The following is a 63,347-nucleotide window of genomic DNA, read 5'->3' as shown; positions in this document are numbered from 1 at the left end:
GTGGGTCTATTGTAGCAAAACCATATATATATATATATATATATATATATATATATATATATATATATATATATATATATATATATATATATATATAGGAGGGATATATTTACTCCAAGAATAAGTGTAGAAGACTTACTCCAAATCTTAACCATTGATTTTCATTAATCTCTATATCATGATAGCTTTAAATCCAATGGTAGATTTTGTTATATGAATATATGGTAAATAGTTATCAGAGGTGTGATGTTACTAAATTTGACACCTTGATGTCATTTGATCATGTTTTATATATATATATATATATATATATATATATATATATATATATATATATATATATATATATATATACTAGTAACTAACCCGTGCGTGTGCACGGGTTTTGGTATGTGACGCGCATTTGTTTCAGATATACATTTTTTATTAGAAAAATATCTGATATCCGTTAAAAAATAATAATTGAATGTATAGAAATATGTCTAGTACCCGTGAAAAAATAATAATTGAATGTATAGAAAAGTGTCTGGTATACGTGAAAAAATAATAATTAAATGTATAGAAAAATGTCTGGTACTCGTGAACAAATAATAATTGAATGTATAAAAAAATGTCTAGTATCCGTGAAAAAATAATAATTAAATGTATAAAAAAATGTCTGGTACCCGTAAGAAAAATAATAATTGAATGCATAGAAAAATGTCTGGTACCTTAAAAAATAATAATTAAATGTATAAAAAAATGTCTAGTACCCGTAAAAACATTTAGATCAAGATATTTTCTCTTTTCATATAATGTCATGCCTTAGAATTTATAAATTAAAATCAAGATATTTTCTATTTATTATCAAAATGGTTTTATATGAATAATATATAGTTCAACATGAATAAAATATGAATGTTCTCCTGTTAAAATCATTTATTTTATTTTTTAATATATTAAAAAATTATTTTTAGATTTTTTTAGTATTAGTGATATAAAAACTAACTAAAAAAAGAAATCATAAATACTGAGATTCACTATTAATAAAATCATAAATTTTAATTAAACATTATATTTTTGTTCCTATCATGACTTTTATATTTTCAAATACTTTTAAAAATGGTCAATAAATTTCAAATTTTTTGCATAGAGGAATATTTCCATCCAAATCTGAAATATTATGAAATGGTGTCTATAGCTCAATTGTGCACCAAAATTCAAAAAAACTAAAAATTCATGAGATCTGCAATGTATCCATCTCAGTATCAGGCTGGACCGGGTTTATCAGATACATATAATCTTAAATAAAAAAATTGTTTTTATATGAAATTGAAATATAAAAATTATATTGTTTAAATAAAACTATTAAATTGATAAAAAAAAAAGTTCAAAAGTAGTATTTATTTATAGAAAATGGTTTATTTATAGATCAAAAGTTATATTGTTCACACAAATTTTTATCTGGTTACCCGTACGTTCATACGGTACTGGTGTGTTACCTGTGAGTTCACACAGATTTTGACCTAATTACCCGTGCGTTTATACGGTACTGATGTGTGACTCGTGTGTTCGCGACCCACGGGTACTGGTGTGGACCGGAGATACGTCACCAGTTTGTCATGAAAATTCAAACAAATTAAAAAAATCAAAATATTATTGGAAAAAAAGAAAAAATGAGACAAATAAATATTCAAATAAATATGTGCATTCACACGGTACTGGTGTGTTACATGTGCATTCACACAGACTTTGACCTAGTTATCTGTGCGCTTACATGATAATGGTGTGTTACCCGTGCGTTCGCACGGGTACTGGTGTGGTTCGTGCATTTATCTTCAAAAATATAATAAAAATAAAATGAAAAGAAGAAAGACAAAATTATATAAGCAAAACAGTTTATTATTATCAAAAAAAATAATAAATGAGTACTTATAAAAAAAAATTAAGTTGTGATACGATCGAAATTTGTTTTTTATTATTGATCAACATCAAAATTATTAATAAATATAAAAATTTAAAATTGACAAAAAAACATTAAATCATTAAAATATTTAAATTACCAATTAGTTTATTATTTATTACCAATCTGAAATATTTTTTTTATTTATTAATTATGTATAATTGTATATGATTTTTCTATTTGTTAAGAAAATATAAATACAATGAACTATCGTATACTTTTTCAAAAATTTTAGAGAAATAAGACCAACCAACTACCCACATTTACTCTACTTTAGTGACAAACTTTATACCAAACCCCTAATGTTATAGCAGTAGAAATAAACAAAGATTATATTTAATATTTTATAATTTTTATTATCTTTTTAAAAAGTAATAGCAACTAAACAAATTTAAAATTTAATAAAAATCTAATATATTATACTTATGTAATAAAGTATAATAGAGAATTATACTTCCGTCTCACCCACACAGAATTATAACATTTATTGTACATTTCTTAACCGTTCCACAATCCTTTTATTCTTATTCTTAAAAATATTACAACATTTACTTTAAATTTGTGTCTAAAAATATAATAGAGAAACATTCCTACATGCATGAATTTTATTTTAAAAATAGAATAAGAATAAATTAATCTCATTTGAATTAATCAGCATAAAAGAACAACAACATAATCCAAATATTCCAATTGTAAGGCAAAGCCATTTAAATTTATACATTATTTTAAGTATGTTTACTTTTATTTTCTTTAATTTCACCTTAGTTTAATAATAACCGTAATACAAAATAATATTAATATTATACCATAAATCTAAAATTTAATATCAATTATTATATTTTATTGATTTTTTTAGTACATGAAATGGAATAAATTTTAAAGATAGTTGTTTTTAGAAAGTAGAATAATTGTAATTTTTTAAAAATAGATTGAAAAAAATAACATTGATCCATTACAAAACATTTTTCTAATAGTTGTTTTTAGAAATATTGTTTCTATGAAGAAGACAAAACATCTCACAATTGGTGCTTAGTTTAGTGTGAGAAAGGAGGTTGAAGAGACAAATGATGGTTTTTAAAAGAAGTGGTGTGTATGGAAAGAAGGAAATACACATTTGCAAGCAAAGTAGACATTATAGCCTGTCGCAACAGAGCTGATGGGATATCAAAATATATTGTGAAAATCGAAAAAGTGGCAAAGAGAAAAGAAAGCTGAAAGAAAGTAGAATAAGAAGAAATAAAATAGAATAAGAAATTTGTTCAAAAAGGTGTAATTTAAAAAATTGGTAATTCAAGAACAATAAATTTTCTTATATGATATATTAAAGTTAAACAATAGAATAAATATTAAAAAAATAAGTTTTAAAAGATAAAATCTGAGTTAGATTTATATAAGTTTTATTTTTTCTATATATTTTTTTTATTTTTTAGGTGTATAAGTAAATGTTTCTATATTAATAAAAAAATTAAATTATATCTAAAGTTAAAAATAATTTAAATTTATTAAAATATTTTATTATTTAAATATACTTATATAAGATTTCGTATAATATTTCGTTTTAACCGGCCAAAAAATGCAAGGAGACAATATATTCAAACTTATTTATTGTTACTTTATTGCAAAGAGCAAAGATAATAAAGCTAATAATAATAATTAAATGCTATTGCAGTACTTTTTTTACAGGAACACGAACAGTAGAAGTGGTAATATAAATTTAATATTTTGAAATATATTAAAGGAATATATCAATGAGGAAATTATATGCCAAAACACAAGTTGGATAGTGTTAGAACATCAAGCTCAAAACATTTCCATTCTGCATCTCATTCCACCCATCAACCCATTTCATTGGCCAGTAGAAAAAATCTGCTCTATTCTCTCATGTGAAGTAGGAAGAGTTTTCAATATGAAAATAAAATATTTGTCCTGCAAAAACAACATTACATAAATAAATGAAAAAAAAAACAGAAACATTATTCGAGTCTGCAACTCACATTTTTTCTATCAAACCCTACTAACACAAGCGTAAAGCAGAATCAGAAAAATGAACACATAGCAACAACTCACCTTCCTTTAATTTCAAATATGAATTTTTTTGTTCCATCTCATTGTAGTTTAGATCTGCAAAAATTAAGACAAAAAATATTAATGAAATACAAAAAGAATTGTTCAAAAAAATAATAAATATAATGGTTGAATCTTTAAAGCAAGAACACAAAACAGAAAACATAACTTAAAAATCATAAAAGTGAATGAAAAAATAGAGATTGAAAAGAGAATGAAAGATTTGAAGAAAGCATTTTTTGAAAACATAATTCAAATACATAGTAATAACTCACCTTCCTTCTATCAAATCCTGTTAACACAAACACAAATTAGAAAGAAATTAGAAAGATGAACACAGAACCTGAAAAACAAAAAAATAGGAAAGTTAAAAACCAAATCGATCTTGTTAGATATCATAGATCTAAAAAAACATCACTGATAGTTGTCACAGATCTAAAAAAAATCAATGATTTAACCGATCTAAAACGTCTTCCGCAGAAATTGAAGACAGAGGAAGGTGGAAGATGAAAATGGGTTAGAGAAATAAGAAAGATGGGAGACTTAGATAGGAAAGAGAGTTGTTTGAGATTTGAGGTAGTGAAATGAAAAAGACTTGTTGAGTAGAGGAAACAATATATTTGTGTTTTCAAGAAAGAGAGAAACTGGAAAAGTTTTGGGTTTGTTCAAAAAAGCAAAGAAAATGAAACACACGTAGCATAGGAAAAGGAAGTAGTAAAGGATAGCAAATAAGACAGCCACGTGGCTCATTAAGAAAGCAAAGGGGCAAATTGGTATTTTCCAGAGCATTGAACTTTCTTATATTGTATATATATATATATATATATATATATATATATATATATATATATATATATATGAGTTTTGCTACAATAGACCCACTTGTTTTTATGAAGGTCTATTTTAGCAACATGCACCTTAGGGTGCATTTAAGTATTTTTTAGTTAAAACTTACTAAAACACACCTTCATAAAATTAAGTGGATGTATTATAGCAAACCCCCGTGGGATTTGCTATGATACACCCACTTATTTTTATGAAGGTCTATTTTAACAACATGCACCTTAAGGTGTATTTAACCATTTTATAGTTAAAGCTTGCTAAAATAGACCTTCATAAAAACAAGTGGGTCTATTGTAGCAAAACCATATATATATATATATATATATATATATATATATATATATATATATATATATATATATATATATATATATATATATATATATATATATATATATATATATATATATATATATATATATATATATATATATATATATATATATAGGAGGGATATATTTACTCCAAGAGTAAGTGTAGAAGACTTACTCCAAATCTTAACAATTGATTTTCATTAATCTCTATATCATGATAGCTTTAAATCCAATGGTAGATTTTGTTATATGAATATATGGTAAATAGTTATCAGAGGTGTGATGTTACTAAATTTGACACCTTGATGTCATTTGATCATGTTATATATATATATATATATATATATATATATATATATATATATATATATATATATATGGGTTTTGCTACAATAGACCCACTTGTTTTTATGAAGGTCTATTTTAGCAACATGCACCTTAGGGTGCATTTAAGTATTTTTTAGTTAAAACTTACTAAAACACACCTTCATAAAATTAAGTGGGTGTATTATAGCAAACCCCTGCCCGATTTGCTATGATACACCCACTTATTTTTATGAAGGTCTATTTTAGCAACATGCACCTTAAGGTGCATTTAACCATTTTGTAGTTAAAGCTTGCTAAAATAGACCTTCATAAAAACAAGTGGGTCTATTGTAGCAAAACCATATATATATATATATATATATATATATATATATATATATATATATATATATATATATATATATATATATATATATATATATATATATATATATATATATATATATATATATATATATATATATGAGGAGGGTTATATTGACTCCAAGAGTAACTGTTTAACACTTACTCCAAATCATAACCATTGATTATCATTAATCCAACGGTTTTAATTAAAATTTTATATATAAAAATATTTCCAAAAAAAATTAGATTAAATGATCAATTAAAACCGTTAGATTAATGAAAATCAATGGTTATGATTTGGAGTAAGTGTGGAACACTTACTCTTGGAGTCAATATAACCCTCCTATATATATATATATATATATATATATATATATATATATATATATATATATATATATATATATATATATATATATATATATATATATATATATATATATATATATAGGAGGGATATATTTACTCCAAGAGTAAGTGTAGAAGACTTACTCCAAATCTTAACCATTGATTTTCATTAATCTAATGGTTTTAATTGATCATTTAATCTAGTTATTTTTGGAAATATTTTTCTACATAAAAATTTAATTAAATCCGTTAGATTAATAATAATCAATGGTTAAGATTTGGAGTAAGTCCTCTACACTTATTCTTGGAGTAAATATATACATCCTCATATATACACAAACTTCTCAATCACTCAGGAATGTTCACAAACTTCTCAATCACTCAACTAATAGACATTTCATGTTATTGTTCTCTTATTTAATAGTTAATAACTATTTTAAAAATAAACAAAAAATACAAAATTATTTTTCTTTATCAATTATTTCTCTTATTTTTCATTTCCTTATTTTCTATTATTTTTAGGGTTTGTCACTTCTTCTCCTTCATTTTGTAAGTTTTATGTTTCTTTTTATTATTATTTAAGGTTTGTGAATTTTTTTGATTTTTTTTCTTTATACTTTGCAATGAAATATTTTTAAATCGTTAGGGTTTAATTTTCAATTTTGTGAGTTTTTAGTGAAGTTTATGTTTCGTTACAAATAACCATAATAGGTCTATAAATCAATTCTTAATAGTTGTTTAGATTGAACCATGTTAATAAAGTATATAATTTTTTTAAATTATATCTATATAAAGTTAAAGTAAGAATTGTATGGAAGAATTGAAACATGTGGGACAATGAGAGAAATATGTGATATTGTATGATCGACAATTAAATTGGTGGTTTTGGATCAAAATCAAAATAAGTAAATTTTAGTTTCTTCATTTAAAAAAAGTGGATGTTGGAAGCATTGTGACATTTTCTTCATTTTGAGACAATAGAGAAGTTATAGTGATTCTCTTAATTGTAAGATATCTTTAGTAATAAGAAATTTTAATTTCATGCTTGTTTGTTTCTCAATGGAAATGTTTCGACATTCAAAAACAGTGGTGTAACGGTGAAAAGTTGAGACTGAGGCTATTCAATTGACCCAACTCGTATTTTAATGAAAGTCGCCACCGCGCTTTATTGTTTCCAAAGGAAGTGGGGAAAGAACAAAGTAAAAGTGGCAACAAAACCCGTACTCGTGGGTACCCACCCGAACCCGCCTCAAAGTTGACGGGGAAAACCCGCTTTTACTGGGTTTGGGTTCGGGTTTGGGTTTTCCCCGATTACAAAATACGAGACGGGTCGGGTAATGGGGACACTAGTACCGACCCCGAACCCGTCCCCGAACCCGCCCCGTTTATTTCAATGTGTATATTATTATATATTTTTGATAATTTAGAATATTAAATATGTGGCCAAAATTTTGATATTTTAATTTGTATTTATTATTTAAAATATTTGATATGTGTGTATGAATTTTTTTGAAATTGTTTTATGTTATTATTTATAAATTAATTTAATTTTGTAAAAAATGAGTATTTCTATTAAAAAAACTGATTTCACTAAATGGATCGTGGCGAGGCGGGGATACCCGAACCCGTTTGGGTCGGGTTTGGATTTTAATTCTCCATCCCCGTTTGGGTTTGGGGCGGGGAACGGAGACTGTTTGGGGGTTGGCTATAAAATAAATATAGATCTTAGGTTCGGAGGTTGGCTATAAAAGGGAAAGGTATTAACACTCCTCACATCTGTAGTACTATACAGGAACCTCTTTGAAAATATATATTATTATTTTATTGTTTTTTTTTTTGTGAAATAGAGTGGGATGGTGGGAAAATAATTTTATTGTGTCATCGATAAAATGTCGCATCTTGTGCCTACATACCCCTTTTATGCAATAGGGAAGTCAGGGCATTTGTAGTTTCCCTTAAAAGGAAAATAAAGAGCTAAAGTGGCAAAAAAATATTTTTGGGTGCTGAAATTTATTAATACACAGCAGAGTTTTAAAAATGATAAGCTTTAACAATACAAAGCAAGTTTTTAAGAGGAGTCAGGCTTTAAAAATGCAAGACAAAGAAGTCATGCTAAGCTTTAACAATACATAGCATGGTTGTTTGTTTTAAAAATGGCTAAGTTTTAACAATACAAAGCAAGATTTAAAAAGGGGAAGTGCTAAGCTTTAACAATACATAGCACAAAGTAAACAAGAGAAAACATGGTGAGTACCTTGACAATTTTATTCAATACTATCACATTCCTTTAGATTTGGTGATACAAGCAATAACAATAAGGAACCAAGCAATCAAAGCATACATATCAAGCAAGTGTTAATGGTAAGCATATCAAGTAATCATATGATATTAGGGCACATGCATTATGATCAAAGTCAAAATACGTTAAATATAAGCAAGGATATCAATATATACAAGTATATGTATGGAAAGAGAGAACATACCTCAAGGTCAATCATATCATATATGTGTGAGTATGATGTATATGATCATATGGATAAGTATACGTATGAAAAAGTATCCTTATAGATGTATGGTTAATCAACAATGGATATCAAAATAAAAATATATGGTAAAAGTATATGATAAATTTGTATATGGTAAAATTATATGGATCAATCAAGTATGCACATAAGTAAACAAATAAGGTATGATCAATCAAACAAGGAAGGACAAACATCAATGGGTGTCAACTATAAACATGGTAGAAGACAAACATCTTGTTCTTGTGAACAATTAATCATATAAGTTTAAACTTCAAAAAGTATGATTTATTTTATCATGATATAGACATGGATGTCAAGGTGATCATGGCATTGATGAAGAAATGAATATTAACAAGGTGTTGCATCAAAATCAAAGAGAAAGTTCATGGATAAAAAATTAGGGTTTTAGTTCAAAGCAAAGTTCTTTCATTTTAGAAGAAAACTAAACCCTAGGTGATAAAACAATTTCATCATGTTATCTATTTCAAATGAAGCTTGATTCAATCATATTATGATCATATTAGCACACATAAATAATTAGATAAAAGAAATCAATCAAAATATTTTATAAAAGGCCTATAAAAAGTACTAGTTTTGATTTAATTAAAAAGTGATAAGATAAATAATATTTTTGGGATTTTAAAATTTATTCTCAAAATAGATAGTATAAATGAGAAGTGTACAAAAAATCTAGTCTAAATGACTTAATTTACTATGTAAAATAATTAAGTGAAATTGTAAAAGAAAAATGAAAGAAAATAGTGATAAAAATAAGGTTCGCTGCCAAAGGGTCGAACTCAGGACTTAAGGGTGATGAGTTTAAAATAAACCACTAGGCCGGCGTGCTATAGGTGACTATATAGTGTGATGACTATATAGTGTGATCAGTTGATAAAATATAAAAACATGTGAAAATCCATAAAAAGAGAAAAAAAAACCAAAAAAGGTCTAGGGCGAGGGGAATTCGAACCCTAAATCTCAGGGTGACAAAGCAATAAGAAGGGCGCGCTCTACCATTGGGGTGGTCATACATCCATTTATAGAATTGCATTCAATATATTATATGTGTAAGAAGCTTCAAAAACCAAAATTTCCACTTGATGTTCAACCTTGGGTTTCCAAGATTTTTAGAAAAACAATCTCACTCATTTCTCAATCAATTGTAGTGATATAAAAACAAAACTTGTATTTATAGGCAATTCCTTCTATTTATAGGCAAGATTTCTAATTTGTGAGTGAAGAAATCAGCTCAATTGGAGCTTCCAAGCTCAAGTTGACTTTGCTTGCTTAAAGGTGAAGTAATCTTGAAAGTTATGGTTCCAATGACTTTAGCATACATGATTCATGAACATTAGGGAGGCTCCTATGATTTTAGGAGGTTGCTTGTTGCTTTTATGTTGGAGTGTGATCAAAATAAACATTTTGAAAGCTCAATGCAAGAGTTGTTGGTGATTAACGTCACTTTTTTTAAAATGGCAATGGTGCCTTTAGTCTTGAAATAGAATGGAAACTTGGTTAATGATGAAAACTCTTGGACAAATCTCTTCAAAACTCACAGCTCAAGCATGATATAAATGTATTCTTATAATTTTTGGAAAGCCAAGACATCCTCTACAACTTTCATGTTTGGAGTTTTTCTTGAATTAAAAGGGATCACTGCGGAAAATGGCTTCAAAGTAAAAAACTTTTAGGGATCAAAACTGCCTTGAAAATTTTTGTAAGTGTTTTCCTTTGAGACATCATGTTTATGGTTCATGACTCAAACTACTTGCACCTTTTGAAAATCCATCTTTTAGGACAAAGTTGTTGTATGAAATTTTCTCTTCAATTTGATCATTGGAGCATGAAAAATGGTGGCTTGATGAAGAAGTTACAAGTCTTTAGAGTTGAGTACTTGAACATGCAAAATTTCCATAAGTTAGAAAATTTCTTCAAAAACCCTAATTCAAATTTGAAACTTTTGAATGATTTTCATTCATGACGCGATAAAGCGATTTTGGTGTAGAGTGGATATATCCGAATTTTGAAATCCAAAATATACAAAGGGCAATTTGGAATTTCCAAAGAGTATGATTTTAAGAGGAATTAACATGTCGCCCCTCATTTTATACATGCCACCCCCAAGTAGTGCGTTTTTATCAAATTATCCCTATAAAATACCATATTTTTTGAAATTTCTGGTACCGTACCGGAAATTTCATATAAATACTAAAAAATTTGTTGAATTTACCAATTTACCGTGTCGGATGCTACATACCGAAAATTTAAAATTTCCGGTACCAAATATTTCAAATTTCCTGTATGTATGAATTGTTTGCAATTTCCGTACTGCTTACATTGTTTGTAATTTCCAATACTGATTATTTATCAAAATAGAAGTGGAATATGAAATAAAAGTTAATGAATTGTTTGCAATTTCCGATATTGCTTGCACATTGGTTTTCTAAAATTTACGGTATTAATTTTTTAACGGAAATTCGTGAAATTTCCAGGACGGGGTAAAGAATTTTATAAAATTATTGAAATTTTTTTAAATCTCCGGTAAATTGCACCAGAAATTTCCGGTAAATGAATACCAAAATTTTTTTAAAAACAAATAATTTCCGGTAGGGGTACCGAAAATTTGCTTTTTTGATGATTTTGACAACAGTAATTTTTTTTTTTGAGTAAATAGTGTCGAGGACATTTTGGAAATAACATAAAATAGAGGGGTGGCATGTATGTATAATTTGGAAGGTGGCATGAATAATTCTCTGAGCCCGGTGAAAGAATATTTAGAAAGCACTACAGACAAAAAAAATGGAAAATGTTGATAAGGGCCTTAAAATATTGTTTAATAAGTAAAAAGAAATTGAATTATGAAGAAAAGGGGGGCTATGCTTCAAATGTTTAATTCAGAAGAATCTACATCACTGAGTATCCAGGACCGCCACCTCCTTCAGGTACTGTCCACTTGATGTTTTGCTTCGGATCTTTGATATCACAAGCCTGAATATAAAAGCACTGAATTAAACCGTGCAGGGTACAAAAGATTCCGAAAAAAAATTATGACTAAAGATTAAACATAAAATCCTCCAAACCAGTCTGAAATTTTACCTTGCAATGCAAACAATTTTGAGCATTAATCTGCAACTTCATTTGATTTTTCTCATCTGCAACATACCTATATTTGAGAAGGATAGATGAAAAATATCAGAATGATTCAGAAACTAAATATCCTTTTGAAACCAAGCTGTAGTAAGTGGGCATTACTCGTATACTCGTGCAGGACAATATCGGGACTCGGGAGCAGCATACACCGGTAAATTTGTAAGTTCAGGAACCTTTGGGTCCTTCAATTGAAGATGCGGAGGTTGATCGTGCTCATGATTTGTGTTGCTTCTGTATATAAACAAAATATAGATATCTATGAAGCAATGTAATGAGCTTGAAACTATGCATGTTGACAAATAATTCAGTAACTTTTAACATTGTCATCATTTATCAAAGCCCTAAAGAGAGAAGACGGAACAAACAATTACAACATATATAAATCGGTGCACATTTAATTGATCATTCAAAACACAAGAATTCTTAGACATTGGAATTGCTAATAATGTATGTTGTGTTTGACCTTAACATTAATCGGATAACATTATTGTAATAAAAATACAACCACCACATTCAATTCTTAATAGTAAGCAATAGGAGGGAATTAATGTTCCAATACCTGTGCAGAGAGGTAGGTACATCGAAAGACAAGACACCATCGGCCTTTGGATAGTGAATTGGAGAATGCAACTTTGCAGCCTGCATAAATGTGAAGGAAAAATAAATAAATATTGCATATTCGATGGAAAAAGGCTTCTAAAATAGTTTTTATGCTGAAATTAAAAGGATCATTTTGAACCAGCCAAGAGATGGTAAATAAACTTAATGTAAATAACAAAATTCATTCACAAGCTTAATTCCTTGAACAGTGATTCTTACATCTGTAGCTTCATGATCAGGTTTACCATGCTTCAAAGTAACTGGGAGCCTCCCCTTGAGTATGTAACTGATAGGAATAACATAAGGGTAAGTGAAGTTCCAAGACAATAATAAAGGGAGTACAAGAAATAATCCATAAGGAAAGTTAGATCTTACTGTTCCAGACCACTTAAGGCCAGCCCTGGAACAAGCCCATACTTGAAGGCCTACAATAAGAGATATCACAAACGTAAATATGGCATATTAACTTGACAAATTACATATTTTGAAGTATCACAAGAAATGAATTAAGACAACTATGAGGAATTGATTATAATTACATATTGATCTTTCTATTGTCATTTTATAATTTTTGTAAGTGTTGAAGTCCTACATCGACTGGAGAAATGGTCGGATTAGTCCTTATAAGGCTTGGCATTTTTGCCTCTTGAGCTAGCTTGATAGTTGAATTAGGCCTAAAACTCAAATTCTAAGATTGATTGTATAGTTCAATTATTGGGCCAAGATCTTTGTTGTTCTATCCAAGGGATTGTGTTGAGACTTGAGATCCATATTGTTCCACCTGCATTTGTCCATACTTCAAATGTGTATTTCTGAATGTGAGGGGATGTTTTGAGATCCTACACTAACTAGAGATATGGCCAAATTAGTTCTTATTAGGCTTAAGCAATCCTTGCCTTAGTAGGTTTTGGGGTTGGGTTAGGCCTAAAAAACCCATATTCCATGAGTATGTTGAAGGATTTTCTTTACTAATAAGTTATCACTAATAAGCTACCAAATGGTTTAGGAAGAAATAAAAATCTTCCCATAAGTTATCATTTATAATATTATTATTTACTCAGAAGTTAGAAAATAGATGCATAGGCAGCATAGCTATTTAATATGATGGCCTCTTAGTTCAAGATTCAAAAATGACAGGAATAATTATCTGAAGAGAACAAAAGATCAAGTAGAGGGAAAGACAGAAAAATGACAATGAATAGCTTCACTAACAGGTCGGTAGTTCCGAGCTTTATATAGTTCTTCCCAAATCCATGAATTCCTCAAAGCATCCCAATATGCATTCATATCTAGACCTTTATTAAACACGCCAAATGCAGATTCAGCTGCAAGCATTCCTACAAACAAGAAGTGCCAGTCTATTAGACGTGTCTATATAAAAGAAAATCTGAAAATTTGTTATTTGCACAGGAACCATCAACAACTCGGCGTATCCTAATATATGGTTGTTTAAACTAAGAAATGATGGATTGGCTTAATAAACATAAAAATGGAGAAGACCCTAAAGAATCGGACACTCCTTAAAACCTCAAAATCAACGTCAGCAAAAAATAGAGTATGTTTCTATCCCTTACCTGATTTCATTGCAGTGTGAGTTCCCTTTATCTTAGGCACGTTCAAGAAGCCAGATGAACATCCAATAATTGCTCCACCAGGAAAAGCTGGATATGGGATAGACTGAAATTTAACTAGCGTCACGTTTGTAAATAATGTATAGCAAATTAAAGAAATAATGCACTGGAACAAAAAAACAAGCAATCAAAGGACAAATATGGTAACAGAGAATCAATCTAGCCACCTCTCTTTGAATACTTGCTCTTTATGGATTTAAAACTCCTCTATCAACAACAAAGAAAATAACCAAGTCTTACATGGACCAATCTAACAATTAGAAGACATGTTGCCTAGACTATGAAGCAATTTCAGAAAAATTATGTCAATGTCAACACAATGTGACACTTCAAAAGTACATGGACTGTCGGACACTTAATTTTGTTGTGTTGTGTCCATGTTTTAGTGCCTATGTTTTTTCCATTTCTGATTTTATGTTCTTTAGAGTTTAGACCCAACTAAATTACGAGAAATTTTAGATTTTAGGAGTATCAATTTGGCACACTTGGTGTCCATGTTCCACTCTAGTGGTTTGGCTGTGAGGACATTTTAAATGGAGTTTCGGGCTCAAACCTGAATCACCACATTTTCCCCTCGCTGTAAATGTTTATTTGAGTATGTGTTGGCTACTAGGTAAATTAAAAAATAATTTTTTTTAGCACCCTTCATCTTAATACACCTGTAACACAAGACTTCTAAAGGCTTCATATCTGTGGGACATTTGTTTTCCAATTGACTGCATGTAAGAAAAAGAAATGTTATTAATTACCTGAAAACCTCCTTCATTTAAAGTGCGAGCTCCATACTGGATGACTGTTCCGCCTTCCAGAAATGGTTTGATTGCAGGATGATGCTTAAGTTTCTGGTCAATCAAAAGAGAGATGTGTGGGATAGGGAAAAAAGGAGCAAAAACTTATTGACCATAAGTTGAGATCAAAATAAGTAATGTAACTTTAGAGATTCTTAAAGCCACAGATAGTGTATCAACATAACCAGCCAACAAAAGTTTCACAAGATCTAAAACATAATTGGTGAACTGTGAATTTGGAAAGGTAAATGAATTAATTCATTAATACAAATTGCATAAATACGCGTGCATATAAGAAAAATGAAACAATCCATTTCACAAAAAGATGGAAAACCAACTTAGAAGAGAATAAAAGTGGTTTCCCGTGTTAAACATGCAAACCATTCCTTAGGCGAAATAGTATGTATCTTACAAAACACTGATAGATATCATCCAAAAATCCCAATCATTTAAATTGTATAAATAGACATGCATCTAAGAAAGCTCATACAATCTCATCCTAGAAAAATGGAACAATTGACAGACAAAACAGAAAGATGGCTTGCCAGGTTAAACATGCAAACCATTCCTTAGGCGAAATAGTATGTATCTTACAAAACACTGATAGATATCATCCAAAGATCCCAATCATTTAAATTGTATAAATAGACATGCATCCAAGAAAGCTCATACAATCTCATCCTAGAAAAATGGAACAATTGACAGACAAAACATAAAGATGGCTTGCCAGGTTCACAAATACTGCATATTTGAATATTTTCATTAAAGAGAATATTACATCTCTTAAAAAACTCAGGCACATGTCACCATACAAAGACAGAAAATCACTTTAAAAGAAATGTTAGAATGGCTAGTCAGATTATATATTAAAGTTTCCTATTTTCCGATATCTTAAAAATATGAAGCAAGATCAACAAAAAAAACTCAATTGTATGCTTTAAACATAACTACAAGGTAAAAAAAAAAACTTTACCTGGAATTCCTCATAAGGACTCATGAAAGGGTTTTGATAGTTCAAAGCAACCACAAGGCCTAAAGAAATCTGTCATGATGGAAAATGAAATTTTTGACATTAAGAATATATTGTCAGCATAAATGAAATTAAAAACTGGCAGGAAAATATAAACTTGCATGGATCACTCAATGTTTGCAAATACAGCTGCAGATGATTTGTGTATAATTTGGTATAATAGATTTCTGGTCAGAAAAGAAAACCATGAAAAGGTGAGAAAAATGGATTCATCAAATCGAAATATATCATCTTGTTCCGCAGTGAGTTCAAGCACTTTCTAGAAATGAGCAACCATCCAGCTGTGAGACTCAACTCAAATATACAATGTATGGCCAAATGGTATAGAAACGAGATGGACTTGGACTGCTCATAAATAAAATTAGAAAATCAGTAAGGTTAGTTTTGTGCTGTGTGTTTTTGTAGTGTTTATTTTTCAATATATAACACAGAATAATGCTGGCGGTACAACAATAATCACAATATGGGGTAGCTGTCAGTCATACAGATCCAATCTTACTTGTCTATCTTTCATGTGATACAGAAAAGATCCTCCATATGTTTTATTATCCAAAGGCCATCCCAACGTATGAATTACCGCCCCAGGTTGATGCTTTTCCTCGTCGATTTCCCAAACCTAAAAGTATAAGTTTGCAGAATCTAAGTGATGGTGGCAAATAAGATTATAGAAAGCACCCATGATACTCAGTTATTAGAAGAACAGTCAACAATCAAATATTCTTCTTGCATATAACTGAATAAAAAGCAGAACCGTGACAGATTGCAGGTTTCCATGAAAAATAGATATGCAATTTTTTTTATTTTTTTTTTGCATATTTCTTTAAAAATATGCGAAGTAGTTTTACCTCTTTAATTCCCAAAGCATATGTTTGATGTTCCGCACCTCCCTTCTCTCTCAGGTTGTACTGTTTGATTATTTTCTGTAGGGAACAGGGGGGTGGGGATTGAAAGCTTTGCCATCAAGGTCATAATTGACAGGAAAAACTAGAATATAAGCCAATCCTAAAATTTACTTTTCAAACCTCGGATAATGATCCCCGACATCCCTCAGCCAGAAGTGTGATGCGACCTAAGTATGATTCAATATTTACATTTACATAGTTAACAACTACACATCATAAAGAACTAAATACTTGGGCAAAATTATGTATCCAAATCATAGTCAAGTTGCAGGAGCAGCTAGACAACTGTTAGTTAATGAAACATTTTTGCTCCAAGAACTAAGACAAATGCCGTAAACATATGTACGAGATAAAAAAATATACAAAATCAAACCTTTAATGTCAACACCGCGTTGGAAATTCTCCTTCTTCGAACCGTCTTTTGAAATTCCCATATCATTAGTTCCAATCCCAATAACTTTGTCATTAGCATCATACAATATCTGGCATGGAAATACATCAGTAAACAATAATAAATATAGAGAAGTAACATCCAAGCAAATGCGGAAATACCTCACTAGCAGCAAATCCTGGGTAAATCTCCACGCCTAACTCTTCAGCTTTTTCTCCCATCCATCGTACTAACTGACTTAGACTGTATCAGATGGTCCAGAATAAATTTTTGGAAGTGGAAAGAAAAATATGTGAACAAAAACATCGCAAACTTGACAAGCATCTAAAATTTGGAGAAAAAGCATCCTTAAATTTTGAACTTTATATCAATTAATGAGGGAAAAATAGAAGCAAAAATATGACAGGAAACTTGTTTATTTAATAAATACAGAAATTAAAAATATATAAGTATCATCATAACATCAAACAGATAACAGATTGTATGCCTATCACAGTCTCCATATGAAAACTTGAAGTTACAACTTCATGCACAGTACAATCAACAGCAGTACTTATATCTAATGGCACAGACCAACTGTTTGATTAAAATGAGGAAAAAGAAAGAAACAGTTTCAGCATAGTAAATTCAACAATCAAGTGAAAATATTAAGAACTGCATGCACAATTTAAGTTTCAACAGATAAACCAAGGCCAACCATACTTTTAATTACAAAACACTCTAGCTGTATGAAATTAATATTCGCGCTATAAAAACCTTATTACATAGTTCCCTTCATTGTCAAAAGGACTCGGAAGTGAAATTGCACGATTCTTTGTCAGATACCAAAACTTATCAGAAGTAACAGGTGTAGTAATTGGAGCCTGCAGGATAAAAAAAAATAACGCAATTCAAAAATTAAATCAGAGCATTGCAGGTTTGAATCACACTATGTCACCGCAATTTTATTAACTCTCTATCGCGGTGGCTCGGCGTGATTTACATGCAGGCCGGATTACGAAGAGAACTCACATCTTCCTGCTTCCACTGAGGAAGAAGTTCATTCAACGCGCGAGGTTCAAAAACGTTTCCAGAAATAATATGAGCACCTGAGAAAATTCGAAAATCCGAAAATCATAAAATCAACAGCAAAGCATCAATTAGCTTGAGAAGATCGAGAGTTTCGTAAACTTACCGACTTCAGCGCCTTTCTCGAGAACGCAAACAGACAAATCGGTGTCATTCTCTTGGCAGAGTTGCTTCAACCGTATCGCCGCCGATAAACCGGCGGGACCTGCTCCGACGATGACGACGTCGTATTCGAGCGTGTCTCTATCCGGTGCGGTGCAGAAATTACGCGAGATCGGAACCCTAGAATCTGCACGTGCGGATGCATGTGGCTTCGAAAACGAGGAAGCGTTTCTGGAATGGAATGTGTTGAGAGGTTGTGATGAAGTGAGTTTGCGAATAACAGCGAGAGTGTTGCATTGTTTTGGTTTTGATTTTGATTTGAGTAAGAGAGAACGAAATTTGAACATTTTTTAGAGTTCAGAGTGAGGAATTAAAATTAAAATTGATTGAATTTGAACTTGTTCGTTGTTCTAACTTCAATCATAAAGTGGTCGTTAACATAGCTTCTTTCAATTTTCGTATAGAAATTTATTTCGTCATTATTTTTTTATTATTATTTATTTTTTATTAATAAAATATTATTCAGATAAGTTTGCGTTTTTGAAATTGTAGTGAGTGTATCTGACGTGTTGCTCAACCAGGTTATCTCATTTTGTTTTGTTGATTCAAAGAATCTTCCAAACTAAGGAAAATTCTTAGGTGGACACATATCTAAGAAATTGTTTTACACACAATCAATCACAGAATTTTAATCAATTAAAAAATAAATATTAATTTTTCTCTCTCCTTCATAATCTCAACCACCCCATGAATCCAATTAAAAACAAAATTAAAAATTAAAATAAATTTAAGAAAGACTATTTCTTATTGGTTGTGCCTAAGAATGTGGATTTAGGGTCGTGTTCATGCAAAAATTGCTCTTCATTAACAGCTTATCTTTGTGAAGATTTTTCTTTAATAACCAACTTTTTAAAATAAAATACAAAACAAACCAATATTTTAAGAAAATTATCCATCTGTTTGGGGTGTTTTTCACGTAGACGACATCCCACATGGCGCCTCTTTTTTTTTTTTTTAATTTTTCAATTATTTACGGCTTTACCTGCGCATTTATCCGCGAATTTATCTGCAGACCAAACATAAAATATTTTCGCAGGTAAATTCGTAAGTAAATCCGCAGGTAACACCATATCCGCAGGAAAATCCACAGATAACAAGAATTTTTTTAAAAAAAAATAAGAGGCGCCATGTAGGATGACGCCTACGTGAAAAACATCCCCAAATATGGTTAGATGGATAATTTTCTTGAAATATTAGTTTGTTTTGTATTTTATTTTTAAAATTTGGTTATTGAAAAAAAATCTACTATCTTTGTTATTTTAATCTTGGAAAGTGTCACAATTTCAGACATTTATGATTGAATAAAATTAAATTACTTTATATAAGTTATTTTAATAAATTATTTTAGAAATTTTAAGAAAATAAGTAAAAAAAATTGTTTATATTATAAAATATATATAAATTTGAATAAATTCAATTTTATTATGATATTATTTATACTATGGCGGAAACCTCAAATTTTTTTTAACTTTAACTCAATTTGTTCAAACAAATTATATTGAAGGTGTTAATATATTTGACTATTTCTCAACCCACTCTAAGGTTATCTTACACACCATGCAAAATTTCAATTTTGTTCCCAGCTTTCGTAGATGCACATTCGGAAGCACCCCATATTTTGAAAAAATTTAATTCCTTCCGTAAATGCATCGGAAGCGTATAAAACAAAAGAAAACACAGTTAATTTCACCTTATATTTAGTTTAGCAATACTTTCGTAGATGCATCTACGGAAGCACCAAATGTTTTTGAAACAAAGGTACTTCCGTAGATCCATCTACGGAACAGTCTGCTATTTTATGAATTTTTTGAATGTTTTGTAGATCACCCAATGTTTTCTTGTTGCTTTATTGTTCATAAATATAAACCATTAAAAAACAACAGTAGGTAGACCAATAAAAATACAATATATAAATAATGAAAGTCAAAGTGTCGAGTACATCATCAAATACATACAAAAATAAAATATTTATCATCATCTAATATAACTACTTAGTATGTCGGGTGTCATCCTGCGTACCATCCACTCCGAGTCCACCAAGTGTCTGTTGGCTCTACCCCAAGTATCAAGTATCCCACGGGTCCTGGCACGATGTCGACGGCACAGAAATGCACTCTCTGTCAGCCTGATCATATCATCCAGCACACGCCTAGAAGCAGTCCCATCAGGGAATAAACCCTCTGCAATGGCTTCGATGCCCCTGTAAGCTATATGATGACACAGAGGTAGAAGATCCTGAGTGTGGTTCAACTGAGCCTGATGCGCACGGAGAATCTCCTCGTGGGCTGGTATGGACGGACCTCCCTCTGCAGCTGGAAGCATGTATGGGTGTGAGACTTTGTTGTACCAAGTGATGTACCCCTCGGCACAGCTCTAGTCGTGCTCTGCTCTCGTCGCCCGTGCCTCCTTAGGGACCGTGTGATGCTCCTAATCTGCAAAGACCTCATCTAACTGTCTGCGAGTCATGGCGATATGAGCTGAGACAATAGGATCGCGGGGTATCGTCTGCTCATATCCAAATTGACACGTGATGCGCTCCGGAAGATAGCGTACAACAATGGTCGAGTTGGCGGTCAACCATCCAGAATACAGAGTTATCTCGTCAAACAGAACCGTCTCCCGCTGCTCATCATAGCAGCACTACCTGATGTCCTCTGCGGCCATCCGGTCGAGACAGCGCCTGTAGGGATCAGGCACTTGGTTCCCTCTAAGGGGGGTGAAAGAACTAGCATGCGGCATGACCTCTGTGTACTCCTCTACCTCTCCCCAGCCAATAATGTTTGGAAAATGTTGTAGTATCCAACCCTAAAAAAAAACACAATTATTTTAAAGTACTATAAAAAAATAGAAGAGTGTAAGATTGTTACCACCAAAAGAGTACAGCTGCCCGCAACTGTCCTTGCCTTCCATATGCATCCCTCTCCAAGTCTGTGGTAACTGTACGCCAATAGAACCGCTCCCCAGTTGTACTCATGGGTACGTGCTATATCCGATAAGTACGTCAGATAGGCGACGACTGTGTACGTCAAGCTCGTGTCCACAAAGAGCTGAGTGCCTATCAGAAATAGGAAGTAACATCTCAACGCCCGCTCTCTGTGTGTAGCCTGCTCCAAATTGTCCCCCTCAGCCTGCTGTGCCGCAGTGATCTCCGCAGCATACTGTCTCTTCAGGAAGCTAAACCTGACGTGGGCCCCTCGTGTCCTCTCCACCTCCTCAAGGGTATCATCGGGATCAGCCCCTAGCTCAGCAATCAGCATCTCTTGAGCTTCCACCTTCGTCAGCCTACTGTGACAAAGGAGGGTACCCCTGATAGGTAGATGAAGTAGGCATGCCACATCATTTAGGGTGATGGTAATCTCACCGCGGGTAGATGAAATGAGGATGTCTCAGGATGCCATCTCTCCACAAAGGCCGCAAGCATACCATTATATATAGTATGGTAGCCGAGCGTACAAAGGTCCCTCATGCCTGAAGCTTCCAGTACCTCCTGAAACCATGGTTCGTCAGGCTGCGTGAGATCTTTAATCTTCTGTCCATGGTTGTAGAACCTCTGGGGATCCCCACTCTGAAATTTTTTAAAAATTCAAACGGTTAGTAATAAGCAAGGTCAGAACTGACGAAAATAAATAGTAATTAACAAATAAAATTTACCTCTCCATCCCATATACGCTAGTTGTATGATCGTCATACCCTGTCAAAAGGGATGCGTCTATAGGACCCCCAGGGTACCAGATAGGCTCTGGCACCGGCTCATCCTCGTGTCCATGCGGAGGTGGCACAACAGATCCTGCATCGCCTGTAACGCCCCAAATTTAATTAATTATTTAATTAAATTGATCAAGGATTTATTCATTGGAATTAGTTGAAGTTTAGATTTATCGGTATTATTCTAAAGGCGTAGTTGGATTAATGTGTTGATTTGAGAAGTTAAGTTATGGTCGGATTAGTCGAAGAAATATAATTGCGAGTTGGTATTATTTAAGTTATGGATCGGTTGTAGTTGTGGGATATTATTGGGAATAATATTCGATTATGTTATGTGACTATTTAATTATTTATAGTGTGTTTTGTGATTTATTGGATATATAATATAATGAAGTTAGTAGTATTGGGCCTAAGTGGTAGAAACATGACACCATAGATGGATTATGGGTTAAGCCCATTAGTGAGATAATAAGAGTTAATGTTTTAGATATTTAGTCTCATAACTCATTTTGGTGAAAAAGAAGAGAAAGAAGAGAATAAGAGAGGAAAGCTAGGGCATAAAGGGGAAGAACTCCATTGGTGAAGATGAAGCTTTTGCTAAGGTAAGGGTGAGGTTCTTACTCTCTAAGGGTTGACATGATGATGGGTATGATAGAGATTAGGTTTCATAATTGAAATCCATGAATGTGTGAAGAATTGAAATGTTGATGAATGTTGAAATTGATAAATGTTTTGCTGCGAATTTGATGTATTATTAGAGGTTTAGATGAATGGATGATGTTGTGATTTGTGTTCAACCTTTAACCTTTCAATTTCATAGTTTTGTATTGTTCGGATTTGTAATAGATTTCTATGAAATTATGGTTTAAAACATGTTTTGAATGATTATTGTTTATGAATGATGTTAGATGGTATTGTTATATGCTTCTAATTGCTGTTTGAGAAGGGTTTGGTGTGGTAGAAGTGGGATTATGCAGGTCTGTTCGCTTTGTTATTTTTTGCATAATCGCACGTCCGCTAAGCGGAGCTACGAAAACTGAAAGTTATTGTTTTTAGTCTGCACAAGCCCGCTTCAAGCTGGTTTATTGAATTTGAGTTTCCATAAGCTCGCTAGAGGGTCGCTGAGCGGACCCTGCTGTGTAAAACTTTTTGTAACTTTGAAATGATGTATCTTTTGATCTATAACTCCTTTTTAAGTGTCGTTTGAACCTCCGTGAAGCTCTAATTGATGTCTTTCGGATGAATATGACTTGAAAACCTTTGGATATCTTTTTGAAACCTTTTTTTGGTTTGTATTTTCCGATTTAATGATGTTTTGCGAAGATGAATGTTTTGTGTATGTTTGTATACCGTAAAGACATGGATTGACAGACATTAGAAGAATTATTTAATAGGACTTATACTTTTGTAAGTGTTTGATACGTGTAAGTTGATAATGATGTTATATGCTATATGCAATTATTCGTACGTTTTTTATATGTGTGAGCCGATAATGATGTCTTGTGATAAATTAACAAAAAAATATGTTTTCATTAGGAAGTTAAATATATTGTGTTATGATGTTACCTGATTCGTGTAATGTGATGTTATTGTTAATATGACGAATATGTTGATGTAGTTGTTAATTAGATTAATTATTGATGTTTGTTGTTAATATGATGAATGTGTTGATGTTTGATGTTAATATGATGAGCTTGTTGATGTTCTTGTTAATAAGACAAATTGTTGATGTTTGTCGTTAACATGATGAATTAGTGTTGATGTTGTTATTAGTATGATGAAATTGTTGTCGTTGTTGCTAGTATGTGGAATTTGTTGTTGTTGTTGTTGTTGTTGTAGACCCTATGGTCAATGTTGATAAGTTGTATTGTGAAGTGAAACATTGTTGTATGATGATACAACATAGTGACGTGAATGTGAAGTGATGAATTACTATAAAAGTAATGGTGTTTAGTCGATGTTGTGATGTGATGTAAATGTGTGTTTTTTGGATGTACATCATTGTGTCTCATCCATTACATATGTGTCTTTTAGCCTGAAAGATGGCAACGACTATTAGCCTAAAATATTGCAACGACTATTAGCCTGAAAGATGGCAACGACTATTAGCCAGAAAGATGGCAACGACTATTAGCCTGGAAGATGGCAATGACTATTAGCCTGAAAGATGCCAACGACGATGGCCCAAGTGGCAATGTTTAAGTTGGGAGTTTTACTCCAAATGGTACCACATGCATTTGCATAAGTTTGAGTCACATTTGAGTTGCATTGAATTGCATTTGAATTGTGTTTGGATTATTGAGATGGTGAGATGTTTGGTTGTGACGTGATGATGAGATGTTTGTTGTGATGTGATGATATTATAATTGTGGATTTGAATATGTTGTCCTAATTGATTAATGACATTGTTGTCGTGTTGAAAGTTGTATTATATTGATGAGTTGTTCTGCGATGAAAATTGTTGTGAGATGTTATGTGATGAGAAGTGGTGAAATTATGTATGATCTATATCTGCTATATTATTTATCATGCATTCCTTTATATTGTAAGATATCTCACCCCTTGCTGATATTTCCCCTACCATGAGAAATGGGCAGGTACTCGAGAAGATTAGCAGTGGATATTCAAGGTTATTTATGTGAAGTCTTTATGTTGCTCTTTGATAATTCAAGAGGGTCTGGCTCTGATATGTAGCACTCGGGGGGGATAGTCGTTATTGTTTGGGTTGTTGTATTATAATCTAACATTTATTTTAAGTTGAATAGAAGATGTTTTTAAGTTGATTTTAAATGTTAAGTTGAAGTTGGATTCATGTTGAATAAAGTTGTGTTTTTGAATGATATGTATCTATGTTAAATGAAATACGAGTTATCTGTTCGTTTAAGTTGAAATGTGACATCCCATTATATGTTGAATATTTTTAAATGCACTCTGATTTTCGCTTAATTGCGGGGTAGATTTGGGGTGTTACATCGCCCGTCACAGACACAGACACAGGAGTAGGAGTAGAAGTAGAAGTATTGCCACGACGACGTTTGCGGGGGTGGCATATGTGAGGAACCCTCGGCATCATCCGGGGGCCTCCGTGAAGTAGTAGTAGACGGGGAAGGCCCCTCAACTGTGACAGGTGCAGAATGCCCGGCTGTAGCGGGTGTATGAACTGGAACAGCAGCTGAGAGCCCCTCAACTGGGACAGGAGTAGAATGCCCGGCTGTAGCGGGTGTATCAGGTGGAACAGCAGCTCCATCAGTCACCTGAGATATAACACGCGCCCGTTCTCGACGCACAGATGCATGCTGCGCAGTCCTCCCATGTATATCTCTATTTGGTCTGTGAGTCATAATGAATGCATAGGTAACCGTACATGAACAATGAAATACAAATAAACAAGAAATTAAAAAAATACTATTTTCATAGATGGACCTACGGAAGCATGGTAGTTTCATAAACATTGGGTGCTTCCGTAGTTGGACCTACGGAAGCATGTTAGTTACAAAAACATTCGGTGCTTCCGTAGATGGACCTACGAAAATCCCCAACGTCCATCTCTTCCGTAGATGGATCTACGGAAGCAAGTGAAACTCAAAAACGCAACAATGGCGTCTGAGTATAGTTCCAGCCACTACAAACTTAATTTTTGTGGCTTGATCGTCCTTTTAAAACCTCAAACAACCCCTACATTGTCTCTAAACACTATTGCTAAACCTATCAATTCATTTTTACACCTAAATAACACATTCTAATTCAATTTTAAAACTACTCTAAAATAACTAAAAATTCAAAAAACTTACCGATTAAAATATCGCTTTGAACTTGATAGATAGTTGAAGTTGATGTTGACAATGTAGCCGAACTTGATATCGATTTTGAGGTAGGGGAAAGAGAGTTTAGGGTTGAGAGAGTATGAGGGTTAAGAGAGTTGAGTTTGAAAATGTGAAGAATGAGGGAGAGGAAAGGTCTGGCGCAAGATATAACGCCAAAATCTTTCCATATATGCACATGCGGAAGACTTACGTAGGTGCATCTACGGAACAAAACAACGTTTAACAAAAAAAAAGGTGTTTCCGAAGATGCATCTACGGAAGCACGAGGACAAAATAGACAATTCGGTGGTGCGTGAGAAGGGCATGGAGTTGGTTGAGAAATCTTCATATATTTTTCAAACAAATTTTATTGACGATTTTAACATATTTGACTCTTATATTTTTCTTATAGGGTATATAGCTCTTCCATTGGCTAATACTTTTTACTCAGTTTCTATTGTTCAACTATTAGAATCTAGCAACTTGAAATTTAGATTATACATATCTTTATTTAAATTTGATTTTAAATGCCGGTTAATTATTAAAATAAACCAAATTCATATTTTCAGTATATTAATAATATAGTTTTAATCAAATCTATATCCAAAATAAAAATTAAATAAATCTATTTTTTGAAAAAAAAGTAATTTTCTTATAAAATTAAAATTTCCAAAAAACTTTATAATTTTATTATGAAAAATATAAAAAATACGAATTTTTTGTAATTATGAAAAAAAACATTTTTTTAAATAAAATTTTTGATATTTTTTAAGAAAATGTTCAAATTTTTTTAATAAAAAAATATGAGTTTAATTATTTGAAAAAAAAATTCAATTTTTTTACGCAATATTTTTAAAAATAAAATGAGATTTTTTTTTTAATTTTTTAAAAAAATAAAATGAATTTTTTTAAATAAAAAAATTAAACTATCAACTTGTTATAGATATAGCCTGTTTATAACCATTTCAAAAAAATAGAATCCGGCTATAACAATTGGTTTTAATAACCGATTATAACATGGATTATATGTGGTTATGGTTATGGATTGGTTATGGAAATTAATCGTCCATGAACATCTCTACTTAAAATGTTTATAACCATTTAAAAAAAATAGAATCCGGCTATAACAATTGGTTTTAGTAACCGATTATAACATGGATTATATGTGGTTATGGTTATGGATTGGTTATGGAAATTAATCGTCCATGAACATCTCTACTTAAAATGTTTATAACCATTTCAAAAAAATAGAATCCGGCTATAACAATTGGTTTTAATAACCGATTATAACATATGGATTATATGTGGTTATGGTTATGGATTGGTTATGGAAATTAATCGTCCATGAACATCTCTACTTAAAATACTTTAGAAATAGATATGACATCTACAATAATATATCTGGTTTGTGATTGTTTTTTTAAAATAAAAATTAGGTATTGTTTTGTTGTAATTGTATTGATTAATCAATTGAATTGTGTGGAACCATGGTGGCAAATACTAAGTTTTACAATTCCTTAAAAAATATGTGATTTATACAAAAACACAATACAGTGGTTATTATATAGTAGAGTATGGAGTGAAAAAATTATTTGATTAACTAAAATATTGTTACATGAATACAAATTAAGCAATTATATCATTTAATTTAATTTTACTTAAAAAGAACATTCTAATTGAAGATACAAGAAATGAGGACAAAGAGAAATTTAATATAATGATGATAAAGTCATGTTTTTAAGGGTAAGGTAAGGTTGAGATGTAGTTATGAGCTACCGTTCCAATCCAAAGCTTTCCTTTTTCCTCTTTAACTTCGCTTACCAATTTCATCACTTGGCCTTCTCGATCTTCAAGCACTTCAAGAATTTTTCCTTTATCATCTAGAAGTGTAATTAGAGTGTACATTTTCATCCCCATCACTTTTGCCAATATGCTCATCCTTATAGGCAAGCGAAAGTAAATACTCCTCAACCATGGATTATTGCTCAAAACTTCTTGAGCGCCAGTGCGACAACAATCGATTGCCACCCAAAATTGTCCTTTTTCATTTATTCTTACATTGTCTGGAAATCCTGGAAGGTCGGCTACATGTTCCACCAATCCAGATTTAGAACCTTCTATCCAAAGCTTCATTAGCCTGTCATTAAAAAGTTATGAATAATTAATTATTAGTTAATCAAACGTAGATCCTCTATAGTTATAGTTTGGTGCTGGGCCAATTACATTTTGAAATATAATATTTTTCTCTTAATTTAATGGCCCGTATAGATGTAGCATCATATTACAAGTTGTAGAGGTTCAATTTTGTGTTAAATAGAGTTTTTTACTTATTTAAAAAAGGGTTGCAACATCAATAAAAATAGCGTTGCAACCTTAAGTTTGCATTATCACATTTAACCTCAATTATATTTAATATTAAGGAACATTGTTTATATTATTATACCATAACCATAAACCTTAATAGTGTTACTTGAACTTTTATCACACACACTTGAAAATAAATCAGGAAGATAAGTAATAAAGGACCTGCAATTAGTGGTTTCAGTAAATATGAGAAATGATTGATCTTTAGAAATTTGCACTCCATTAGGAAAAGCAAGACCATCTAGGACAACTGAGGTTGTTTTGGTTGAAGGATCATATCTTAGAAGCCTACCTGTTGCTTCTCCTTCCAATAATATAAAAAAGTGTGCACTGCAAACAATAGTACACTTCATAAAGACTTGGTTGAATATAAATGATATAAACTTCATGTCAATATATTGTTGACCATTGGATCAAGATTAGATAGTCTAGCTTTTAATGAAGACAACGACTATAAATGATATGGTTGCATGAATATGAGGGATTTCTGACTCCAAGGAGTTTGAAATCTCAATAAATACATAATAATATGGATAAATATAAATAGAAGAAATTACACTCGATTGTATCTTTTGCTGGTGTCTGTGAAGAAGATGGATCCATTCTTATGAATATCAAGGTCATTTGCAAAAAGAATAGGCTTCCCTTCAATATGGGTTGCCAATGGTGTAGCTAACCCTCCATTTGGTCCAACCATAAGAAGACCATAATATGCATCTGCTATATATAAATATCCACTCTTTTGGTCAAATCTCAAACCAAGGGGACGCCCACATGTTTTCTCATGCTTCCATTGCTTTGATGTCGTTGAATCATTTCCTCTCATGCAAATTTTTTCAGTCCTTCAAAAAATAAAATTTGCAATTAGTATAAAAAGACGTATAGACCAAAATATTAACATATATTCTTGTAGAACACATTCACACAACCAGAGGAATTGCGACTTTCAAACCTTGTTTGAGCAATCTAAAAAATAAGCTCAATTTTATTTTCTTTAAAAACTAAAATAAATGAACTTGAGATCTGAATCATGTAGTCAAGATCACTTGAGATCATATGATCACAAATTCCTTTACTACGTGAATGAGTGTAGTCACTAAATAACTATATAAAATTCGGGTTCCATATGTATATTGAATTTTTTTATGGTGTTGATACTCACCAATTGGACGTAACAATGGCAAATGTTTCCCAACCATGTTCTTCCCCCATCCATCGAACAACGCGGCCATCAGCTAAACCGGTGTAAGGGCCACGACCCATGTTATCAAACTCGAGTGATTCTGGTCCAAATACTTGATTTTCAAATTCTAATTTTCCATGAATTCCTAGCCTACTCATGTTATCCCTAGGCCAATTTTCCATGACTTTTTTATACGGTGCGATGTCGTGTTTCACTGGTTTAAATTCATGTTGCGATACTGGACCCATATGAAAAGGATCCATCACAACAAAACTCAAAATTATAATAATAGAAAGAATATAAGGGTGTTGAAGAAATATTTCATCTTTTAGTAAGTTTCTCTTCTCCATGCATGAAAATTTGATTCTGAATATGTGAATTCAATATAAAAATTGAGAATCTAAAAATATGTGTTTATGGTACAGCTAGCGAGTAGAACTAAAGTACTCAACTTGGAAGAGCTTTTATTTGAAAGATTTTCAAAGCATGTGTTACTCATGACAACATATAAGGTTGTGATTAGGTTGTTTATTGTTGTGCATGTTGAAAGTATGAATTGCTCATGATAGTATTTGTGTTTAATTTGATTCTATAATGAAAAGCATATGAATAAAAGAGATAATAAGAATATTAGTTTAAAAGAGAGAAAACATAAATGAAATTTTTTTATAGTTGTTTAGTACTAGAGATACAGATAAAAATAAAAAAGATGTAAATATTCTTGTGTAATATCTTTCCTCTTCTTTTTTTTTTTTTTTAAATGTTAAAGTTGGAATTAAGTTATTTTTTGTGCATGATAATTAAATTATATGACTTTATTTGAAAAACTACATTTGCTTGTAAAAGAAATCATGACTTCATTTAAAAAAAAATCATTCAATACAAAGAGTCTTCAAAATGAACCTCAAAATGAACCATTAAAATTTAAAACTAAAATATTTGTAGCCGAGTTTAGTCGGTACATTCACTTAAAATAAAAATATTCTTTTGTAATTTTTATTGGATATATAAAGCAATATAATTTTTAAGTGTTTGGTACGAGAGTAAGTATAAAGAACAAAAATAAAATATTATCTAATAATTGTTTATTAAATATAAAGTAACGGAGGAGAAAATTGAAGATTTACAAAATAAATAAATAAATTAATTTGATGTCACAATTGAATATAAAAAAAGATTAAAAATGAAAAATTCTTCTTAAAAAAATCTTCATTCACAAACCAAGACATATTAAACTTACCTTCCTAATTTGTTTTTTTTTCTCTTGTTTGAATTAGTATTGTAATAAAAAATCAAGATCAAATAAATGATATTATATTTAAATATACAATTTTATTCAATTATTTAAAATTAATTAATTATACTTTTAATTTTGTACAGCTTTGAGATAATCAAATGGGGGAAACACTTTTTTTATCATTCCTTTGATTACACTCATTTCTTATGCTGTCCTTTCCACTTAATCAAACAATATATTGAAGTTATGGGTTAGGTTGTTTTTTGTTGTGCATGTTAATTGCATTCTATGACTTCTTTTGTAAAACAACATTTTCTTGTAGAAAAATCGTGTGGTTTTATATTTTCAAGAAGATCATTCATTGCAAAGAGTGTTCAACATAAACCACTAAGACCAAAAGATTTTTGTCCAAACATAATAAGTTCATTTGCTTAATCTTTAAGGTTTTGCATTTAGGTAGTCTGGATTCTTGGCATGTCTCAAGAATTTACTTATATATATATAATTTTTTTTGTAATCATATACCATGATGATCTTATAAAAGAGCATTTGGAAATTCATAACAACAAACAACATATCACAAATCAAAACCAAAACAAAATTTCTTCAAGAGGATGGTGAAAAAAATACCTACTAATTTTGTCTCATCTCTTCATTCTCTTTTAGCCATAATAACCGCAATTTTATATCTTATACCATCACAAATTCACTCATTAACTCTCAAAGATGACATTAATTCCCTTCGTGAAATAACAAATGCCATTGATCCTAATTCAATTGCTCCATATTCTTATATTCGCAGTTGGGACTTCAGAGTTGACCCATGTGAAAGCAAGGGTTCCCAATTTCTTGGAATATTATGTAATTTGCCTTTAGATAACTCTTCTAGTAGAATAACAGCAATCGATCTTGATGGAATTGGTTATGAAGGATTCTTACCACCAGCTATTGGAAACTTAACGGAGCTAACAATGTTAAATCTCAATAATAACAAGTTTAGAGGACCAATACCTGAAACCATTGGAAAATTGAGAAAACTCACTAGACTCTCGGTATCAGATAACTTTTTTACTGGTGTCATTCCACGAGAAATCGGTGAACTTAAGAAACTTCAGTATATTGACCTTTCAATGAATAGGTTTTCAGGAACAATCCCTTATGATATGACAAGTTTGAGAAGCTTAACATACTTGAGTTTATCTAACAATAATTTTGCAGGTAGAATTCAGAACCTCACCGGGTTATGGCAATTGAACACATTAGACATTAGTTTCAATCAATTCTTTGGTGATCTACCAAATCTTCCAGTGAGTTTAAGAAATATTTATTTCAATCATAATATATTTTCAGGACATGTGACACCTCTAAAGAATCTCATACACCTTAGATGGTTAGATATAAGTGACAATAGACTTTCAGGAGCTATACAAAGAGACATTTTCTCCTTAAGACGGGTTATTCACCTTAATATTTCTTTTAACAGATTTACATCAATGGATGTTATTAATTATTCTGGACAAGGGCCACAACTTTACTTACTTGAGGCTCAAGGAAACAATTTGAGGGGTAATTTGCCTATAAATTTGGTGAGATTCACAAACTTGACTATTATAAATTTATCAAATAATCAATTTCATGGTCTTATTCCAAAAGAATATGGACAAAAACTAAGGACATCATGGAGACGATTGTACTTGGATCATAACTTTCTTACGGGAAAACCTCCATTAGAGTTTACTCACACATCAACAAATGTTAAAGTAAGTCTTGGAAACAACTGTCTCGATTGCCCAACAAATGTTGTTCTCTGTCGTGGAGGACAAAGACCAGGAACAGAATGTCCTGGCCAACACAACATATGAAAATCATTCAACAACAATAAGCAAGTTGAGGTTTTTTTAATTATAAAGATGTTGTTAGTATATTAGTTATATCTAAATAAATAAATAAAAGTAATTATGGGAAAAATATATGCATTTTTCTTCTTTTTATAGATAATTTACTTTCAACATGTTCATTTTAATTTTGTTATAACTTAAAAACTATATTATTTGTTGAATCATATTTTGAATGCAAGAGATAAATTACATTGTAGTATAATTCTTTAGAATTAAAAGTGAAAAGTCACATTGAAGTCAACTCCAAGACCTAATTGAAGTTTAAAAATAAAATAATAAAGAGGATTATATGTAACTGAGATGTTTGTATAGTAATAATGTAATAAAATGAAATGTGCCTTGTGCAACAATGAAGTTGAACAATTTCAAATATATAATATCAACATATGTGTGACTATTATTAGTAAAAATATTACAACCTACTAGGGGTGGCAAAACGGGCCCGGTCCGCGGGGAAAACCCGTTTTACCCGCACTTTTTTGCGGGGCGGGGCAAGGTTTTAGGCCCGCTCTCTTTAATGTGTCCGCCCCGCCCCGCCCCGTTTTTTTGTGGGCTTTTGCGGGCATTTGTTTTTTCATAGAATTTTACTATTTTTAGGCCTAAAATGCCGAATGCCCGCGGGCTTTCCCCGCCCCGCCCTCACTTTTTTGCGGGGCGGGGCAAGATTTTAGACCCGCACTCTTAAAAAAGTCCGCCCCGCCCCGCCCCGTTTTTTCGCGGGCTTTTGCGGGGCGGGCCTAAACGGGGCGGGCATGCCCGTTTGCCACCCCTACAACCTACCATACAAGAAAATTAGTTAAAAAATTGTGTGTACGCACATGTTCTGGTATTGTACGCACATTTATTCACAAATATTAGAAGTTATACTAAAAAATTATATACGGTAAATTAGCATCCTTTGGATTAATAGTAAATTTTTCCCGTATATAAAAATTATTTTTTTTAGGATTAAATATACGATGCCCCCTTGCCATTAGGGCGAGATTCGGTTTTACCCCCCTGAAGTTTTTTTTTTTGTAATCCGCCCCCTATAAAACAAAGATTATGTTTTCTGCATCTCCTGTTCCTTGTTTGGCTTACTAGACAATAGAATTTTTCTAGTTGGCATTGTTTGACTTGCTAACTGGATAAAATTCAATGCCACATAATAATTTAATAATTCCTTAATTTATATTTAATTAAAATTTATTTATTTATTACTTTTTTAAAGATTATTTTTTTACGTCTTTTTTATATTAATTTTATTATTATTTTGTATAAATTATTATTTTAAGTTAATCAAAATAATAAGTTAAATTTAACAAATTTTCAACTCATAAGACCCATTTAGTCTCAACCCATTTACAATTATAAATTTTATGTATGTTTGGTATATAAAGAGTGTTATTATCTCTACACCAACCGATGTGGGACTTATATTTTCCATATCACCACCCTGCAACTTATATTTTCCACCTACTGTTCTGGTGGTGACATTAAGATGTGCTCCACCTTGATTCCTTCATCCTCTACCAATGTTATAACATACTTCATCCCCATTTCTTCCAACCTCATTTTCACAAGTCCAACATTTGTACACTATACAGAACCAAATTACAAGTACTTTTAATAATTGTTTGTTTGAATTATATATAGTTTCAAACTTATTTGAATATAAAGCTCAATTACCAAAAATGATATGTGGTTGTCCTTTGGATTAATGGGTCGTGGTTCATCCATAGAGGTATCAAATGCATCATAGTTTGAATTCCCGAGCAGGTGTATTCCAAAACCATAACTATACAGCCTACACCAAAACAAAATAAAAAAATTGAAACCCAATGAAAACTCATACAAACAAGGAATTGAGAGAGTATATGGAAACTAACTAGGCTCCATTGAATTTGAAAGAGGAAGGGCGTTTGATGAGACCAAAACCCAAAACTTCCTCATAAAACCTCATAGAATCTAACACTGATCTGCATAATATAGAGACATGATTGAGTGAGAGAAGTGGGAGTGGTGCTTCATAGCTGCCAGTTATCTCCATGTTCATATCTTCTCTCTTTCAACATTACATGCTGATGGATGTATTACGAAATGCATGTTGAAATGACACAAGAAAGCATGCCCCACAAGAGGCAAGACATGAACCAAGAATGGGTAAGAGGAGATAACTAATAACCAGTTATGTTCTAAAGTGAACAATCTACTACACAATTGCAATTATAAAAATTGGTAGAACAATTTGTTTTTAGCAATATGGGTGTATGATGTTGTCTGGTTTTGGCTGGAGAAAGTGGCAATATTTAAGAGTGTATGAGATGGTTGGTGTTGTTGTTTTTTGTTCAGTGTTGTTGCTGTATGTATATTAACAAGTCCCACATCGTTTTTTACAAAGACAAAATGAGCTTTTATAAAGCAAACACACACACACACACACACACACTTATGAATTAAAAACATACTCATACAATTGGGCCTCTAATGCATCAAATTTGGGCTTAGGCCCAAATATTAATTTTTAGAATTCATAAAAACTAATAAATATTAATTAGTTAAAAGTAAAAATAAATAAATTTTAATTAAATATAAATTAAGGAATTATTAAATTATTATGTGGCATTGAATTTTATCCAGTCAGCAAGTCAAACAATGCCAACTAGAAAGATTCTATTGTCCAGTCAGCCAAACAAGGAACGGGGGCGCAGAAAATAGAATCTTTGTTTTATAAGGGGCGGGTTACAAATAAAAACTTCAGGGGGGCAAAACCGAATCTCACCCTAATGGCAGGGGGCATCGTATATTTAACCCTTTTTTTAACATCATTTATAAAAAATATTAGAATAAATAGTAAAAAAAATCTCGTTTATTAAAATATTTGGACCAACAATGCATTTTTATTTATATAAAAGGCTTAAATACAGTTTTGGTCATTCTATATCCATTTTGATAACTTTTTAGTCCCCATTTAAAAAAAACCACATTTATGGTCCCCTAGTATCAAATTTAATTTTTTTTTGGTCTTCCATGATAAGAGTAGCCCATTACACAACATTACAACAAGCATAGTGTGAAAGTCTTATATAAACACTAGTCTTTGGTGTTCAAATTTCGATGTGGGACTTAAATGTCTATATCATAGGTGGCAATTCGAATGCAAGGGAAAACGTGTGAAGATACCTCAGATACCTTTCTCACCTAAGTTATATATCTTTATGTTGATACATAGCCTCATGATGCTAGTAATTGTTTTCTTTGATTTCAATAGCTTCCAGGTGATACCAAAATTCCCAAATCAACTTGTATTAAAACATATGATGTGAGAGACTCTCAAGGTGTTCTTTGGGTATGGATGCATCCATAGACACGTTCAAATGTAAGTAAAATACCTTGGTTTGAAATCTTTGCAAGGCCAATGTTTCAGGATATTTCAACAACTCGTGAACTCCCTTATGATCATTCTATTCTGCTGCAAAACTTGATGTATCTTGATCATGTTCCAATCTCGCACGGCAAAACATATTGGATTGCAAAAAAAGAATATGCACAACCACTAGGTTTTTAGGTCACTAAACAAACTGATAGAGGTTTGTAGGTTGGTGGGAACGAGAAAAAGATAGTTCTAAGCCTAAATTCTTATAGTTTAAAGATCCTTGTGTTCTGTAAAATAACAAAGAAATCATTGATAAAAATGTGAAGTAAACCACTTCAGTGGTTTATTTCTTTGTAGACCAACAGAGCAAGGATAATCAATGTTGATAATGAGGTTTAGAACAACAAAAATATCTCCATTAATAAAGTTGTTTCTAGGATGGTTCTTCCACCAGAAAGCTAAGAAAAACTCAAAAATCAAAATGCAAACATGTTTAGCATTCTTGTAATTATTGTAGTAATCATAGGTGATCAGCAAGACTGTTCAGAATGTGGTTTTTGCATAGGTAATCAAACTCTTGCCATAGGGAAATTTCTTTCTGGAGCTGTAAGTTATCTATAGTAGCTTTAGCTTTTGCGACAATGTCTGATTCAAACGTTTTAAAAGTTTCGTCTAATTCCGCAGTTGACTTACCATTAGTTAGTTCGATTGCTCCAGAAGGAGCAATAGGGATATCTTAAGCCAAAACATGAACAACCTTTTTTATAGTTAAGAAAATTTTCATCTTAGCTTGCCAACATTTGAAATTAGATCCCTCAAACTTGAATGGTGTGTCATTCACAATAGCGGATGCAGTAGTACCGATAATTTCCTCAGTAGCCATGGCAGTTACAGAAAATGTCTTAAAATTGTTGTTTATTCAGTTTTGAAAAAATTGCCACAAAGAAAATTATCGGGACGAGTCGCGTACTAGGTCGCTTTCTTTAAGACGTTTCGTCGTACTGCCAATAATCATGCAAAGCAGTTCGAGATTCAACGATGTCTCTAGGATAAAACAGCCCGTTCAGAAAATACGAGTATCACTTGCACTGTGATAGATCGTTAGAAGTACACCTTCAGAGGATATAATAACCAGTCGTAGTATCTGGAATTAATCCAATCGAAAACAAAGAAGAAATAATTTAGATGAAGCAGAGTAGGAGGAAGAAAGAAGACAGAATTCGAATAGGAATTCTGGAGTGCGTTGCAAATGAATGAAAGGACTCTATTTATAAGCAACAGATCCAACTGAGTGGAAAAAATCGTGGGCGAAAAAATCGTGGGAGAGTGGAACCGGCCAAGTCAAAGTAGCCACTTTTTCACTTGGTCAGCAAGTCACACGTATGACTCTTGGTGGGCAAGTAAACCAGTCAAAATTTAGGTTAAGACTTGGTCTAAGTAGGACACGTCACTATTTCATAATTAATTAATATTAAATATTAATTAATTTCCTACTATTAAATAATAGTATTTAATGTTTCAACGTATTAATTAATTAATTAATGACAATTAATTTCCACTAATTCGGGTTTCAAAAAATTAATTAATCTAGACCAGACCGGACCAAACCGAGTCGGCCAGACAGACAGCGGCGGCGCGCGTGTGTGTCTTGATGGCATATGGGTGTTTCCTAACTCCTTTACAAAATTGTAGGTGCCCTTGGGCCCAACAACAATTGTCCAAGTTGGAATATATATACACTACTAATATTTGTGGTCCCTCCAATGTGGGACTAAAATGAATCCTTTCAAATTCATTTCCATACTAGTTCTTACTTGTGCTCATTTATTGCTCATTTAATGTCAATAAATCATTCCAACTCCCACTCTAAGTTAACATTATTCCAAGAGTTCCAACAATCCCCACTTGAATTTAAAAGGTGGTTTTTAGAAGTACGTCATAATTTTCTAAGATTGTGCATAAGCAAAGGTGTCTACGAATTGAACCTTTGCATATCAAGTAGGATTTCGATTCAACAAGAGTGGCATTATTGTCATAAACTATATCTCAGACATCATACCCACACACAACCTTTTCATTAAGGTGTATTCTTAATAGCCCGTGCATTTAATGGCCCTGCACTTGTATCCCGGTTTAGTTAAGGCTCTAGGAATTCTGCCTCGAAATTCCATAGGAACCGGCCTCAGTTCCACAATCACATAGCTGAATCTATCGAGAGTACTACTGTAGCCTAGGTACTCCCTCATATAGAGTATACATCTCATTAAGAGTGACAAGAAAAATGATTAAGAAACAATAGAAGATATTGATTTCTATTTCTGGGATGATGATGATGATATTCAAGACGCATGTAAAGATAACCAACATGTTATTCTTGGCAAATTTCTATCATATAATCGTATACACAATCTCTCATTAAATACTTGCTTATCTTGAATCAGGTGTGATCTAGCAGGTATCAAAATCGTCGACCTGGAAATAGGTTTATACCATATATCTATGGACAATCCTCAAGATATTAAAGACATCCTTAAAGGCAAACCATGGATTTTCATGAACTCTTGGTTGATTGTAAAATTTTGGAACCACGCAGAAAACCCTAAGATGTAGATTTCAACTTGGTCCCTCTATGGGTTCAAAACTGAGGAATTCTACTCAAGATCCAAACAAAATAGATAGGGCAAAAAATAGGATCCGAAATTGGACCAGTCATAAAAACAGACTTATACAACTAGCCTAAGAAGATTACTATTGTCAAAACAAAGATCATATTTGATGTAATGAGTGGGTTTTAGATATGAGGGACTTATAATATTCTATTTCAATTGTGAAATCATTGGCCAAATGACAAGTTATGTCTTAAAGACAACTTAAAATGTTTGAAGCCAAAATTTAAGCAACCCTTTGGCCCCGGGATCAGATCTATAGAATATGGTAAAAGAGTCTTAGAAAAAATATACAAGTACTACAACAGCAACCCAATGAATTCCCCAAGCTACAAACTTTTTAGCTATATTCTTGAAGCCATGCTAAAAAAAACTAGGAAAACTTCAGATTATTGAAAATCAGACCCATCAAATTTCGGAAAAACGGAGATTTGCTCTAATCATCTACCTAAAAGACATATATTCTTGAAATTTAGGAAAACAAGAGACTATGCCTAAAGGAAAGCACAATCATCCCATCATCTCTAGTGGTAGGCTCATCTCTAGGAGCCAGTAGAGAGCAATGAAGATTAGGAGTTGGAACTGTCGAGAGTTGGGAAACCCTCTCACAGTCAGAGCTTTGAAAAAGATGATTACTTTCTATCAAGCAGATATTATCTTCATTTATAATCGCTAAAACTCAGCAAACAAAGCCTGAAATACAACCCATTAGCAAATAGATCCATGAGGCGAATCGAAAAGCACAAAAACACGTGAACCGTGAAAATTGCTAATTTTCTAAAATCCCAAAATCGGACCGACCGCGACTCGACTGTAGGGAGTGTTGTAAGACCTCTGTCGATCACTATTGTACGAACCTCTGTCGTCGTCGCTAACCACCGCCTCCGACAGGGTGTCGCTGTCGTCGCGTTCTGGCGACCACCGTCTGGCCGCCGCCGCTAACCACCGCCTCTGGTTGGGCGTCACCGCCGCCGCGTTGTGAAGGCCGCCACCGCCACCAATCCCGATTCTAGAAACCACCAAATTCTGGCCGACCTCCGCCGTCCGACTGTCGGCCACCGCATCTATGGCACCTCCTGACTCAGTTTCTTTTTATTTCTGATTTTCCGACGTTCTAAAATATTTTATGGATTTTTCGATTATCTAATTTATACAATCTTCAATTATGTTTTCTCCCTTAACAAAGTTTTTAAGGCATATGTTATAACCTATAACACAATAAGTTAACAAAGATACTATTTTGAACGACACCATTACAATTTGTACAAATTTGTGAAACTCATAAACTATTTTCATCAAATAGATACAATTTTAAAAACCAAAATCCCCCTATATTATTCACTCAAAAATGTTTAAATCAAAACCATAGCCTAGGTTTGATATAATGAAAGATCATTGATTTCATCCAACTGTTTTTTTGAAAGCAATTAACAGCCGACAATCTAGACATATACAAACATATCTAACCTAGCTGTTGTTAAATATCAAATCATTTATATACAGAAAAAACCATGGCCACAGAACATTACATCAGTATATAGATGACTTCACAGCCACACACAAACACATGGCATAGAAACCACTGTCCCCACTAACTCGTGTTCTTTTCATTACCGTTCCCTTCAAGCTTCTTATCTCATCCACTCATTCCCTTCAAATAACATCATTTTTCCATTCTTAGCTTACTATTTTGTCTCATAAAGGTATCACCACTCTATATCCATTCTTCTTGAGTTGAGATATTGTTCTACTATAGAGTGAAAAAAGTAATATGAAAATTCAGTGTGATGTTTGTGAGAAAGCTCCAGCAACCATGATTTGTTGTGCAGATGAAGCAGCTTTGTGTGCTAAATGTGATATTGAAGTTCATGCTGCTAACAAGCTTGCAAGCAAACATCAGAGGCTTCTTCTTCAATCTCTCTCTAACAAGCTTCCTAGATGTGACATATGCCAAGTAATTATTACTATACCTCATGTCACATTTATTTAGTTTAATGAATTTTACTGTTTGAACTTAGATTATGAACTTAGTTAAATGTTGAGATCTAGATTAGGATATGATATTTGCATCATGATGTTACAAGTAGCATCTTTAAGAAAGAGATGCTTAGGTTGTACTAGGACCTTATTATTCTAGGTTATGTTTCTACTAACTTACCAGCGCGCAGCTACTGTAGACATAAATATTTGTCATGTCATGACCAGTAGTTACGCGCTGATAAGTTGTTTTTGATAATTTATAGAAACAATTTATAACATGTTTATAAGTTGTTTTTCGGCTTATTTTCATAAGTTTTTAAAATAGCTGATGAAAATATTTTGTTTCTTCTGATGTGCAAACAGGATAAGGCAGCATTCATATTCTGTGTAGAAGATAGAGCACTCTTCTGTCAAAATTGTGATGAAGCTATTCACCCGGCCGGCAGTCTTTCGGCCAACCACCAGCGCTTCCTCGCGACTGGTATCCGAGTGGCTGCTGCGAGTACTAACTGCGCGAAAGACGATGAAAAGCCTCACTTGGAACCACCAAATAGGAATCCTCAGCAAGTTTCTGTTGAACCTCCTTATCAACAAGTCCCTAACTTCTCACCCTCTTGGGGTGTTGATGACTTGCTGGAGTTAGTAGATTATGATTCCCATAACAAAGTGAGACATGCAACTTTTTTCATAATTGATTTTAATTTTAAGTTATATTTGAAAATATCTAAACTGATTTTTGTTGTTACTTGGCTTAGAAGGAACCCATGCAATTTGGAGAAATGGAATGGTTCACTGAGGAGGGACTGTTTGGTGAAGAGTTTAATCAAGAAGCTATTTCTGCAGCTGAAGTTCCTCAGCTTCCAGTGACTCATCATGCTAGCAACAATTATTCATCACACAGAAACTCAAAGTCTAACAAAAAGCCTAGGATTGAGCTCATACGTGATTATGATTATGATGATGAGGATGAGTACTTCACAGTGCCTGATCTTGGATGAAGAAAGTGATTATGTGGGAGAGAATAATTTTGGAAATTTAATTATTTTTCTGAAATTCTTTTAAAAGAAATTGTAAAGAAAAGTTATTCTTCCAAATTAAGATTTTGAAATTGTATATTCCTACTTCTCTTAAAGTACAATAGTTTAAGAGTTAAAGTATATGTTTTTGAAGTTGTATGGAGTTTATCATATAAACTTTCATGTATGTCTGTTTCTCACTTTTATAAGAAAAAATTGTTTATAGTATTCTACTTTATTCATTTTAACATATTCAACTATAGCCTTAGAACAAATTTAATGCTGATAAGATAAGATATTGGTTTATTATAGTTCACGTTTCATATAGCTTACGAGCATTGCACAAAGTTTACTTGGCAGAACAACAGCAACTAACTTTTAACACCCATAAAAAAATCATTTTTATTATACTATTGAAATTGAAATGCAATGGCTCGATAATTAAAAAAATCAACAAAAGATAGAAAAAGTAAATAGAAAGTCTTAATACAATGGTGGAATAATAATTATTTTTTTTACAAAATTTCTCTTTAAGTTCTATTATTTTGTCTACGTTGAATATCCCATCATATTTTATCTTTTTTCTATCAAATGGGTATAGACTTTCAATATTATTTTGTCTACATATTGAATATCCCATCATGAGTATAGACTTTCAATAGGTAGTGAAAAGCATAAATTATTAATTATTTTCAATTAATCATTAATACATAAAATCAATTTAAACTAAAATATTTATACCTATTCATTTCATAACATGAAGATAACACAATCTGACATAGTCTATCAATAATATCAATAATTTAAGGTTGGAGAATCCTCCAGAGAATCCTTCATCTACGGAACCACCATAATCGTCTTATATAAGCCGTACTAATTAAGCACCTCTACATGTATCTCTGGCTTAACATGATTGAACACACAACACCATGTGCCTCCTCATCGTCACCTTTGAAGCATTCTATACGAGGGTGACTACGTGATCCGTGAGTCTCTTTGATCCTTATGCGGTGAGAATCAGTGAGACATATTCTACCGTCTAGTGTGCAAATGACCATAGACATATTTGCGGTCTTAGTGAGAGTTCTCTAAAACTCACCTAATAAGTTTTGTCACTCAATTTAAATAGGGTTAAATATGATTTTGGTCCTATAAATTACTAAATTTTATTTTTGGTCCTATAAAAAAAGTGGCATGTTTTGATTGTACAAAATTATTGCAAACGTAATTTTAATCCGTGTTGTTAAACCAATATGTATTTTTAAATGATTATTTTACAGACATGTTTAGAACGCTATAAAAAATTCCTTTAAAAAATTCAAAATTCGTCTAAAAATTCTTTAAGAATCAAGTGTCACCCCTACCTACCACTATTTAATTTTCATAAATCGAATAATTTTCACAAATTGAATAGAAGAAAACTTACATACAATTCCTTAAGTGTGGTTTATGCTATTTACCAATAAAAATATGATAAGTGTACTTTAATATCATAACCAAGCGCTTGGGCTCGAGTGGCAAACGAGTCTTTGCAAAGGACGATATTCGGAGAATACCGAGATCTATTCCTGGCCTAACCAAGTTAGGTGTGAGTGTCAATTTTGAAGAAGGAAGAAAAAAATAAAACAAAGAAGAAAGTGCCACTGACATTGAGACATAACTGGAAGAAAAACAAAACAGAGAAGAAAATGGACTCGATAGAGTTAGACGAAGCCATTACAGTAATAGATTCATGTTTATCACAAATCAAATGGCGCCTCAAATCTTCTTCAAAACATCGATTACAATTAGGTCTCACTTTCTCTCTCACTCTCTCTTCTCTCAATTTCTTCATTCAATCACTCACATTCAATTCACTCCTTCACAGATATCATTGCCCTAATCACAAGAATGAGACCAGTAATAATGATCGATTATGGTGGAATCATGCCTCAACTTCAGCACCAACTCTCTTCACTCCTTCAACTCGCCCAAAATGAATCTCCAATTTTTCAACATCTGAGGGTGATGGTTATACAAGAGATGATTTACTTGATTCATGTAACTGAAATAACTGAATTTCTTGATTCAAGTTTGGATTCGAAATTGGTCTTTGCTGACCTCGAACACGAATCTCCAAAGGTACTGTTATCTCTTCCATAAGCCAATTTTTAGCTTATTTTTATAAACTTTTTAGGATAGCTTATGAAAATAACTGCTAGCTTATATGAACAGTTTGGCTTTATTATGATATGAGTTTATGCTAGTAGTGTTTAATTATGTTGCTTATTTACTATTTCATTTTTTGGCTGAGTTTATTCCTAATGGATGTTTGGTAAAACTGGTGTTTAGTTGATAACAGAAATAGAAAAAAGTCAATTAGGGATGCAGTTGGTTTCGATTCAGAAGCTGTTTTCAACGTTTTTTTCTTCTTACGGGGAGGCAAAGTTGGTGGATGATGCTAACTCTTCTGCTCATTGTTCTGAATCTTCTTCTACTGAGTGTATTGATCTTAGTTATTGTATGGAAAACACTGACATCTTAGTGCCAACATTGAACGGGTAATTCCTTTTTTCAGTGGGTTTTTCCCCTCTTTTGTTTTTCCATCTTTTGTCATATAGTAGTATGAAGTATATTAGTTTGTTACATTAGTTAGGATTCAGTTAGGTAGTTAGTTGCTCTATTTATATAGAGCTCAATTTCACCATCTTTGTTAATATGATTGCTAATGAGAAATCTCTACTCCCGGCCTCATAAGCTTAAACTTTCTCTCATTTACCTCAAACTCTGATTCTTAAGATGATGTTAGATTTTATCTAAGATTCGTTGGGCTATCTGCTATCGAGTCAATAGGGCCACAATCCTCATGTTCAGTCTTGGGCGTGAAAGAGGTTTGTTGAGACTTGAGAGTATCACAATGAATGATATATGGTATGAAAATGTATTTGTAGATGGAATCATCATTCGCCTTATAAGTTGGTTTTGTAAGGTTTAGTTAAACTCAAGCAGCCCAAATTTTAAGATGGCCAATGGCTTTTCTTGTTGTAATGAATAGAACTTCCTTGCTTCCCATAGAAAAAAACTTGTTCAAGACACACTTTAAAAAAAATACTATATTACTAATGTGTAAATGGAATGTTTGGTTCCACTAATTTAAGCTCCCATTTTAGAGGGCAAAGCAAGCAAGATATGCCAATCAACCTTGGGAACATCATTTGGGTATATTTTTTACCATCTATGATTTGTTATGCATGTGCAGCCAATGCATCAATTATATTTTTGATCAACAACTGAGATTATCTTAATTTCTATTTATTTAAATTAAGTTGTTTCCGACCCCACTTAGTGGGTAAGGCTTGGTTGTTATTGTTGTATTTAAATTAAGCTGTACACTTTCAAGGAACTAGATACATATCATCCTATGTTTTACTTTACTATATTTCATATATTGGTTTCACTATAGTTACAGATTTATTGGGATGAAAGAGTTGATTAGCTTTGTACTCATTTGTTGTGGAAGATTCTTGTATACTTGAAAATATACACAGCTCCACTAATAATCCATCTTCTATACCTACACCGTTTTATTTACCCTGAAAGTAGTGGTAAGTTAGTACCGTCACCTGTTGTAGACGTTAGTAAGTCATGGTCTAATCTTATAGTCCTGCTTGTGCAAAGGAATTGGCATTTTTCTGCAGTATTTAAATCTCTTTGGGTGGTGGGGGGTCAATATCAATGTACGCTTCCTTAATGGTGATTCCGGAGAATAACATAGCTATTTGTTCCTTATTAAACTGGTAATATGTGGTATGCTGTCTCATTTTAGTGTATTTATTTGTTCAGATGGCTTCTAGGATATCCAGTGGTGTATCTATTTGGGAAGGATCATATTGCTGACGCCGTTTATAATCTTTCTACCAAATATCTTCACATTTTCCAAGTGTTTGTCTGCAGGTTTGTTTTCCTTAGCCTTTTGTCCACGGTTTATTTTATGAAAATACAATTATAGCTCTGATCCAGATCTATAATGGCTGTAAGTTAAATATGTTTGTAGTCTCTAATCAGACCTACAAACATATTTCCGTCTAATGCCGAAACTGGATTCAATTCTCAAGCATGTCGTTTGTTCCCAAAAAAAAGTATTCTTAGAAGCACAAAGTAAGAAAAAAGATAAATAAGACCAAGAAAGAGGTTAAAAAGAGATAACAAGATTCTTTGATATCCACTTCAGTGTTTTTGTCAACAATCAACAAAGTGTGATAATGCTTGACTTGATAACTACTCAACCTAATTCTTGAACTGAGATGATGATATTATTGACTTGTCAACTATATTGGAATCACTAAATCTGATACGGTCTTTCATTTTTTTGCTTTCTTGTCAGACACTTTAACACAAATTGACTATATTAAAATTTGAGCTCTTGCAGAAATAGTAATCTCAAGAAAGGAAATCAAGCTGAAGAATTGTTGAGGTGAATACTACTTGTGAATTTGTAAATATCATTTAGTAAATCAGAATGTTTGACAGTTGAAACACGACACGCGGCTCAGTTGATATATGGAGTTCCTTATGGGTCAACTAATTTTTTTTTTGAACAATTACACAAAAAACTAACTACCTGTACTCAAATTATTTAGTCAATGAGCATATTACTGATATTCTTTCTAATCATGTTTGAACAGCTTTTCAGTGCCTTATGATTTAAGCACAAGAGGGAGTAAAGAACAATGGGCAGAAGCTTTTTTAGCTCAAATGCAGGCAAAATGGGAAAGATGTCCAAATGTTTGGAATTCTCTAAAAATGGAGGTCAGTGAATGTAATCCTCAAGCAATTGTGTTATAGTTGTACACGGCTTCTAGGCATAACAGAATTTGATTCCCAAAAACTACATAAGATGCTTCAATATCTGTATGTACTCTTAAACAAATGGAAATATTTAAGAGAAAACGACTTTCATTTATTGAAAATGTATTATCTTGATACTTCCCTCATGGACCATTTATAAAATTAGAATTTAGAGTTTTGAACCAAAGTAATTCCTCTGGTATGTTGTTTGAGAAAGTGCATTGGATGATTATATAAAGTAATTTGGTACTACTACAAACATTGGGTCAATAAAAGATAAACTGATCACAATAAACTAAAAAGTAATCAAACACTTCCTGTGTTGACAATCAATGGTCACCAATAATACTTAACATAAATAGGGTTTGAACAACTCAAATTTGATTAAGCTTAACTCAAGTTTGAAGTGAATCATTTTTAATTTGAAGCAACTCAATTCAATTTATGTAATTCAAAAACAACTTTTTAAGATATCATGTCTTTTAAAATTTAACAATTTAATAGTAATTAAACGAAAACAAAATAATTTTATAGTAGTTTTTGAAAACATTTTTTTTACTAATATAAATTGAAAATGCAAAGGCGTTATTATGCCTCCTTTGTTGGCATAAAATAATTTTCTAATTGAAAAAAATAAATGTAAATCAGACATATGAAAAATTCATATTATTTTTTATAAAATTAATTGTAATTATGCTTTAAATAATAAATTAATTATATGTGAACAAAATAGATCAACATGCCAAATTTTAACGCAAAAAAATCAGATATCTGAAAGATATTCGTCCAATCCAACAACTAGAATAGATGGCCAAAAGATGTGGTATATTCTTTCCGTTTCACAATATTTGTCACACTTAATCATTTTAGGCATTAAAAAATTATAAAGGAAAGAAATAAAATAATGGTTTTGCTCAACTAGCCTATTATTACTGATTTTTGTGTTTATATTATCAAAATAGAAAGTGGAGAGTGATAAGAGGACCCATATAATATTAATTTGATGTCACAGTTGATAAATAAGTCATTAAAGTCACATTAATGATATGGTGACAATTTTTTGACACAAATATATTTTTAGAGAAAAGGAATATACATTTTTACATTGTCAACCATCAATCAGATACATATATTCAATTCTTACATATTTTTATTTTAAAATAATAATATGGCATGAGAAGTATAAGAATTTTAATTTATTGTATGTTTAATTTTGATTTATACAATGCATTCTATCTAAACTTTATATGTTAGCAATATGATAATTATTCTGGATTGGGCCAAGAATTAGGCCCAATGCAACTAGCCTATTATTACTGATTTTTGTGTTTATATTATCAAAATAGAAAGTGGAGAGTGATAAGAGGACCCATATAATATTAATTTGATGTCACAGTTGATAAATAAGTCATTAAAGTCACATTAATGATATGGTGACAATTTTTTGACACAAATATATTTTTAGAGAAAAGGAATATACATATTTTTACATTGTCAACCATCAATCAGATACATATATTCAATTCTTACATATTTTTATTTTAAAATAATAATATGGCATGAGAAGTATAAGAATTTTAATTTATTGTATGTTTAATTTTGATTTATACAATGCATTCTATCTAAACTTTATATGTTAGCAATATGATAATTATTCTGGACTGGGCCAAGAATTAGGCCCAATGCAGCTTCGGCCCACTGGACCTTCGAGGTCCAAACCAAGTCGCACCCACCACCATGTGAAATGGTGCTCGTCACCTCCTTGCTCGGCATGGGTGCTCCCCGCTGACATCCCTGCCGAGGACCATGCTCTCCGCGAGCGCCCTCCTCGCCGAGGACCCTGCTCCTCGCAGGACTCCTTCATATCCAATCCTCCGAATACTACGGAGTCCACGTGGCGCCTATAAGACCGCGTCTCCCTTGGATTACGGAGCGGTTAACCAGGACAGAGGGCATCACGCACCTCCGATATTTCCGCCCAGGAAACCTGGCAGTCTCCTAGTTGGGCCTGGGAATCCAGCCCACTAGCGTGATCATGGCCCAGCGCTGGGGGCTATAAATACCCTCTCTCAGTAGAGGGTCAGGTATTCAATTCACTTCTAACCTTAGCTTATACTTGCTCTCCTTTGCTCCTCTACTCACTTTGGCATCGGAGTACCTTGCAGGTACACCCCCCCTCTTTCACTTCACGAAGACCAGCATCCGAGCAGGCCTTGACGACTCTTCTGATCAGGTACGATCAGTGGCGCCGTCTATGGGAAACAAGCTCCCCCTTCTTTAAAGAAACAAAGATCAAAGCTAATCCATCCTTTGATCGTCATGGCCGGCAACAACAACAACACCGTCCTCGTCCCGACCCCCGATCCTTTCCGTCTCACGAAAATGATCGAGGAATCCACCCCGGCCCTGCACCGACGGGGGGGACGACGGCGCTCTACTGAGGGGAATGGGAGGTCAGGTCATGAGACCCCCCAATCCATCAGAAGGCCACCGCCTCAGCACGTCGAGCAAGCTCAGAATGACGAGACCGAGCAGCTCCAACCTCAGAACAACGGAGAGGAAACAGCTCGGAACGATCGGAACGCCGAGTTGATCCAAACCCAGCCCGAACAACCGCTGGCTCGCGTCCAACACGAGACTGACCACAGAGACGGGCAGACTGCCTCCTCCTCCACCCGTTCCCTTGAGAGACCAAGAACTCACCATGGGCAGACTCGGGATGCTACAGATGCCCGTGGGGAAACTGACCCCGCAACCCTCGTCATCCTCAAAGAGCTGCAGCGGACCAACCGCCTCATCCGACTCCAGGGCGAACGGATTGAGAAACTGGAGAAGAGGCATCGTCATCGTTCTCCCCCGCGGAGGCACCGTCGATCGCGTTCCTCCTCTTCGCGCTCCCCGCCTAGAAGGACTCGCCGACGCTCACCATCCTCCTCGCGATCTCCACCGAAAATATCCCGCCGCCAGAGGTCCTACTCGCGCTCCCCTCCGCGAAAGAGCAAGAAAAATCGGAGGCCTGAGACCACAGAGGAGGAGAGCCCTTCTCCCGACAGAGAGGAAAGAAGGCTCGCCAGGAAAGGGAGGAAACCTCGCAAGGAGGAACCCGCCCGGCGTAACACGCGCTCGATCTCTCCGAGCGCCAGCGACGAGGAGGAATTCCGCAGCCCCTTGTCCGAAAGCATCCGAAGGGCTCGCCTTCCCCGAGGAATGGAAAAACCCCCGACCTTGGATGCGTACGACGGGACCACAGATCCCGACGATCACATTAGGAACCTGGAGGCCGTCATGGAGTATCACGTCGTCCACGGCTCCATCAAATGTCGGATCTTCCTGACCACGCTTCGGAAGGGAGCAATGACCTGGTACAGGAATCTCCCTCCTAACTCCATCAAGTCTTGGGCCGAGCTCAAGGAACCCTTTCTGAGCCACTTCACTGCTTCCCGCCGTCAACCGAAATCAGAGGCAAACCTCGAAGCTGTGGTCCAAGGGACCAACGAGCCTCTCCGAGACTACCTCGACAGATTCAACAAGGAGGCTGTTCAAGTGGAGACGACTGATTACATGAAAAGGTATCTCCTCGAGCGAGGGCTCCTCCCTGGCAGCGAATTCAGGAAAGCGATAAAGATCGAAAAAATGCGATCTATGAACGCCATCTTGAAAAGAGCGCAGGCTTTCATCTCCTTCGAGGAGGGCGAAGCGGCCGCAGTCAAAGCATCAAGGGGAAATGGTGTTGCCCGGAGCTCGAGCCAAGACCCGTCTGCCGCGCCCCGAGCAAACGAGAGAAAGAGGGACGATAGGTCCCGCGACACAAAGGAGCGCAGAGGGCCAGCAGGACGCTTCAACGACTACACCCCCCTAAAAGTTTCACGGGAGAAGATCCTGGCCGAGTGCATAAACGCCGAGTTCAGAAACTCCAACATCAGGCCCCCAAAGCCGAATCCCTCCCGGCCGGGGACCGACAAGTCCAAATACTGCAAGTATCACAAGAGCCACGGGCACCTGAAGGACGAGTGCATACACCTGAAGGACGCCATCGAGACACTGATTAAAGAGGGTCACCTTTCTAAGTACACAAGGAAAGGAGACCCTCCCAGAAGGAATGACCGTCGGAGCTCCGACGAGGGCAATTCACCGAACGCCAGGCCGCTGCAGGTGGCGTTATCCGTCACCCGACCAGAGGACTTCATACCCCCGGTCGGAGTGACATCTGCCCTCAGCGTCAGGGAAGGATTCCCAACAGCAATGCTGATATCCAATGGCGGGGACCCCGGCTCCCTCACAATCGGCTCAGTGAAAAGGAAGTTCGACGAGTTGATCAGCGCCACCACGGACCTGACCCCAACCCTGAGGAGGTTCAAAGGGAGGTCAGAACCGATCACCTTCTACCTAGAAGAGCTGCCCGGCGGCGTCCCGAACGCCACAATCCCACTGCTCGTGCGAGCAAGGATGGCGAACTTCGACGTCCGTCGGGTCCTGGTCGACGAGGGAAGCTCGGTCGACATCATGTACTCCCACCTCTTCCAAACCTTACAGCTAGACGACTCACATCTCACTCCTTACGTGGGCTCCGACCTCCAAGGGTTCAACGGAACAACCACAAAGCCGTGGGGTTACGTCGAACTGCTCGTCTCCTTCGAAGAGGGGGAAGCTTCCAGGCAAGTCAAGACACGGTTCTTGGTGATAAACTGCAAGACCCTCTACAACTGCATCATCGGGCGCCCCACTCTGGCCGAACTCACTGTCGTCCCCTCGACCGTTCACCTGAAGATGAAGTTCTATACGAAGAGGGGACGAGTAGTCACTGTCAATGCCGACATCGAAGCTGCTAGGAGAATATTCGACACATCAGTAAAGGGACTGGAGCTGATCGCCCCACCCACCAGCTCCAACAAAAAACCAAGGGCTGAAGATAAATTCCCTCCTGAAGATCGGCAGACGACAACAGACGTCAGCTCAGTCGACCTCGACGCTCGGTTCACAGAAGAGGAGCTGAAGAACGGCGAGGAGCCTCAGCCGAAGGCAACTCACCCTATCCGGCCCATTCCAGACGGGGATTTCGAGCTCATTCCTCTGGGTGACAACCCCGACAAGGCTGTGAAGATCGGCAAGAACATTCCGGACACACCGAGGAAGCAGCTCATAGCTTGCCTGAGGAACAATGCCGACTTGTTTGCCTGGAGCGCAGCAGAGATGCCCGGACTCGACCCTGAGGTCGCCTGCCACACACTCTCCATCAATCCGACCGCAAAAGTAGTAGTTCAACGTAGGCGTCGGCAGTCTCCCGAGAAAGCGGAGGCTGCCGAGAAAGCTGTAAAAGATCTCCTAGAGGCAAATTTTATTTCCGAGGCCAAGTATTCAACTTGGCTCTCAAACGTTGTACTAGTAAAAAAATCTAATGGAAAATGGAGAATGTGTGTTGATTATACCGATGTTAACCGGGCATACCCCAAAGATGCATACCCATTGCCTAATATTGATAGGCTGGTCGACAACTCGGCCGGCTATAAATTATTGTCATTTATGGATGCTTATTCAGGATATAATCAAATCCCCATGGCGAGATCCGATAAGCAGTGCACGGCGTTCATGACCGAGTCGGGCAATTATTACTACAACGTAATGCCCTTCGGACTCAAGAACGCCGGAGCCACATACCAGCGGATGATGAACAAGGTTTTCCGAGGAGAGATCGGCGACACCCTCGAGGTATATATGGACGACATGATCGTCAAATCTCGAGAAGACGCCGACCACACGGCACATCTTGAACGGGTATTCGAGCAGGCCAGATCCTGCAAGATGCGTTTCAACCCAGAAAAGTGCACCTTCGGAGTACGGGCGGGCAAGTTCCTCGGGTTCTACCTAACCGAGCGAGGAATAGAAGCCAACCCGGATAAATGCCAAGCATTCTCGGAACTTCCTACCCCTAACAATAAAAAATCTATCCAAGTACTAAACGGAATGCTCACAACACTATCCCGTTTCGTCGCGAAATCCGCCCAGCATGCCCTCCCATTTTTTAAGTTGCTTCGGAAAGAAGCGACCTTCGAATGGTCCGAGGAGTGCGAACGGGCATTATCTCATCTCAAACAGGTACTTTCCCAGCCGCCCGTCTTATCCCGACCAGAGGGCAACGAGATCCTATATCTCTATCTGGCTGTCTCAAACGAGGCGGCCAACGCGACTCTAATCCGAGAAACGGAAGACGGACAGAAGCCCGTATATTTCACGAGCAAAGCCCTACAAGGGCCCGAGGTGCGATATCAGCAGATAGAGGAAGTCGCGTTGGCCCTAATAACGGCCGCCAGGAGGCTGAGATACTATTTCCTTGCTCACACCATTGTCGTCCGGACAGACCAACCCATCAAGCAACTCCTCAGCCGACCAGACATGGCCGGGAGGATGCTAAGATGGTCCCTCGAGCTTTCCGAATTCGACATACAGTACGAGGGTAGGAAGGCACTGAAAGCTCAAGCACTCGCCGATTTCGTGGCCGAGATGACCTCGATTTCCAACTGCCGGACTCCCGCCGAAAATAAGTGGACCATCTATGTAGATGGCGCTTCGAGCAACTCGGGAAGCGGAGCCGGAATCATCCTAGAAAACGACGAGGGGCTCGTCATCGAAGTATCCCTGGTCTTATCTTTCACCACGTCAAACAACCAGGCCGAATACGAGGCTCTCCTAGCAGGCCTACGCCTCGCCGAGGATGTGGGTGCCCGCGTGGTCATGATTTATACCGACTCCCAACTCGTCGCATCCCAAGTCAGCGGCGATTACCAAGCCAAAAACGACACACTAGCCGAGTATCTCGTGCTCGTCAAAGAAAAAATGAAAAGATTCGCAAAGGCGGAGGTCGAGCATATCCCACGGGAACATAACTCACGCGCCAACATATTATCCAAACTCGCGAGCACGAGGAAAAAGGGTGGAAACAAGTCGGTAATCCAGGAAATCTTGCCCAAGGCGAGCATAGGCAAAAACGCCCAAACTCCACAAGTATTTGCTATCGGGGACGACCATTGCTGGATGACCCCGGTGTACGACTTCCTCACGAAAGACGAACATCCCGCCGACCCAAAGGAAGCTTCAGCTATTAAAAGGCGAGCCTGCTCGTACACCATCGTCGAAAATAAACTATACCGACGAGGCTTCTCCATTCCTCTCCTCAAATGTGTCGACACCTCTCAAGCGCTCGAAATACTCCAAGAGCTTCACGAAGGGATCAACGGTCAGCACCTCAGCGGCCGATCATTAGCACGAAAAGCCCTCAGGGCCGGTTACTACTGGCCGACCATGCAGTTAGACGCCAAGAAACATGTCCAGAAATGCGACAAGTGTCAACGCCACGCCGACATGCACCTGGCTCCCCCGAACGAGCTTAAATCCCTCTCCTCGCCCTGGCCCTTCTCCACCTGGGGAATGGACCTCCTCGGGCCTTTCCCGGTCGGGTCATACCAGAACAAATACCTATTGGTCGCCGTAGATTACTTCACGAAATGGATAGAAGCCGAAGCACTCGCCAAGATCACGTCTCAAAACGTGCTCCGTTTCTACAAACGAAACATACTCGCCCGGTTCGGGGTACCTCAGGCCATAATCACCGACAACGGCACCCAATTCACTAACAAAAAATTCCAAGAGTTTGTGGCCAAGCTCGGCACAAAACAACACTTCACTTCAGTCGAGCATCCACAGACGAACGGGCAAGCCGAGGCAGCTAACCGAGTCATCCTCCGAGGACTTAGGAGGAGACTCAGCGAAGCTAAAAAAGCCTGGGTCGAAGAACTACACAGTGTACTTTGGGCATATAGGACGACGCCTCACTCGAGCACCGGCGAAACTCCATTCGGACTAACTTACGGCACCGAGGCCGTGATCCCCGTAGAAATCCGCGAACCCTCTCGGCGGACAGAATCCCCCCTCGAGGAAGAGCTCAACGACGAAGCCATGAGGGAAGAACTCGACCTGGTCGAAGAGATCCGAGCAGGATCTTCCCTCCGGGAAGCCAAGCTAAAACAACAGATAGCTCTCCGACACAACACCAAAGTTATCAAGCGCGAGTTCGAGGTCGGCGCCTTGGTACTCCGCAGAAACATGAAGGACTCACGCGAAGGTAAACTCGCCCCGAACTGGGAAGGCCCATACCGAGTTTACGATAAAACTGAGAACGGGGCTTATTGTTAGAACAAGATTTGTTCTTATCAATTATCTTAGTTTTGATGATAACAATAATATGAATTTTGCTTAAGATAATATGGTACTCTAATCCAATGCAATTTCCCTTTCAGGAAATATATATAAAGAGTACGCATAATTCAGCGCTCAGAAGTTGTGTCTCAAATGGTTCAGCATGCAACATCAGAACATGGTCTGGCAAGACATCAGAAGATGGTCGAAGCAGAATCAGAACATGGGTCTATGGAAGCATCAGAAGAACATGAGATCAGAAGCACTGAAGATCAGAAGATGGTATCACGCAACAGAAGCACTTCAAGATCAGAAGATCAGAAGATGCTATGCACCAAGCTGTTTTGACTCTGATGATATTCAAACGTCGTATTCACAAACATCAGATCAGAAGGAAGTACAGGTGGCAGACTACGCTGACTGACAAAAGGAACGTTAAAGCTACTAAAGGCAACGTCAGTAGACACAGCGTGAACAAGGCTCGAGGTAGTTGACAAAAGCGTATAACATTAAATGCAATGCTGTACGGAACACGCAAAGCATTAAATGCACTCAACGGTCATCTTCTCAACGCCTATAAATATGAAGTTCTGATGAGAAGCAAGGTCAACCAATTCTTAACAACTCTGAACGAAAATAAACTTGCTGAAACGCTATTCAATCAAAGCTCAGAATCTTCATCAACTCACTACATTGCTGTTGTAATATCTTAGTGAGATTAAGCTTAAACGTTAAGAGAAATATCACAGTTGTGATTATCGCTTTTAAGAAGCATTTGTAATACTCTTAGAATTACATTAAGTTGTAAGGAACTAGAGTGATCGTGTGATCAGTATACTCTAGGAAGTCTTAGCAGTTGGCTGAGCAGTTTGTAACTAGAGTGATCAGGTTGATCAGTAGACTCTAGAAAAGTCTTAGAAGTTGTCTAAGCAGTTGTTCCTGGAGTGATCAAGTTGTGATCAGAATACTCTAGAAGACTTAGTCGTGGACTAAGTGGAAAACCATTGTAATCCGTGCGATTAGTGGATTAAATCCTCAGGTTGAGGTAAATCATCTCTGCGGGGGTGGACTGGAGTAGCTTCGTTAACAGCGAACCAGGATAAAAATAATTGTGCAATTTATTTTTATCGTCCAAGATTTAAAGTCACACTTATTCAATCCCCCCCTTTCTAAGTGTTTTTCTATCCTTCAATTGGTATCAGAGCGCCGGTTCTAAGGTGCAAGCACTTAACCGTGTTTAGAAAAGATTCAGGAAGAGAAAAACGCTTCATTTAAAAGATGGCTGGTGAAACTCCGACAAATCCACCTGCATCTACATCTGGCTCTGCTGAGCAATACAACGGTAACAATGGTTATACAAGACCGCCGGTATTTGAGGGTGAAAACTTTGAATACTGGAAAGATAAACTGGAAAGTTACTTTCTTGGTCTAGATGGTGATCTATGGGATCTTCTGATGGATGGTTACAAACATCCAGTAAATGCCAGTGGCGTAAAGCTGACAAGGCAAGAAATGAATGATGATCAAAAGAAGCATTTCAGGAATCATCATAAATGCAGAACTATTTTGCTGAATGCTATTTCTCATGTTGAGTATGAGAAAATATCAAACAGGGAAACAGCCTATGATATATATGAATCCTTGAAAATGACTCATGAAGGAAATGCTCAAGTCAAGGAGACAAAAGCTCTTGCCTTAATCCAGAAGTATGAAGCCTTCAAGATGGAGGATGATGAAGACATTGAAAAGATGTTTTCGAGATTTCAAACTCTGACTGCTGGATTGAGAGTTCTTGACAAAGGATACACCAAGGCTGATCATGTGAAGAAGATCATCAGAAGCTTACCCAGAAGATGGGGTCCTATGGTGACTGCATTCAAGATTGCAAAGAATCTGAATGAAGTTTCTCTGGAAGAGCTGATCAGTGCCTTGAGAAGCCATGAGATTGAGCTGGATGCAAATGAGCCTCAAAAGAAAGGTAAATCTATTGCATTAAAATCTAATATCAAGAAATGCACTAACGCTTTTCAGGCCAAAGAAGAAGATCCTGAAGAATCAGAATCTGAAGAAGAAGATGAACTGTCCATGATTTCCAGAAGGGTAAATCAACTCTGGAAGAGCAAGCAAAGGAAGTTCAGAGGCTTCAGAAGTTCAAAGAGATTTGAACATGGAGAATCTTCTGATGACAGAAGATCTGACAAGAAGAAGGTCATGTGCTATGAATGCAATGAACCAGGACACTTCAGGAATGAATGTCCAAATCTTCAGAAGGAGAATCCCAAGAAGAAGTTTCATAAGAAGAAAGGTCTTATGGCAACCTGGGATGAGTCAGAAGATGATTCAGAAGATGAGCAGGCTAACTGTGCGCTGATGGCGACAGAAGATGACGGATCAGAATCTACATCAGAATCAGATTCTGAAGAGGTATTTTCTGAACTTACTAGAGATGAGTTAGTTTCCGGATTAACTGAACTTCTGGAATCCAAGTCTCAGATTTGTATTAAATACAAAAAGCTGAAAAAGCTATTTGAATTTGAAACAAAGAGGCTTGAGTTGGAAAATTCTGAATTGAAAGATAAACTTTTAAAATTATCCAATGATGTTGGATCTCCTTCTAATTCAGAAAAATCCACTCCTAGTCTAAACCATATTCTGAAAGAATATGATTTAAGTTTCAGGAAGTTCTTATCTAGAAGTATTGGCAGAAGTCAGCTAGCTTCTATGATATATGCCGTATCTGGAAACAAAAGAGTTGGCATTGGTTATGAGGGTGAAACCCCATACAAACTTGAACCTGTTGATGAAATGAAACTCACATACAAGCCATTGTATGATCAGTTCAAGTATGGCCACTCTCATGATATTAGGCACACTTCACATGCACAAAGTTTTCACATAACACACACCAAGAAGCATGTGACACAACCTAGGAAATATCATGAAACTCATATTAAAAATTATCATGCTGTTCCTCCTATTGCTTATAATGTCAAACCCAAGTTCAATCAGAACTTGAGAAAATCTAACAAGAAAGGACCCAAGAAAATGTGGGTACCTAAGGATAAGATTATTCCTATTGCAGATATCCTTGGCTGCAAGAAGGACAAAGCACAACATGTCATGGTACCTGGACTCTGGATGCTCACGACACATGACAGGAAGAAGGTCTATGTTCCAAGACCTGGTGCTTAAGTCTGGAGGAGAAGTCAAGTTTGGAGGAGATCAGAAGGGCAAGATAATTGGCTCTGGAACTATAAAGTCTGGTAACTATCCTTCCATTTCTAAAGTACTTCTTGTAGAAGGATTAACTCATAACCTCTTATCTATCAGTCAATTAAGTGACAATGGTTATGATATAATCTTCAATCAAAAGTCTTGCAAGGCTGTAAATCAGAAGGATGGCTCAATCCTATTTACAGGCAAGAGGAAGAACAACATTTATAAGACAGATCTGCAAGATCTTATGAGTCAGAAGGTGACTTGTCTTATGTCTGTTTCTGAAGAGCAGTGGGTCTGGCACAGGAGATTAGGTCATGCTAGTTTGAGAAAGATCTCTCAGATTAACAAACTGAATCTTGTCAGAGGACTCCCTAATCTGAAATTCAAATCAGATGCTCTTTGTGAAGCATGTCAGAAGGGCAAGTTCTCCAAACCTGCATTCAAGTCTAAGAATGTTGTTTCTACCTCAAGGCCATTAGAACTCTTGCACATTGATCTGTTTGGACCAGTCAAAACAGCATCTGTCAGAGGAAAGAAATATGGATTAGTCATCGTAGATGATTATAGTCGCTGGACGTGGGTAAAATTCTTGAAACACAAGGATGAGACTCATTCAGTGTTCTTTGATTTCTGCATTCAGATTCAATCTGAAAAAGAGTGTAAAATCATAAAGGTCAGAAGTGATCATGGTGGTGAATTTGAGAACGGATCCTTTGAAGAATTCTTCAAAGAGAATGGTATTGCCCATGATTTCTCTTGTCCTAGAACTCCACAACAAAATGGAGTTGTAGAGCGAAAGAATAGGACTCTGCAAGAAATGGCCAGAACCATGATCAATGAAACCAATATGGCTAAGCATTTCTGGGCAGAAGCAATAAACACTGCATGCTATATTCAGAATAGAATCTCTATCAGACCTATTCTAAATAAGACTCCCTATGAATTGTGGAAGAATAAAAGGCCCAACATTTCATATTTCCATCCTTTTGGATGTGTATGTTTTATTCTGAACACTAAAGATCGTCTTGGTAAGTTTGATTCCAAAGCTCAAAAATGTTTTCTTCTTGGATATTCTGAACGCTCAAAAGGCTACAGAGTATACAATACTGAAACATTGATTGTGGAAGAATCAATCAATATCAGGTTTGATGATAAGCTTGGTTCTGAAAAACCAAAGCAGGTTGATAATTTTGCAGGTTATGATATTGACATATCAGAAGTTGTTGAGCCAAGAAGCAATGCATCAGAAGCAGAGCTTCTCAGAAGCAAAGAATCTGAAGATCAAGTATCAGCTTCTCTGGAGGATCTAAGTATTTCTGAAGAACCATCTGTCAGAAGATCATCTAGACTCATCTCTGGTCATTCAGAAGATGTCATTCTTGGAAAGAAGGATGATCCAATCAGAACAAGAGCATTCCTTAAGAACAATGCAGACTGTCAATTAGGTCTTGTATCTTTGATCGAGCCAACTTCTGTTGATCATGCTCTAGAAGATCCAGACTGGATAATTGCTATGCAAGAAGAACTGAATCAGTTCACAAGGAATGATGTTTGGGACCTTGTTCCTAGACCAGATGAATTTAATATAATCGGGACAAAATAAATCTTCAGAAACAAGCCCAGAATGAGAAGATAAGATACTCTTATATATAAGTATCTTCTGAAATGAAATTACTTTTATAAGAAGTTCTGGTTGAAATCAATTAGAAATTGTGATTCAGTTATTACTAACGTTTTATTGTCTAAGTTGATTCAGAATCTCTTTAAAAGCAAGACAGCTATAACTGGCTATCCAGATGGTAAACACGTGTTCACTATTTCTGGACAAGCGTGCGTGCAGTTGAGGGGACGTCTACTTAGGTAACTGTGCAAATCACGTCTTTTGTCATTATTATCTCTCCTCAAGTCACGTAACATTAAATGCTTTTCATCATTTACTCTCTTTCAGTTTTCTTTTTATACTCTTCAAACGTTTCTTTTCCCTCTCATATTTCTCTCTCTCTGCATTCGGTTTCTTTTTCGTCTCTCTCTCTCTTTTCATATCATAAACCCTAGCAGTTTCCAATATCTGAAAATTCATCATGAATCCATCGTCAAGCTCTGGGAATCAAGACAATGATAGGAAACAAAAGAGAAAGGCATCTGCTGAACCAGAAACCAAACCTAAAAGAGTTAGGATCTCCTATGACCCTCTCAAAGTGTATCAACCCCTTGACGGTTCCCCTCAATCAACCCCCTCTTCAAAGACCTCCACCACCTCTTCCTCCTCATTCATCCTCTCAGAACCACCTTCTTCACCATCTGATATCTCCTCTCTTTCAACCCTTCCATCCGATATTTCTTCACCTCTCTCACACCCTTTTCCCACCAGAACACATAATCCCTATAGTGTTGTTCGTCCAGACTTCAGATTCACCATAATCCCTCCAACCCCTTCTACTCAATCCTCTCTGGAGCGTTTACATTCTGATGTAAACGGCTGGTTGGAGATCCTGGGTGCTGCCTACCTTAACCATCTGGATATGTATGCTATGAGCAACCTCTGGGATACCTTTCTTCAGGACTTTCTGGTGAAGGCTACTGACACTAAGAGAAGGATCTTGTCTGAAGCTCCTGGTCCTCGTGGTCGTCAGTTGGAAGTGGGTGAAAGCAGCCACCACTGTCTCATCAGGAACAGAAGCGTTCTTGAAGAGAAGATACCTGCAGATGAGTTGGAAGAAGAAAATCTCTGCAGAGATATCGTGGTGTGGAAACCCCGGTCTTCTGTGCTCTGGTTTCCTGTGCTGACTGGAGATTTTCAGTGGCTGTTCAACTGGTTCAGAATGAACCCTTCTGAAAAAGCACCTCTCATGGTCTTTCCAGTAGTGGTTTATCGTGCTGAAGTTGCTGGTCCTACTCCTCCAACAAACCTAGCAGCTATTCTTCAAGCATTGGAAGATGGAACTTCTGAGCTGCCTGAACCAGAATATGCCAAGGCTCCTTCTGAGTCAGACTCAGATGAGGAAATGGAATATGCACAAGCTGAAGATCTTCCAGAAGATCACCCTACTGAGATTGCTGTCCCTCTAAGCAGAAATACTGGTGCTTCTTCTTCTGGTGAAACCTCAGCTCTGATGGAGACCTTGGAAACTCTTCATCAGAATCAAGCTATGCTGGCTTCTCGTTTGGACGCGCAAGAAGCAGCCAATGCTGAGTTTCGTTCCTTCATGACAAGGCAAGCTACAAGCACTGACGGGATTCATGATGTTCTGGCGCGGATTTTGCGTAGGCTAGGATCTTAGTCTTTTGGTCTTTGTAGTTTCCTTTCCTTGTTGCATCTGTTTTCCTGCATTCCTGTCTTGTAAACCTTTTTGATTATCAATGAAAAAGTTTCTTTGATTTACATTCCAGTGATTCTATTTGTCGTTTTATGCATCTGAATCTTTTTAAATATTCTTTTTGATGTTATGACAAAAAGGGGGAGAAGATAAATGATAAATGATTTGATTAATGATTTGATTAAATCTATCAGTTGCTGGGTAAAGAGGCTCCCACACATTCACTAACAAGAACTGCAAGTTCTATATGGTTTAAGTGTTTTGCAGGTACAGAGAAGTGAAGTGAATCTTCAGAAGCAAACACTAGAAGCAAAACCATAAGAAGCGTTATTCTGTAAAAGGAATAAGCTCTTGGAAACTGAAGCAAGCTGAGTGCTGTCAAGCTTCAGGAATCAGAAGCACGATCAGAAGCACTGATAATAGAATTTGAATATCATTGTCTATCCTGTTCTGACAAAATTCTATTTGCTCTGATACATATAATGTTATGGCTCTGATACATTATTTGCTCTGATACATTATTTCAGCCTATATGGCTCTGATACATATAATGTGTTCAAACATACATTTTATGTTCTAACTCGTTCATGCTGACTTTTGTCGTTTAGTTTTTGTTCTGTAACATTTCAGGATGTAGAGATGCTCTGATGATGCTCTGGTACATTCAACAATGTTCTGATACAAATCTAGCATGAAGTGATGATTGGTAGACATTCAAAGTTCTGAAGCTATCCGAGGGAAGCAGAAATCAGAAGATGTGAATGTTCTAAAAGATCCAGAAAACTCAAGTTCTGAAGCTGTCCTGAATGGAAGCAGAAATCAGAAGCTGTGAATGTTCTGAAGATCAAAGAAATTCAAGTTCTGAAGCTGTCCACAATGGAAGCAGGAATCAGAAGCTGTGAGTGTTCTAAGGATCTAAAGAAATTCAAGTTCTGAAGCTGTCCAATGGAAGCAGAAGTCAGAAGCTATGAATTCTCTGAAGGCAGAAGCTTATATGATCGTCTCTACCGAAATAATCAGGGAAGTCTTTTATCAAAGTTCTTCGAGTATTTATTTCAGGGGGAGATTATTTATCTCAGGGGGAGATTGTTAATCTCAGGGGGAGACATATTCATATGCTTATGCTATAGCTGTGTAATTTGTCTTTTGCCGTCTACTCTTTCTGATCGCAAATTCATATCATTTATATATGTTTTTGTCATCATCAAAAAGGGGGAGATTGTTAGAACAAGATTTGTTCTTATCAATTATCTTAGTTTTGATGATAACAATAATATGAATTTTGCTTAAGATAATATGGTACTCTAATCCAATGCAATTTCCCTTTCAGGAAATATATATAAAGAGTACGCATAATTCAGCGCTCAGAAGTTGTGTCTCAAATGGTTCAGCATGCAACATCAGAACATGGTCTGGCAAGACATCAGAAGATGGTCGAAGCAGAATCAGAACATGGGTCTATGGAAGCATCAGAAGAACATGAGATCAGAAGCACTGAAGATCAGAAGATGGTATCACGCAACAGAAGCACTTCAAGATCAGAAGATCAGAAGATGCTATGCACCAAGCTGTTTTGACTCTGATGATATTCAAACGTCGTATTCACAAACATCAGATCAGAAGGAAGTACAGGTGGCAGACTACGCTGACTGACAAAAGGAACGTTAAAGCTACTAAAGGCAACGTCAGTAGACACAGCGTGAACAAGGCTCGAGGTAGTTGACAAAAGCGTATAACATTAAATGCAATGCTGTACGGAACACGCAAAGCATTAAATGCACTCAACGGTCATCTTCTCAACGCCTATAAATATGAAGTTCTGATGAGAAGCAAGGTCAACCAATTCTTAACAACTCTGAACGAAAATAAACTTGCTGAAACGCTATTCAATCAAAGCTCAGAATCTTCATCAACTCACTACATTGCTGTTGTAATATCTTAGTGAGATTAAGCTTAAACGTTAAGAGAAATATCACAGTTGTGATTATCGCTTTTAAGAAGCATTTGTAATACTCTTAGAATTACATTAAGTTGTAAGGAACTAGAGTGATCGTGTGATCAGTATACTCTAGGAAGTCTTAGCAGTTGGCTGAGCAGTTTGTAACTAGAGTGATCAGGTTGATCAGTAGACTCTAGAAAAGTCTTAGAAGTTGTCTA

General features: G+C 35.2%; 5 protein-coding genes, 1 long non-coding RNA gene and 1 pseudogene across 8 annotated transcripts; 3 read left to right on the top strand and 4 right to left on the bottom strand.

The window, feature by feature from the left end:
- Nucleotides 1-3,443: 3,443 nt before the first annotated feature.
- On the bottom strand, nt 3,444-4,664 carry LOC131621756 (uncharacterized). The gene is made up of 3 exons (XR_009289673.1): nt 4,282-4,664; nt 4,010-4,063; nt 3,444-3,868 (listed from the first exon to the last, which is right to left on the bottom strand). It is a non-coding gene; the product is annotated as an uncharacterized LOC131621756 (long non-coding RNA).
- A 6,553-nt stretch (nt 4,665-11,217) lies between these two features.
- Nucleotides 11,218-18,819, bottom strand: LOC131621869 (electron transfer flavoprotein-ubiquinone oxidoreductase, mitochondrial). The gene is made up of 18 exons (XM_058892916.1): nt 18,375-18,819; nt 18,212-18,288; nt 17,957-18,063; nt 17,362-17,443; nt 17,183-17,291; nt 16,930-16,976; nt 16,753-16,827; nt 16,407-16,523; nt 15,851-15,919; nt 14,839-14,931; nt 14,033-14,135; nt 13,671-13,795; nt 12,834-12,883; nt 12,678-12,744; nt 12,418-12,497; nt 11,961-12,089; nt 11,805-11,871; nt 11,218-11,696 (listed from the first exon to the last, which is right to left on the bottom strand). Exons 1-18 carry the CDS (start codon nt 18,715-18,717, stop codon nt 11,613-11,615), a joined length of 1,824 nt encoding a protein of 607 aa, XP_058748899.1. The 5' UTR covers nt 18,718-18,819; the 3' UTR covers nt 11,218-11,612.
- An 8,856-nt stretch (nt 18,820-27,675) lies between these two features.
- LOC131621755 (protein STRICTOSIDINE SYNTHASE-LIKE 13) lies at nt 27,676-29,835 on the bottom strand. The gene is made up of 4 exons (XM_058892804.1): nt 29,465-29,835; nt 28,860-29,144; nt 28,465-28,632; nt 27,676-28,075 (listed from the first exon to the last, which is right to left on the bottom strand). The coding sequence occupies exons 1-4, from the start codon at nt 29,833-29,835 to the stop codon at nt 27,676-27,678; spliced, it is 1,224 nt and encodes a 407-aa protein (XP_058748787.1).
- Nucleotides 29,836-31,336: 1,501 nt separating this feature from the next.
- LOC131621908 (receptor-like protein 35) lies at nt 31,337-32,584 on the top strand. The gene has a single exon (XM_058892972.1). It carries the CDS (start codon nt 31,337-31,339, stop codon nt 32,582-32,584), a length of 1,248 nt encoding a protein of 415 aa, XP_058748955.1.
- Nucleotides 32,585-34,075: 1,491 nt separating this feature from the next.
- On the bottom strand, nt 34,076-34,672 carry LOC131621808 (glyoxylase I 4-like; annotated as a pseudogene).
- Nucleotides 34,673-40,258: 5,586 nt separating this feature from the next.
- LOC131621754 (B-box zinc finger protein 25-like) lies at nt 40,259-41,879 on the top strand. 2 transcript variants are annotated; one of them, XM_058892803.1, is made up of 3 exons: nt 40,259-40,595; nt 40,985-41,287; nt 41,380-41,879. In XM_058892803.1, the coding sequence occupies exons 1-3, from the start codon at nt 40,413-40,415 to the stop codon at nt 41,617-41,619; spliced, it is 726 nt and encodes a 241-aa protein (XP_058748786.1). In that variant the 5' UTR covers nt 40,259-40,412; the 3' UTR covers nt 41,620-41,879. The 2 variants fall into 2 exon arrangements, with proteins under 2 accessions (XP_058748786.1, XP_058748785.1); XM_058892802.1 differs by having other exon boundaries at nt 40,271-40,595; nt 41,377-41,879.
- Nucleotides 41,880-43,244: 1,365 nt separating this feature from the next.
- On the top strand, nt 43,245-46,651 carry LOC131621753 (uncharacterized). Of its 2 annotated transcripts, XM_058892799.1 has the most exons (6): nt 43,249-43,428; nt 43,505-43,758; nt 43,969-44,177; nt 45,460-45,570; nt 46,046-46,090; nt 46,302-46,651. In XM_058892799.1, exons 1-6 carry the CDS (start codon nt 43,326-43,328, stop codon nt 46,459-46,461), a joined length of 882 nt encoding a protein of 293 aa, XP_058748782.1. In that variant the 5' UTR covers nt 43,249-43,325; the 3' UTR covers nt 46,462-46,651. The 2 variants fall into 2 exon arrangements, with proteins under 2 accessions (XP_058748783.1, XP_058748782.1); XM_058892800.1 differs by lacking the exon at nt 46,046-46,090 and having other exon boundaries at nt 43,245-43,428.
- The last annotated feature ends 16,696 nt before the right edge of the window (nt 46,652-63,347 follow it).

This window comes from Vicia villosa, unplaced genomic scaffold, assembly GCF_029867415.1.
Source record: "Vicia villosa cultivar HV-30 ecotype Madison, WI unplaced genomic scaffold, Vvil1.0 ctg.000011F_1_1, whole genome shotgun sequence".
Lineage (NCBI taxonomy): Eukaryota > Viridiplantae > Streptophyta > Magnoliopsida > Fabales > Fabaceae > Vicia > Vicia villosa.
Note: the sequence above shows the minus strand (reverse complement) of the source record. Positions and strands in the feature narration are given on the sequence as shown.

Coding starts and splice junctions, on each gene's coding strand:
- LOC131621908 (XM_058892972.1), top strand. CDS start 31,337: ATGGTGAAAAAAATACCTACTAATTTTGTCTCATCTCTTCATTCTCTT.
- LOC131621869 (XM_058892916.1), bottom strand. CDS start 18,717: ATGTTCAAATTTCGTTCTCTCTTACTCAAATCAAAATCAAAACCAAAA. Junction 13,796..14,032: donor TCACACTGCAATGAAATCAG/GTAAGGGATAGA, acceptor TCTTGTTTGTAG/GAATGCTTGCAGCTGAATCT. Junction 12,745..12,833: donor GCCTTAAGTGGTCTGGAACA/GTAAGATCTAAC, acceptor TATTCCTATCAG/TTACATACTCAAGGGGAGGC.
- LOC131621753 (XM_058892799.1), top strand. CDS start 43,326: ATGGACTCGATAGAGTTAGACGAAGCCATTACAGTAATAGATTCATGT. Junction 44,178..45,459: donor TTAGTGCCAACATTGAACGG/GTAATTCCTTTT, acceptor TTATTTGTTCAG/ATGGCTTCTAGGATATCCAG. Junction 46,091..46,301: donor CAAGCTGAAGAATTGTTGAG/GTGAATACTACT, acceptor ATGTTTGAACAG/CTTTTCAGTGCCTTATGATT.
- LOC131621755 (XM_058892804.1), bottom strand. CDS start 29,835: ATGGAGAAGAGAAACTTACTAAAAGATGAAATATTTCTTCAACACCCT. Junction 29,145..29,464: donor GCCATTGTTACGTCCAATTG/GTGAGTATCAAC, acceptor TATTTTTTGAAG/GACTGAAAAAATTTGCATGA. Junction 28,633..28,859: donor AGCAAAAGATACAATCGAGT/GTAATTTCTTCT, acceptor TATTGTTTGCAG/TGCACACTTTTTTATATTAT.
- LOC131621754 (XM_058892802.1), top strand. CDS start 40,413: ATGAAAATTCAGTGTGATGTTTGTGAGAAAGCTCCAGCAACCATGATT. Junction 40,596..40,984: donor CTAGATGTGACATATGCCAA/GTAATTATTACT, acceptor ATGTGCAAACAG/GATAAGGCAGCATTCATATT. Junction 41,288..41,376: donor ATTATGATTCCCATAACAAA/GTGAGACATGCA, acceptor TACTTGGCTTAG/AAGGAACCCATGCAATTTGG.